Source organism: Benincasa hispida, chromosome 11, assembly GCF_027475165.1.
Source record: "Benincasa hispida cultivar pf3 chromosome 11, pf3_genome.v1.1, whole genome shotgun sequence".
NCBI classification, from domain to species: Eukaryota; Viridiplantae; Streptophyta; class Magnoliopsida; order Cucurbitales; family Cucurbitaceae; genus Benincasa; species Benincasa hispida.
In genome coordinates this window covers 7,518,286-7,590,374 of record NC_143488.1, presented here as the reverse complement: position 1 = coordinate 7,590,374, position 72,089 = coordinate 7,518,286, and the positions used below count along the sequence as shown (strand labels likewise).

The following is a 72,089-nucleotide window of genomic DNA, read 5'->3' as shown; positions in this document are numbered from 1 at the left end:
GCCATCCGGATTTTTCCCACGAAATAACGATCAGACGAGTAATCAAGCCGGTAGCTCACAGACGCCGCAATCTTCCTTTTTAGAAAGGTTGTTGAAGCAATATATTGAGAAGAATGAAACTGTGCTTCAAAACCAGGCGACATCTATCCGCAACCTGGACTACAGATGGGCCAGATTGTCAAGTCGTGACATTGCGGAATGGAAAGACTATGGTAGGGGAGAAGAAGGAGCCCAACCGGACTGCTCCAATTGCGTTGGAACCTGAGATTGTGGTGACTCGAGAAGAAGAAAGAGAAAAAGAAGCGATAAAGCCAGAGATTGCGTCCACCTCAGAGCCAAAAGAACAGGGGACCGTGAGAGTACAATTGCCACCTTTCCCATAGAGACTCAGAAAGAAGAAGAATGACAAGGTACAATACCAACGCTTCATGACTATGTTCAAACAAGTGCATATTAATATTCCGTTCACTAAAGCGATTGAGGAGATGCCGCATATGCGAAGTTTCTAAAGGATATGGTGACTAAGAAGAGAGGCACTAGTAAGTTTGCAACGGTGGCGTTGACGAAGAGCTTGAAATCTATAATCCTACCAAAGATGCGCGATCCTGGGAGCTTTACTATACCTTGCTCCATTGGAGGATTGTACATCGGGCAAGCGTTGTATGATCTTGGAGCTATCATCAACTTGATGCCCCTGTCAATTTTTAAGCAGCTGAATGTGGGGCAACTTGCGCCCACGACAGTGACTCTCCAATTAGCCGATAGATCTCTGGAGCATTCAGAGGGGAAGGTGAAGGACGTGATGGTCACAATCGACAAATTTATATTACCAGCCGACTTCATCATCTACGAATCCGACAAAGATGTGCCCATCATCCTGGGGTGACCATTTTTATCAACCGGTCATGATCAGATTGATGTGCACAAAGGAGAGATCACCCTGAGCATAAATGGACAGAAGCTCAAGTTTGACATTATCCATGCCATGAAGTATCTTGACGAAGAAGATTGAATGAATCTAACAATGAACAGAGTTTGAATGAAGAACAAAAGCTTGAAGACGAAAATGAAGATGAGGATGCGAGCGCATCCATTGTTACATGTAATGCAATCATAGAAAAAACAAACAAAGAAGATGGGATGATCGCAACCCAAGAAGAAGAGCCGACAGTAAATGAAGAATGAAAAATAACACAACCGTCCTTAAAATAACCACCAATAATAGAACTGAAGACCCTGCCTAACCACCTAAAGTATGCATTTCTGGGGTAGAATGAAAAGTTACCGGTAATCATTTCCTCTGAACTTAATGAAAACCAAGAGAATGCACTGCTGAGCATTCTGAGAAAATATGTGCGAGTAATTGGCTGGACGCTCGCAGACATTCGAGAAATTAGCCCCGCATTTTGTATGCATAAAATTCGTCTCGAAGAAAACCACAAAGGATCGATCGAACATCAATGCAGACTTAACCCTGAGATCAAAGAGGTCATTAAGAAGGAGATAATCAAGTGGTTAGATGCGGGCATCATCTATCCAATAGAAGACAGCACGTGGGTTAGCCTCGTGCAGTGCATGCCGAAAAAAGGTGGGACGACAGTAGTCCCCAATGCAAATAACGAGTTGATACCACAAAGGACCGTCACCGGATTGCGTATTTGCATGGACTACCGCAAGCTAAATGTGGCAACAAAGAAAGATAATTTCCCTTTACCTTTCATTGACCAAATGCTGGATTGGCTAGCTGGAAATGACTTATACTGCTTTCTGGATGGGTATGTCGGTTATTATCAGATCATGATTGCTCCCGAAGATCAGGAAAAGACCACATTCACCTACCCATACGGAACTTTAGCTTTTCGTCACATGTCGTTTGGCCTCTGCAATGCGCCGAGCACTTTCCAAAGGTGCATGATGGCCATCTTTTCATAATATCTTGAAGACTCTGTTGAAATATTCATGGACGACTTCTCTGTATATGGGCACACATACGAAGTTTGTCTTGCCAACTTGGTGAAGATATTGAAGAGATGTGAGGAGACGAACCTCGTACTTAACTCGAAGAAATGCCATTTCATGGTAAAGGAGGGTATTGTGCTGGGGCATAAGGTATCTCGAGACGGGTTGGAGGTGGACAAGGCAAAAATTAAAGCAATTGAAAATCTCCCACCTCCAACAAATGTAAAGGTTGTAAGAAGTTTCTTGGGGCATGCCGGATTTTACAGACGTTTTGTCAAGGATTTCTCAAAAATAGCATGACTGCTGAGTGCATTGTTGGAAGCCGATAGGAAATTTGACTTTGATGATAATTGCCACAACGCATTCATGATTTTAAAGAACGCATTGACGACTGCACCCGTATTGATCGCGCCAAATTGGACACTTCCCTTTGAAGTAATGTGCGATGCGAGCGGGTATGTGATGGGAGCAGTGCTAGCATAGAAGAGAAAAACAATACTGTATCCCATTGCATATGCAAGTAAGACTTTAAACCCTGCTCAGACTAACTACACCACCATAGAAAAAGAGCTGTTTGCGGTAATATTTACGTTGGAGAAATTCAGAGCATATCTACTGGGAACAAAAGTACTTATCCATACTGACCACTCGGCGATAAAATATCTGATGACAAAGAAGGATGCGAAGCTGAGGCTGATTAGATGGGTTCTCCTCCTCCAGGAATTCGATATGGAAATAATTGATCGCAAGGGGATGAAAAACCAAGTTACGGATCATTTATCCAGATTGGAAAATCCTGAGGTTGACCGCAATGAGTCAGAAGTGGGTGTAGTGTTCCCAGACGAGCAGCTATTTCATATTGAAGAATTGCCATGGTACGCAGACGTGGTAAATTATCTGGTTTGCGAGCAATTTCCTGAAGATTATAGCAATTTCCTGAAGATTATACCGACCACCAAAAGAAGAGGCTCAAACATGAATGAAAATATTATTATTGGGATGAGCCAAATCTATATAAGAGGGGGTCAGACCAGATTATGCGACTGTGTGTACCGGATACTGCTCATCAACGCATATTATCGCAATGTCATGATTCACCATATGGTGGACACTTTGCAGGGCAGCGCACCGCAGCGAAAGTCTTACAAAATGGGTACTATTGACCAACATTATTTAAGGATGCCAGAGACTACGTGATGAAGTGTGACCGGTGCCAACACACGGGTAACATTTCATGGAGACACGCATTGCCCATGAACATTATTCTCAAACTGGAGTTGTTCGACGTTTGGGGCATTGATTTCATGGCACCATGCCCACCTTCGAACGGTCACATGTATATTCTATTAGCCGTCGACTACGTGTCCAAGTGGGTAAAAGCAATAGCATGCGCTGCAAGTGATGCGACAGTAGTCTCCAAATTCCTGAAGAAAAATATTTTCACACGTTTTGGCACTCCCCGTGCCATAATAAGTGACGAAGGCTCCCTCTTTGTCAATTACTCTATAAAAAATCTACTGCTGAAATATAATATCCTCCACAAAGTGGCCACCGCATACCATCCACAGACGAATGGTTAGGCTGAAGTGTCCAATCGAGAAATTAAGTTGATATTGGAGAAGGTGGTAAAGCCTTCGCGAAAAGATTGGGCAGCAAAGTTGGACAACGCGCTGTGGGCATATTGGACTGCCTATAAAACACCGATAGGCATGTCTCCATATGCGTTGGTATTCGGTAAAGCATGTCATTTTCCATTGGAGTTGGAGCACAAAGCATTGTGGGAGGTGAAGAAGCTTAACTTCAATTTAAAAGCAATAGGGGAAGCAAGAAAACTACAACTGGTTGAGCTTGATGAGTGGAGAATGCAAGCTTATGAAAATGCCAAAATCTACAAACAATGAGCAAAACGTTGGCATGACAGTCGACTATGCGGCAAAAATCTCCACGTTGGACAAAATGTTTTACTTTTCAATACACGGTTACGGCTCTTTCCCGGCAAGTTAAAGTCGCACTAGTCTGCGCCCTTTATAATTAAAGAAATATTCCTGCATGGTGCGGTTGAGCTGATTACTGAGGAAGGGACCTGTACATTTAAGGTTATAGGCAAAGAGTCAAGGCGTATTGTGGAGGTGATTTTCATATAGAAAAGACCTCCGTAGACCTAAGCAATCCGAAATGAAGGAAAATAGAGTGGCCCCTGCGCTGGCGTACGATAGAAAATCATCTGAGGCGCAAGTCTTCTGGAGTATCCTTTTGTTTACTTAGGATTCATGAACTCTCACTACTATCATGTTTATATTATCAGTTATCTAGCTTCATTTTACTTCTTTAAAAAAAAAATTGTTAACTCCATTTTTTTTATTATTAATTGACCCTCTCGATGTTTTTCTTTGCAAACGATCGAGGTAAACGATTGCGGAGGCGCTACACGAAGATGCAACTACTTTATTTTTTTACCGCAATCCAAAGAAAGTAGATCGTCGCAAAGTAGGATACGTCAACAAATAATGCAGGCGACAACGCAAATTTGGGGGTTGTATTTTTCTTTGACTTTATTCCAAATTCTGCACTATCGCATCGCATTTTAATTTTAAAAATTTTATCACTGCATCCTCTTTGGTCACCACAATCATTTAACATTGATCAATTTAGTAAGTCACCGCGTGCTTTCTCTTTGCCAATTATGATTTCAATGATGAAACACATGCTTCTATTTTTTTCATATACACTAAAGTCAAATTAATTTTAGGACAGTCACCTCATGAAATATTTCTAGAAATTAGTGGTTTGCTAGCTTTCTTTCAAACTGACCCTTTACCAAACTTCTTAAGAACTTCGCATGACTTCTTTCACTCTTTTGGCAATAAGGACATTGTCGCATTTTAAATTTAGGGGTGAGATATTTATTTTCGACCCTGCAATTTTTAGCTCTATAAAAAAAATTGAAAAAAAATCATAACATTGCGATCGGAACCTACTCGTAGTTGGATGTTCGCATGACACACGTGGGGGCAAGCCAAACGAAGGTAAGAATCGTGATCAACGCATAAATAAATGACTGCAACTCCGCTGCCAAGTAGGTATGAGTTTAGCCTGAGAAAGAGCGTCTTGCTCACAGTTGGATGTCCGCATGACACACGTGGGGGTAAACCAAAACGAAGGTGAGGCACTTGGATCAGTGCAAGGTCAGAGAGAAAAAAATAATAATGCTTAAAATACACAAGGATAAAAATCAACACCCTAGTGAAAAAGTTTTTTTTTTTTTAAATAAATCATGCGATGTCCTGGAAACTAGTAAATTCTTTTTTAAGGTTAAACTTGCGGTCCCTAAATTTTAGAAATATTTTAAGAAGATACTTGAATAAGAATTAAGGAAATTTTGGGTGTATAGGATTTGAATGAGGCATCCTTGAGAAATCTAGGAAAAGAGATTGCGGTCGACTTTTTAAAGGAAATCTTTAACTTATGCTTGAGGACAAGCATTGTTTAAATTTGGGGGTGTGATAACGGGTAGAAATGCACGTTATTACAGTGCTAAGTTATTAAACAATGCAGGTTTTCGTTGATAAAATATATAAGATGGCGTCCAAAAAGCATTAAGTTCATAACGTTACGGTCGCATGTGTTCATCGCATGAAAACAGTTAACTTTTGTATTTTTGGGCAGAATATGAATTGACACAATGCGTAAAATGCGATCATAAGAAAGCAACGGTCGAGCGCAGCATTACCGAGAGGCTTTGCGGTGATTGATGCTCACAAATATCTGCTCAAGAAGGATTGCCGCATAGAGCCGGCAAAAATTGGTGGGCGCATCTGGGTGAAAAGCATAATAAATCACGATAGGACAGAAATCTGATGACGGTCGATTCTGAATTAAGTTGACAAGCCCTAACGAACTACTGTAGCAAGTACACTCAACTTTTCGGTGACAAATATTCGGTGCATCAGACAGAGAATTAATGTCATCCCATCAGTGCAATCATAAGAGAGAAGAAGCCTTTCACCCTGAAGCTCTATAAATACCAAAGGCAACCTTCAATGAAGGGGTTCGTCTAGTTCGATAGTTAGATAATTTTCTCCATAGTTAAAAGTAGTCTTCTTCTTAGTTTTTCTTTTATTTAAAAGGCAGAAGCGAGAGAAGCGAGATTGTGCCGAGAGATCGTTTCGGTGAACTTGGAAAAGTGGCGGAAGCATCAAGATCAGAGAGAGGGCCAACGTCTGTGAAAGCAGGAATATCTTTTGAACAGAATAGAGTTAACAGTGTAAAAGCCTTGGGAAGCAAGGGATTGCTACCAGGCTCTCTATCCTTATCTTCCATTGTCATTTTGTACTTGAACTTATCTATAGAAATGGAATTTACTTCTTTATATCTGTTCACTCTCTGTTTATTATGCATGAGTAGCTAAATCTGTCAAACGGGTTGAGAAGCACTCAGCTAACATAACTGGGAATCTTCATTCTAGGCAATTATCTTGTATTATGTATACGTCATTCGTCCATTAAAGATACTCGAGAGGGTAATCTAAGGATAGAATCTAGGCTTGAAAAAGTCAGGTTAGAATCTAGACTCGGGAGAGTCAGATTAGAACGTATAATCAAGAGATAGAAGCTTAGGAATAAACACTGTTTGCTATTAACGCATCGCATGTATCCTAGATATAAGTTATGATTGTATGCGGTCACCTTGTCTTTGTGTGCATCTTGCATCATCGCATAGGCAAAAAGTAGAGACTTAGGAATAAGCTCTATGGACATTATCGCATTCATCACATGCGTCCTATAACTAGGAGCACCGCATTTCCATTGGAAAATGATTTGCTGTCACATGAGTGTAGCATGTTCGCATAGTTTGAACGCATTACCGGAAGCGCTAGCTAAAGACCTTCTCAACTCGTTCCTCTGTATATTCAGTGTATCTACCACATAATCAATCTTTTCTCAAACCCACTGCATACATTTTATTACCGAAAACAACAACCCAAAAACAACTCTTGATTTATTTGTTACCACAAAGTCTTCTTAAAAATTATCACCGCATACCATTTTCCTTAGTCCCTGAGTTCGACCTTGGACTTGCCAGGAAACTCAGTAGGATCCTTGGATTCTGCTGAGAAAACTTGTTGCACAATGCATTTCCATCACCACAATTCATTTTAAAATTTCACCACATAAAACAATGCATTAGTAACCCCTCATTTTAGATTCTAGAGTTCCACCCTGATGAGCTAACTGTAGAGAAAAACCGATTGGGGCAAAAACTAAAGTAATCCTATCTATTTCTGGAGTTTGAGTATTGAGTAAAAAATCATGCAAATGTCATTCGTAGGGGGGACACAAGAAAAGGTGCCTCAAGGCCGCGCATGAAAATTTACTACAAATTAATGAGAGAGACTGAGGGATGTGTTAACACACGTTCCGCTCCCACTTGCTATAAACACTCTCTCCATTCACCTTGGTATTGACCTATACAAACACCACATGTAGGGAGACACAAGCAAAGGTACCTCAAGGCCGAGTATAGATCTCACGGTGCGAACTTATAGGGAGAAACGTGAAAAGGAAAAATGAAGTATCATATACCCCATTTCCCTCCCAGTGTTCTACCTAGAGTTATTTAACTTTGAAAAATACAACTAATTATTTTACTAAGTGATTATTTAGATTTGCCAAAAAGTAACACTTACTTTGGATAGTTAAACAACTTTGATTAATGTTCATTAAACACTTTAATAAATTTTAAGCAATGATTGCATACTTGTAGTAAATCCATCTAATTCACCTTTCCAGGTCAGTTCCCAAGTAAGACTGCTCTATTTCCATCAGCTTAAATACCCCAGCCTACACAGAACTGGCCTTAGACAAAATGTCCTTTATAGATACATTTGCTACAAATTTAATCTTTTAATTAAAACCAATTTAATCCTATTAAATTGATTAAAAGATTAAACTTATTTCTAATCTCATTAGAAATGTGATCTTAGATCCATGTGAATCATGTTTTAAAACTATTTTAAAAAATGATTTTAACCTAAGGTTTGATGCAATTCTAAATTATTGATTTTAATTTCTAATTTCATTTAATTATAACTTTTATAAAAAAAAAATGAACTAAATTAAAACAAATCATTGCATGTGAAAGCATATTTAGGTAAATTATAACAATTATAAAATAACCTAAGTTAGTGACATGCTTCATGCAATTCCATTTCATTACTTAACATACATAACACTTATATACTAAAGTAATGAAATAATTAATAACATACATCCATACATCCAACTATATATTATAACATTTATATTATATGATGCATGAGCATGCTATAAAATTAAATCATGCAACTGAATGAACTCTTATTCAAGAGTACCTACGAGCGGAAGTGGATCTTTCCAATTCATTGTGACAGAATTTTCACATATACATTCAAACATACTAATATGCATTCATAACGCTAAATTGCTGGCATGCTTAAAGAAAGAATAAACTAGATACCGAGAGATCATACCAGTTGAAGACTTATTCTTTACAACAAATCTCACTTTCGCTGGAACGGTAAGCTATCATTCAGCAAATCTAAATCGTTTACCTCAAATAGTCTCCACACGAACAAAAGGAAACGGGGACGACACCACCACTCAGAGCCCTCAGTATTCTCGAAGTGAGAATCCAAAGGGTGAGCTTTGTTCAGATTGGATAGAGGGGAGGAGGTAAAGAGATCGTATACAACGATCAAGCAAGTGGGAGAAAGGCTCGTCTATCGTATAGACAAAATGCTTGATCGTTTAGGTAGAGTATACGATCGTGTAGGAAAAGGTAAGCGATCGTGTAGAAAAAGCTAAGTGATCGTCTATACGATCGTTTAGTAAATATCGGACGCTAAACGATCGCTTAGAAAAAAAATAAACTATCGTTTAGTAAATAGTGCGCGTGGGTGTAAGTGTTAAGCGATCGCTCAGCACTATCGTATAGGTAAGCAATCGTTTAGCACTATCGTATAGACACTGATTTTACTAAGCGATGACACACTTCAACTCTATGTTCGCGCATCCAATGCTTAACACACCGTGAGCTATTTAGGCGTCTCAAAGTGATTCTTCATCTTACTCATTCGTTATGAAAACAGAAGAGACATCGACCTATTATCCCTTAACCATCCAATTAATAGACAATAAATATAATCACATTATATTCATAACCTATAGATCATATCATATATCAATCATAGTATTTTTCCTCTACTAGATATAAATCATATTTATATCCAATTTCCTCTAAATTAATGTATCTCATATATAAAGTTAATTATATCATATATAATTAACTAGTTCAATTATATCATATATAATCGAACTTCCTCTTATCAATTTGAACATTTCAAACTGACCCAAAAACGGATTCTCAACTTGTATCCAAGTTACCAAGGGTACCTCATGGACCTATGGCTCGAAGCTCCAATGGTACGTGAATAACTAACTAAACTCTTAAGCCACAATATCCACCATCCGTTAACTGCCAGACATTCCACTAAAGACCAACAGTTGAACTCTTCTTACCATAGATATATTTCTATGTCCATTGGATATAACCAATCATCAATACGATGACCCTTCATAGATGCTCGTAAGTACAACTGGACCAATTTATCGTTTTGCCCCTGTAGTTACATTTTACACCTTAAGTACCACTAATTCCTCTAATGAACAATACAACATAGTCCTACTATGTTTGAACACCTCTTTGGCCATGAGAAGGTGTGTGGCGCCACATCGTTCAAGCTCCGGGATCAGCCCTTAAGAGAGCAATCTGTCTACTTACCCCTGCTTCGAGGAAGGAGTGAACTTCATCTTGTGAAGCTGAGTTCCCAGCTCCCAAATCAGACGAATCCCCAAAGTGGTAGGTTTGAGTTAGCGCTCTGGTCACTCACACCCATACAAATTAAAGAACCACCCTCAATGGCAGGAGTTCCTAACTCACTCAAGATTGAGGTCATGTTATCTATGGTCATCCTAGTGAAATGAAGTCTCTGTCATGAATGGAGTTAGATGACGAGATGCTAACACTTCGTGGTCAGGTCTTATACAAACACTTTGTATAGGACGCCCCCGCTCGCATGTCTCCTACACGAATAATCAAGATCAGACCATCTGTGACAAATCGTAACACTTGTAACTATTCCACAAAGCGGGCCGCGCTCGTAGCGTTACCAGGATAAGGTTTTCCTCCTATATCCATATACTACAGACCATTTTGGTTGTCAATTAAGACATGATCCACTTGTATGTCACTATATAGATGCTTAAGTTACATAAAGAAAACCAGTAATATTAAGTTTATTGGTTTGTGGTAAAATAAAAACATCTAAATGTGTAAAGTCAAGAAGTGAAGTAAATATCATATATATTATACATCACAAGCGTTCGTACAAAATTGTTTACAAACTATAGGACACGAGACTTTAGGGCACAAACCCCAACAGTAACTATATATTATAACATTTATAATATAAATGATGCATGAATAATGCATAACCTTTGGTGAGATTTTACTATATGGCATATATTATGATATATAATTATATAAATTAAACCATACATTATATGCATAATTTAAACAACAACTATTGGAGCGGGATTGGACTCCTAAACAATTAATTAAATTAATATAACACTTATATTAATTTAATTAGTTGAAAACAACTAACAATTAAAAAATTAATAGCCAACCGGTTCAAAACAAATGAACCGGGCCTTGAATTGTACGAATCGGGCCATCCAACACCCGAGCTTCTTGAACCAAGCGAAACGGACGTGAACAAGATGCAACTCGAACCGAACCGCGCATGAACCAAAAAAAATGTTCATCTTGGAGCATTGCAACTTTACGAAAAATCTTCCATTCGTCGTTCATAGCATTGTAACGCTAGGGCGCAACGTTGCAATACTACTATACAATAGTGAAATCCGTCAATCTTTCTCCGATTTGGGCCTCGTTTTCTCCAGAAAATCACTAAAATGATCATGAACGATTCAAAAAATTCAAATCACAAACTCTATTGCAATAAAATGTCCAAAACACCAGACCTTTACAAACCAAATTGTAAAATTAAAGCAGTAAAACAAGAACTCAATCCTGAAATTATCCAATAATTGCAAAATATTCACAAAATCATTCATCATATGAACAAAATTTACAAAATGCATACCCATCATAAAACTATAAAAGCATTATGAAAAAAAATTAAAAATTGGGACCAAAACCACGCTTTGATACCAATTGAAGGTGAAGTTAATTGTGGAAGCAGGATCTTCCCAATTTTTTAATTTTCACAAAATACAAAAAATTACACGAACAATTATAACCATGAACGGTAAAACCAAGGGGCACCACCTCAAGAATTACCTCTGTATTCTACGTAGGGTTTGAGAATCACAGGAGGTGTGGGTTCTGTGATTTTGGAATAGGGAGATAGATTGAGAGGAGAACAGAGAGTGTCTGGGATTTTCTTGAGATCTCAAACACAAAGATTTCCTCTATCACAAGTCTTCTGTGAAGAAGATTATCACCAGTTCAACTGTCCGACTAGAGAGAATTAAGGGGAGAGAAGTTATTTCCCTCCCTTTAATTTAAAAATTAATTAATTTAAATTTAAATAAAATATTATATATATATATATATATATATATATATATATATATATATATGTTATATCATATATAACACATAACTTATAGTTTAATATTGTATCAAATACAATATAACCTATATTTTTAATTCTCTCATTAATGCATGGAATTTAATATAAATTTCATTTATACTAAATTTAATTATATGAATCAAATTCACATAATTAATATTTGAATCATATTCAAATATTTATTTCTTCTCAAATAAACTTCATATAATGTATCAAATACATTATATTAATTAAATAACGTATAATTAAGTTCAATTAATTACATCACATATAATTAATTCCCTCAATTAATTAGAACAATGCAAATTAATCCAAAATTGATTCTCATAAATCTCTAATGAGCTACAGAAGGGACCTTATGGACTGTAAATTGAAGCTCCAATGGTATGTGAATAATTAATTAAACTCCTTTCATTAAATTATTCACATCCATTAATTGTCGATCACTCCACTAAAGACCAACAGCTGCACTCTTCGCACTATAGATATATTTATGTATCCACAGGATTTAACCAGTCAACAGTGTGATGACCCTTCATAAATTGCTCGTAAGTACAATTGGGCCAAAATTAACATTTTCTCTTGTAGTTACATCTAACTTCTTAAGTACCACCGATCCCTCTAAAGAACAATAAGTCATAGTCCAACTATTATCAAACCCCACTTGGGCCAAGAGTGGGTGTGACGCCATATTTTTAAAGCCTCGAAATCAGCCCTTAAGGAAGCAATTTATCTACTTACTCGAACATCAGGGAATGAGTGAATTTTCTTTTGTACTCGTGTTCCCAGCTCCCCAATCAGGCAAATCCCCAAAATGATAGGTTTATTGAGTCGACCATCTGGCCACTCTCACCCATCACGGCTTTTTTTCATCGTTCTTAACCCCTGGGTCTGTTTTTGTGTTTCCACCTCCTGGAAAGTTCGCGCACAAAAATTGGGCCTCGGGGCAGACCCGCTGGGCACGATAGCCATTTGGGGCACAAAATGAGCTCCATTCGCAAAACCGTCTACGCGCACAGCTATTTTTAATCGTTTTTAGCCCCTGGGTTCATTTTCGCATGCTAGAAAGTTCACGCACAAAAATTGAGCCCCGTTGGGCTCGATAGGCATTTAGAGCACCAAATGAGCTGCGTTCGCAAAACCGTCTACGCGCATGGCTTTTTTTCATCATTTTTAACCCTTGGGTCCGTTTTCGCGTTTTCGCCCGCTGGAAAGTTTGCGTACAATAATTGGGCCCCAGGACAACCCAGTCGAGCCCAATAACCATTAGGGGCACCAAATAAGCTACGTTCACAAAACCATTTGCACGCACGACTTTTTTTCATCGTTCTTAACCCCTGGGTCCGTTTTCGCATTTTTGCCCGCAGGAAAGTTCGTGCCAAAAAATTGGGCCCCGGGGCAGCCTCACCGGGACCGATAGCCATTTGGGATACTAAATGAGCTCTGTTCGAAAATTGTCTGCCGCACGGCTTTTTTTCATCGTTCTTAACCTCTGGGTCCGTTTTCGCGTTTTCGCCCGCCGGAAAGTTCGTGCACAAAAATTGGGCCCCGGGGTAGCCCAACCGGGCCCTATAGCCATTAGGGATACCAAATGAGCTCCGTTCACAAAACCATCTACGTGCACGGCTTTTTTTCATCGTTCTTAACCCCTAGGTCCGTTTTCGCATTTTCGCCCGTCCGAAAGTTCACGCACAAAAATTGGGCCTTAGGGCAGCCCCGCTGAGCCCGATAGCCATTTGGGACACCAAATGAGCTTCGTTCGCAAAATCGCCTGCGTGTACGATTTTTCTTCCATCTTCTTACCCCCTGGGTTCGTTTTTGCCCGTCGAAAAGTTCACGCACAAAAATTGCGTCTCGAGACAACCCCGCCGAGCCCGATAGCCATTTGGGAACCAAATGATCCCTGTTCGCAAAACATTCTGCGTGCACGACTTTTTTTTATCATTCTTAACCCCTAAGTTCATTTTCATTTTTTCGCGTTTTCACTTGCTGGAAAGATCGCGCACAAAAACTGGGCCCCGGGGCAGCCCCGTCAGGCCCGATAGCCATTTGGGACACCAAATGAGCTCCGTTCGCAAAACCATCTGTGTGCACGCCTTTTTTTGCATCTTTCTTAACCCCTGGGTCGTTTTTCGTATTTTCGCATGCTGGAAAGTTCGCGCACAAAAATTGGGCCCCATGGCAGCCTCGCGGGGCCCGATAGCCATTTGGGACACCAAATGAGCTGCATTCGCAAAACCATCTGCGCGCACGGTTTTTTTCATCGTTTTTAACCCCTGGGTCCGTTTTCACATTTTCGCCCGCCGGAAAGTTTGTGCACAAAAATTAGGCCACGGGGCAACCTCGCTGGGCACAATAGCCATTTGGGGCAGCAAATGAGCTCCATTCGCAAAACTATCTGCGCGCACGACTTTTTTTCATTATTCTTAACCCCTGGGTCTGTTTTCACGTTTTTGCCCGCCGAAAAGTTCGCGCACAAAAATTTGGCCCTAGGGTAGCCCCGCCAGGACCGATAGCCATTTGGGGGCACCAAATGAGCTGCGTTCACAAAACAATCTAGGCACACGGCTTTTAACCCCCGAGTCCATTTCGCATTATCGCCCTTCGAAAAGTTTGTGCACAAAAATTGGGTCCCGGGGTAGCCTCGCCAGGCCTAATAGCCATTTGGGCACCGAATGTGCTTCATTCGAAAAACCGTCTACTGTGCGCACGACTTTTTTTCATCGTTCTTAACCTGTGTGTCTGTTTTGCATTTTCACCCGCTGGAAAGTTCGCACACAAAAATTGGGCCAGGAGCAGCCCCGTCGAGCCCGATAGTCATTTGGGATACCAAATGAGCTCCGTTCGCAAAATCGTCTACGTGCAAGGCTTTTTTTCATCGTTCTTAACCCCTTGGTTCATTTTCGCGTTTTCGTCCGTTGGAAAGTTCGCACACAAAAATTGAGCTCCAGGCAGCCCCGCCAAGCCCGATAGCCATTAGGGGCACCAAATGAACTCCGTTCACAAATTTTCGCGCACAAAAATTGGGCATCGGGGCAACCTCATCGGGCCCGTAGCCATTTAGGGAACCAAATGAGCTCCGTTCGCAAAACTAACTGCACGCACGGCTTTTTTTCATCGTTGTTAATCCTTGGGTCCATTTTCACATTTTCGCCCGTTGGAATGTCCCAGGGCAGCCCTGCCGGGCCCGTTAGCAATTTAAGGCACCAAATGAGCTATGTTCGCAAAACCGTCTGCGCGCACGGCTGTTTTTCATCGTTCTTAACTCTTGGGTCCATTTTCGAACCTCGGAAAGTCCGTGCACAAAAATTGGGCCCCGGGAAGCCCCACCGGGCCCTAAAGCCATTCGGGGCACCAAATGAGCTCCGTTTGAAAAACTGTTTGCTGCGCGCACGACTTTTTTTCATCGTTCTTAATCCTTGGGTCCATTTTCACGTTTTCATCTGCCAAAAAGTTCGCGCACAAAAATTGAGCCTCGGGGCAGCCTCAACAGGCCCGATAGACATTTGGGGTACCAAATAAGCTGCGTTCGCAAAATCATCTGCGCGCATGACTTTTTTTCATCGTTCTTAACCCTTGGGTCCGTTTTCGCATTTTCGCTCGTAGGAAAGTTTGCGTACAAAAATTGAGCCCTAGGGCAACCTCGCAGGGCCCGATAGCCATTTGGAGCACCAAATGAGCTATGTTCGCAAAATAGTCAGCGAGCACGACTTTTTTCATCGTTCTTAACCCCTAGGTCCATTTTCTCGTTTTTGCCTGCTGGAAAGTTTGCACACAAAAATTGGGCCCCGGGGCCAATAGCCATTTGGGGCACCAAATGAGCTCCATTTGCAAAACTGTCTGCGTGCACGGCTTTTTTTCATCGTTCTTAACCCCTGGGTCCGTTTTCGTGTTTTCGCCCACTGGAAAGTTCGTGTACAAAAATTGGGCACAGGTATAGCACAGCCGGGCCTGATAGAAATTAGAGGCACCAAATGAGCTTCGTTCACAAAATTGTCTACACGCATAGCTTTTTTTCATCGTTCTTAATCCCTAGGTTCATTTTCGCGTTTTCGCCCTCCGAAAAGTTCACGCTAACAAATTGGGCCCCAGGGAAGCCCTGTCAAGCCTGATAGCTATTTGGGGCACCAAATGAGCTCCGTTCGCAAAATCATCTGCGCGCACGGCTCTTTTTCATCGTTCTTAACCCTTGGGTCCATTTTCGCATTTTCGCCCTACGGAAAGTTCGCGCACAAAAATTGGGCCACGGGGCAGCCCCGTCAGACTCGATAGCCATTTGGGGCACCAAATGAGCTCCGTTCGCAAAACAGTCTGTGCGCACGGCTTTTTTTCATTGTTCTTAAACCTTGGGTCCATTTTTCGCGTTTTCACCCGTCGGAAAGTTCGCACACAAAAATTGGGCCAAGGGCAGCCCCACCGGGCCCGATAGCTATTTGGTGCACCAAATGAACTCCGTTCGCAAAACCATCTGTGCGCACGACTTTTTTTTATCATTTTAACCCCTCGGTCCATTTTCGCGTTTTCTCTCGCCGGAAAGTTCACACACAAAAATTGGGCCAGGGGCAACCCCGCCAAGCCCGATAGTCATTTGAGGTATCGAATGAGCTTTGTTCGCAAAACAGTCTGTGCGCACGGCTTTTTTTCATTGTTCTTAAACCTTGGGTCCATTTTCGCATTTTCACCCGTCGGAAAGTTTGCACACAAAAATTGGGCCAAGGGCAGCCCCGCCGGGCCCGATAGCTATTTGGTGCACAAAATAAGCTCCGTTCGCAAAACCATCTGTGCGCATGGCTTTTTTTTTATCATTTTAACCCCTCGGTCCATTTTCGCGTTTTCTCCCGCCGGAAAGTTCACACACAAAAATTGGGCCAGGGGCAGCCCCGCCAAGCCCGATAGTCATTTGGGGTATCGAATGAGCTCTGTTCGCAAAATCGTCTGCGTGCAAGGCTTTTTTTCATTGTTCTTAACCCCTTGGTTCGTTTTCACATTTTCGTCCGATGGAAAGTTCGCGCACAAACATTGAGCCGCAGGCAGCCCCACCGGGTCCGATAGCCATTTGGGTCACCAAATGAGCTTGGTTCGCAAAACTGTCTGCGCACACTGCTTTTTCTCATCGTTCTTAACCCCTGGGTCAGTTTTCGCGTTTTCGCCCGCCGGAAAGTTCGCCCAGAAAAACAGGCCCTGGACAGCCCCACCGGGGCCGATAGCCATTTGAGGCACCAAATGAGCTCCATTCGCAAAACCGTCTATGCGTATGAATTTTTTCATCGTTCTTAACAATTGGGTCAGTTTTCGTGTTTTCGCCCGGCGGAAAGTTCGCACACAAAAACTTGGCTCCCGTCGGGCCCGATAGCCATTTGGGGCACCTAATGAGCTCAAACCGTCTATGCGCACATGTTTTTATCATTGTTCTTAACCCTATGGTCCGTTTTTGCGTTTGCACCCACCGGAAAGTTCGCGCACAAAAATTGGGCTTTTGGGTAGCCCCGCCGGGCCCAAAAGCCATTTGGGGCACCAAATGAGCTTTGTACGCAAAACCGTCTGCTGCGGGCATGACTTTTTTTCATCGTTCTTAACCCTTGGGTCCATTTTCGAGATTTCGCCCATCGGAAAGTTTGCGCACAAAAATTGGGCCTCGGGACAGCCCCGCCGGGCCCGATAGCCATTTGGGGCACCAAATGTGCTTCGTTTGCAAAATCGTCTGTTGCGCACACGGTTTTTTTTCATCGTTCTTAACCCTTGGCTTCTTTTTCGCCTTTTCGCCTGCCAGAAAGTTCGCGCACAAAAATTGGGCCTCAGGGCAACCCCGCCGGGCTCGATAGCCATTTGGGGCACCAAATGAGCTCCGTTCGCAAATCCGTCTGCTATGCGCACGATTTTTTTAATCGTTCTTAGCCCTTGGGTCCCTTTTTGCGTTTTCGCTCGCCAAAAAGTTCGCGCTTAAAAATTGGGCCCTGGGGCAGCCCCGCCGGGCTCGATAGCCATTTGGGGCACCAAATGAGCTCCGTTTGCAAAACAGTCTGCGCGCACGGCTTTTTTTCATCGTTCCTAACCCCTGGGTCCGTTTTTGCGTTTTTGCCCGTAGGAAAGTTCGCGCACAAAAATTGCGGCTCGGGGCAGCCCTGAGGGCCCGATAGCCATTTGGGGCACCACATGAGCTCCATTTGCAAAACCGTCTACGGGCACAACTTTTTTTCATCGTTCTTAACCCCTTGGTCCGTTTTCGCGTTTTTTCCCGTTGGAAAGTTCGCTCACAAAAATTGGGTCCCAGGGCAGCCTCGCTGGGCCCGATAGCTATTTGGGTCAATAAATGAGCTCTGTTCGCAAATTCGTCTACGTGCACTACTTTTTTCCATTATTCTTAATCCCTGGGTCTGTTTCCGTGTTTTCGCCCGCCGAAAAGTTCGCACACAAAAACTGGGCTCTGGGACAGCCCCGCCGGGGCCGATAGTTATTTGGGGCACCAAATGAGCTCTATTCACAAAACCATCTGCGCGCACGACTTTTCTTCATTGTTCTTAACAATTGGGTCAGTTTCCGTGTTTTCGCTTGCCGGAAAGTTTGCACACAAAAACTAGGCCCCGGGGCAGCCTCGCTAAGCCCGATAGCCATTTGGGACACCTAATGAGCTCCGTTTGCAAAACCGTCTGCGCACACGTCTTTTTTCCATTGTTCTTTACCCTATTGTTCGTTTTTGCGTTTGCGCCCGCCGGAAAGTTCACGCACAAAAATTGGGCCTCGGGGCAGCCTCGTCGGGCTCGATAGCCATTTGGGGCACCAAATGAGCTCCATTCGCAAAATCGCATGCGCACATGACTTCATTTCATCGTTCTTAACCCCTAGGTCCGTTTTCACGTTTTTGCCCGTCAGAAAGTTCGCGCATAAAAACTGGGCCCCGGAACAGCCCCGCCAGGCTCGATAGTCATTTGGGGCACCAAATGAGCTCCGATCGCAAAACCATCTGCACACACAACTTCTTTTCATCGTGTTTAACCCTTAGGTCCGTTTTTGCGTTTTTTCGTTTTCGCCCGCCAGAAAGTTCAGGCACAAAAATTGGGTCCCGGGGTAGCCCCACCAGGCCCGATAGCCATTTGGGACAACAAATGAGTTTCGTTCACAAAACCGTCTACGCACGCCTTTTTTTCATCGTTCTTAATTCCTGGGTCCGTTTTTGCATTTTCGTCTACCGAAAAGTTTGTGCACAGAAACTGGGCTCGATAGCCATTTGGGGCACCAAATGAGCTGTGTTCGCAAAACCGTTTGCGCTTGGCTTTTTTTCACTGTTCTTAACCCCTGGGTTCGTTTTCGGGTTTTCGCCAAGTTCGCGCACAAAAATTGGGCCCCGAGACAGCCCCGTCAGGCTCGATAGCTATTTGGGGCACCAAATAAGCTTCGTTCGCAAAACAGTCTATGTGCACGACTTTTTTTCATCGTTCTTAAACCCTAGGTCCGTTTTCGCGTTTTCGCCCACCAGAAAGTTCATGCACAAAAATTGTGCCCCGAGGTAGCCCCGCTGGGCCCGATAGCCATTTGAGGCACCAAATGAGCTCCATTCGCAAAATCGTCTGCGCGCACGACTTTTTTTCATCGTTCTTAACCCTTGGGTCCGTTTTCGCGTTTTCGCGTTTTCGCCCATACGAAAGTTCGCGCACAAAAATTGTGGCCCGGGGAAGACCCACCAGGCCCGATAGCCATTTGGGGCACCACATGAGCTCCGTTCGCAAAATCGTCTGCGCACACGACTTTTTTTCATCGTTCTTAACCCCTGGGTCCGTTTTCACGTTTTCAACCCGTCAGAAAGTTCACGCAAAAAAATTGGGCCCTAGGGTAGCCACGCTGAGGCCGATAGCCATTTGGGGCACCAAATGAGCTTCGTTCGCAAAACTGTCTGCGAGCACGACTTTTTTTCATCGTTTTTAACCTCTAGGTCTGTTTTCACATTTTCGCCCACCGGAAAGTTCGCGCACAAAAATTGGGCCTCGGAGCAACCCCGCCAGGCCTGATAGCCATTTGGTGCATTAAATGAGCTTCGTTCGCAAAACCGTCTACGCGTACGCCTTTTTTTCATCGTTCTTAACCCTGGGTCCATTTTCGCGTTTTCGCCCGCTGGAAACTTCGCGCACAAAAATTAAGCCCCAAGCAGCCCTACCAGGCCCGATAGCCATTTGAGGCACCAATTGAGCTTCGTTCACAAACCATCTGCATGCACGGCTTTTTTCATCGTTCTTAACTTCTGGGTTTTTTTTTGCGTTTTTGCCTGCCGGAAAGTCCGCGCACAAAAATTGGGCCCCGGGCAGTCCCACTGGGCCCGATAGCCATTTGGGCACCAAATGAGCTTTGTTCGTATAACTGTCTGTGCGCACGATTTTTTTCATCGGTCTTAACCCCTGGGTCCGTTTTTGCATTTTCGCCTGCAGGAAAGTTTGCGCACAAAAATTGGGCCACAGAGCAGCCCCGCCGGTCCCAATAGCCATTTGGGGCACTAAATGAGCTCCATTCGCAAAATCGTCTGCGCGCAAGGCTTTTTTTCATCGTTCTTAATCCCTTGGTTCGTTTTCGCGTTTTCGCCTGTTGGAAAGTTCACGCATAAAAATTGGGCCCCGGGACAGCCTCACCGGGCATGATAGCCATTTGGGTCACCAAATGAGCTCCGTTCGTAAAACCGTCTGTGCGTACTACTTTTTTTTTTATCGTTCTTAACCCCTGGGTCTGTTTTCGTGTTTTCGCCTGCTGAAAAATTCGCGCACAAAAATTGGGCCCCGGGGCAGCCTCGTCGGGCCCATAGCCATTTGAGGCACCAAATGAGCTCCGTTCGCAAAACCGTTTGCACGCACGACTTTTTTTTCATCGTTCTTAACCCCTGTGTCTGTTTTTGCCCGCCGGAAAGTTTGCGCACAAAATTGGGCCCCGGGGCAGCCCCTCAGGCCCGATAGTCATTTGGGGCACCAAATGAGTTGCGTTCGCAAAATCGTTTGCGCACACGGCTTTTTTTCATCGTTCTTAACCTTTGGGTCCATTTTCGCGTTTTCGGCCACCAGAAAGTTCACACACAAAATTGGGCCCTGGGGCAGCCCCGCCGAGCTCGATAGCCATTTGTAGCACCAAATGAGCTCCGTTCGTAAAAGGACCGTCTTCACAGGCAGGAGTTCACAACTCACTCAGGATTCAAGTCATGTCACTTATGGTCATTCTTGTGAAATGTAAGTTTCTATTATGAATAGTGTTATATAACGAGACTCGTTATTTCGTGGTCTGGTATTATACAAACTCCTTTGTATAGAACACCCCTGCTCACATGTCTCTACATAAATGATCAGGATCAAATCATTTGTAGCACTTTACAACAATTATAACATCTATGAAGCGGATCGTATTCGTAGTGTCACCAGGATAATGTATCCAGCCTTATCCATCTACTACAGACCATTTAGGTTATCACTTAAACATGGTCCACCTGTATGTCTTTACATACATTTAAGCTAAAGATTTTAACCTTAGATGCTAGTTTATTAGTCTTGTGGTTAATTCTACTAAATGATAAATAAAATATCTCATATTTTATTAAATAATAAATTTTTTGTAGATTACAATTACAAACTACAAGACCCACGAGATTTAGGGCATCAACCCCAATAGTAGAAAGAAGTTAACGCTTAGAGAAAATAGAAGACTCCATGCATTAGAGCTATGAGACACCTTGCGGCCAACTCTATTGAACTATGCGGCCAAAGGTCCAAGAAGGGGACGTTATGGCTAAGTACAATAATGTGGTATGTGAGAAGTATGCAACCAACCTCGTCTGCCAATGTTGAGACTGAGTTAACAAACAAGGTGACAGAGGATATGACGATGGATAGAAGTATGCACTAATCAAGAGAAGGCTTAAGTGGTCGCAAGACCATGCGATGAAGTTAAGCTGAGGAGTTCAGCTTAATTAACTTTTAAGCAAGCCAGGTGGTAGTCTTAGAGATGTCAATTGGAATATAAGTATGCTAGGTGACGTTTAATTAGGCTGGAATGTTCATGCAAGTTTAAGTATAAATTAACATGATGAAGAAGGAAAATGGTTTGCCAAAATTTTCTTACACCTAAGGGAATGAGTGCTACTGCCATCTGAAGACTTTGAAAATGTGAAGAGTTCTCGGCAAACTTGAAGAAAAATTGGAGGATTCCAATCAACTCAAAAGAAGCAATGCTCAATTTCTAAGGTACGTGAAAGTTAAGATGTTTATGAGCAAATTTGTTGAAGAGAGTTTAGCTAGATGAATGTTGGGATTAAAGTTATGAAATCTGAAAGATCGAATTTGGAATGGTGTTGTGGATGAATAAGCAGGCAACTGCATATGAAGAACAAGTAAACAACTGACCAATTGATGATATGCATTGACGCATATTGGGATAGACAAAGAGTTCACAACTAAAGTGCTTTGAGTACGTCGCCTAGTTGACGTTCATCGCATAGGCTAAGAAAGTGTTTCAGTACTTACCGGAATACCTTGATGAAGGATTTCCAATTCTCAACCAAGTTATAAGGTAAGATGGCTAAGGATAGATGATGCGGTAAAGATGGTTTATGATGCGTCGAACTTAGCTGTGATGCGATGAATTACTAGTATGCTATGAAGTTAAGTTTATGCATTAAGCTCAAAAGGGAGCTATTATGCTGACCAATAGACCTTTCTTTGTTTAAGGCCAAACGTAAATATGAGAGTCTTACAGACTCCTTGGATAAATAGCTTAAGACATAGAGGGACTAGTTTTCAAGTAATTTTCTAGGTGTTTTACGTATAAGTGGTTTACTTGCCCTGTCTTCTTCCCTTTCTCAATTCCATCATATTTCTGTTCACCATTTTCGCAGCTCCAAATGATAAGATGGCAAAGCAGTCGAGTTCTCTTTTCCTCGAGGAATGGTTGAAGAGCATCGGCGGCACTGCTCTTAACTCCAAACTCACTTCCTCTTCTGCTCGAGAAATTATCCAAGCATGGGCTGAGCTTAGAAGCTCTTTGGAACATCAATCCTTTGATGATCGCCACATTCAATCGCTCAAAATTCTCGTTAACTCTCAGTCCTCACTCTATGTTGCAGACCCTCAAGCTAAGTTGGTGATTTCTATACTTTCTTCTCCCAATTTCTCTATTCCTGATGAATCCTATCCCCTTTTTCTGAGGATCCTTTATATCTGGGTCAGAAAATCTCTCCGACCCTCTTTAGTTCTTGTCGATTCATCTGTTGAGGTTCTCTCTCATATTTTTTCTTCCAAAATTGAATTGCGGAAGAACCCTTTGTTTTTCTCTGAAGGGGTTTTAGTTTTGGGTGCAATTTCGTATCTGCTTTCAGCTTCAGAAAAATCAAAATTATGCTGTTTGGAGTTGCTTTGCAGGGTTTTGGAAGAAGAATACCTACTGGTTGGATCAGTGGGAGAGATAATTCCAGAATTTCTTGCTGGGATTGGTTATGCTTTATCTTCATCAGTGAATGCTCATGTTGTTAGATTGTTAGATTCTTTGTTAGGAATTTGGGGTAATATAGGTGGCCCTATTGATACTCTTTCTAGTGGGTTAATGATTCTGCATATGATTGAATGGGTGACCTCTGGTATGATTAGTCTTCATTCTTTTGAGAAATTAGATGTGTTTAGCCAAGCTATTTTAGTGTCTTCAAAGGAAAGTTATGCTTCATTTGCTGTTGTAATGGCTGCAGCTGGAATATTGAGGGCTTTTAATACTCAAAAAGGCTTGTTGAGTAGTTCAGAAAGAGAAACAATATCTAGAATAAGGATTTCAGCCCAAGATTGTTTAGAATCTATAGCAAGGAATTTTATTTCTACTATGGAAGGATCTTCAATTACAGGCAATGACCATAGAAGGAGCGTGCTTCTATTGTGTATTTCGTTGGCAATAGCACGTTGTGGTCCTGTGTCATCTTGCCCGCCTGTGCTCATTTGTGTTGTTTATGCTTTGTTGACTGAAATATTTCCTTTGCAGCGTTTATATGCCAAAATTAATGAATTCTCTTTTGCCGAGTTGGGTGCGTTGGGGCTTACTCTAGTGAACGAGCATCTGGGTAGTATTCCTTTTAAGGAAGCCGGGGCCATCACTGGTGTTTTTTGCAGTCAGTATGCTACACTTGAGGAAGAGGACAAAAGTTTTGTTGAGAATCTTGTATGGGATTACTGTCAAGACGTCTACTCAAGGCATAGACTAGCCGGTTTGGTGCTTCGTGGCAGAGAGGATGAATTATTAGAGAATATAGAGAAAATTGCAGAGTCTGCTTTCCTCATGGTTGTAGTTTTCGCATTAGCCGTCACAAAAGAAAAGTTAGATTCCAAATATACGCTGGAAAGTCAGTTTGACATATCAGTAAGAATACTTGTTTCATTCTCTTGTATGGAATACTTTCGGCGTATTCGCTTGCCAGAATATATGGATACTATCCGAGGGGTTGTTGCAAGCATTCAGGGGAATGAGTCTGCTTGTGTATCTTTCATTGAATCAATGCCTACGTACCAAGATCAAACAAATGGGCCTGGTACTGGTTTCAAGTTATTTTACTTTGTAATCAAAATTAGGTTATGTTACTTGATGTTTCTAATATTGGTTTTTATGCTGATATTGTATATGCTTTTCAAGGATTTGAAAATTGAAATTCATTGTTTTCCAGATAACTCTATTGGGCGGATAACAAAATATTCATGGACCAAGGACGAAGTGCAAACTGCACGTATGTTGTTTTATGTACGAGTCATTCCAACTTGCATTGAGCGTGTTCCTACCCAAGTGTATGGGAAGGTGGTAGCCCCAACAATGTTTTTGTATCCTGTTCTAAGACATGCATATTCTTCTTTGTTTCTTTTTTCTTCTTCTTCTTCTTCATTTTTTCCCTCGTGAACTGTTTACTTCCTTATTACCAAGTCAATAAGATATATGGGGCATCCAAATGCAAAAGTAGCCCGAGCTTCGCACTCCGTGTTTATAGCTTTCATGTCTGGGAAGGATGACCTTGGCGATGAAAAGAGAGTGACGTTGAAGGAGGAGCTTGTTTTCTACTACATTGAGAGATCTTTATCAGTATTGCTCTCAACTAAAAACTTCTTTCTTTATTTATTAAACCAAACTTCAACTCGATAACTTGAGTCGGATGTTGAATTTTCAACTTTTATGATTTTAGGGGTATCCTGGCATTACACCATTTGAAGGCATGGCTTCAGGAGTTGCAGCTTTGGTACGATATCTTCCTGCAGGGAGTCCAGCAATCTTTTATTGTATTGACAGTCTTACTGTAAAAGCTACCAGCCTTTGCAGTGAAAACTTCATGGATGACGCGGATTTGTGGAAGACTTGGCAAGGAGACTTGGAGCCTTCCAAGAAAATTTTAGATATGCTTTTACGGCTCGTTTCTCTTGTTGATATACAGGTATTATACTATGTACAACCTAATATGTTTGTCCTTCCATATTTAGTGCAGTAGGCATTTTATATTCTCTCTTTTAAACAATATATATTAACTTGTGTTATAAATGGAATGTTGATTTCATGAAATTGATTCTGTAGCCAAGATATTATTCAATTAAATGTTGAGTGGCTTAAAGTTATTTGTTACTGTAGCCAAATTCATGTATTTGATGTACTCGAATTAGTAGTTAATGATGAACTAACCTACCATAGTGATTAGATTAATTCTAAATTGTGGGATCTGGGACTGTTCAAAGCTACCAGGATTCCACTGCATTATATTTGCATATCTAGGAAGGATATTGACTGAAGAAAGAAATAGACCATACATCAGCTGCTAAATTTCTGTCTGAATTTGTTTAGTTTGGATTTTGGCTCTCGCATATTTTAGGTCCTACCAAGCTTGATGAAGAATTTAGCACAACTAATCATCGAGTTACCCACAGAAGGCCAAAATATGGTTCTTGATCAGTTATACTCCCTGGTTTCAGAAGCCGATGATGTCACCCGTAAACCCATGTTAGTTTCATGGCTACAGTCGTTGTCTTATCTTTGTTCCCAATCTAAGAGCACAGATGCACGTTCCATTGAGAAGCAAAGTACACGGCTTACAAATTTTGCATGGATTGTTGATCCATTGAACCGTATTCGATCCTATGCACGACTTTGAGGTATGAATGTTTAATTGTCTGTTTAATTTTTCTCACTTCCCTAATAATGTTGAGTTTATTGTATGCATTTGGTGCAACATATTTACTTTATGATTTTATCCTGTTTGTGCTTTTTGTTTGGAAGATGTGTGTATTTGTATAAAGAAGCAAAAATTTATGGTTGGCTTGTATGTATTTTGTTCATTTATGTGGGTTATGTTTGTTTTTGCCTTTAGTTATGTGAGTTGTGTTTCTCTTTTTACCTCAATGTTTGTTATGAATTCCTCAAAGTTTATTGCCCTCTTTCCAATCAAATTGGCCAAAAAAGGTTTGCCACGAAAAGTTTCCAGGAGGCCTCTTATAAGGAAAACTCATGCCTTAAGAACATTGCATGAATAACTCAGTTATTGGGTGATGGCACCAATTAATCGAAAACAAAGATGTCATGAAGTAGAACCGAAAGAGCATGTGAGAGAGAGATGGTCCAAAAGTTTCATTCTCTTATCAGCTGCTTAACCCTTTGGTCTCTTTTATTTCATTTTTAAAGGCTTCTTGACAATTGAAAAACAACAATAAACCTCTTAAGAATTTTGAACTCCTGCATTGCAACCAAGAACATTTATTCCCTTTATAGATGTTTAAACTGAAACTATGTTATGCATGGAACAAGAAGTTGAACCCTGGTGCATGTGGCAAGATCACCTGCAGGAAGTGTGAACATTGAACAGTTATGATAGATATTGAAAGTAAAAGGAAAAAGAAATACCACAAGGTTTAGGTGGAAAACCCTAATTCAGGGAGAAAAAATCACGATAGAGAAGTTTTTATTATTTTAATGTCATGCGTACAAGAGACCCCAAACTCAGATTAAATAGAATAAGGGAAACCCTAATTTTAGTAGGCATAAAAGAAAAGACAAATATGTCCTTAGAGCTAATGCACCATATCTCAACACTCCACCTCAAGCTTCAAATGTTTGTCTCGGTAATCATCTGGTAAGAACATCTGCAACCTATTAGACTGAAGGAACATAGGGAATACAGATAACCCCGTGGTCTAACTTCTCTTTAATAACATGTCTGTCAATTTCAACATGCTTGGTTCTATCATGTTGTACTGGATTGTTGGCAATACTGATGGCAACCTTATTATCACAATACAGCTTCATGGGACCCAGACTGTCCTAGTGAAGATCAACCAAAACTTTCTGTAACCATATTTCTTCACACACTCCCAAGCTCATAGTTCTTTACTCTGCCTCAATACTGCTTCTGGCAACTACACCCTATTTTTTACTCCGCCAAGTCACCAAATTTCCCTATACAAAGGTACAATATCCCAAGGTTGACTTTCTATTTGTCACTGAACCTGCCTAATCTGAGTCAGTATATGCTTCGATGCTCCATGTGTCATATTTTATAAAAACCAAGCCCTTCCCGGGAGTAGACTTCAGATATCTCAGAATTCGAGTCACTGCTTCCATGTGTTCCTCATACGGATTCTGCATGAACTGGCTTACCACACTCACAGCAAGGAGATGTCGGGCCTAGTATAAGACAGGTAAATCAGTTTTCCTACAAGACGTTGATACCTCTCCTTATTTACAAGCATTCCTTCCGTAATGTCTTTCAGTTTGCCATTAACCTCAATAGGAGTGTCAATGGGTTTGCATCCAGTCATTCCTATTTCCTTTAACAGGTCCAGAGTGTACTTCCGTTGAGACACTGATATTCTTGCTTTCGATCTTGCTTTCTATCCCGAGAAAATACCTCAGACTACCAAGATCTTTGATCTTAAATTCACTTGTCATCCTCTGTTTTAGTTTAACAATTTCTGTCGTATCATCCCCTGATAAAATGATATCGTCGACATACACTACCAAAATAGCAATCTTCCCTGAAAGTGATCTTTTGGTGAACGATGTATGATCAGAATGCCCTTCAACAAACCTTTGGGATTTAACAAACACTGTAAACCTATCAAACCACGCTCTCGGAGACTGTTTCAACCCATATAAGGATTTTCTGAGTTTGCAAACATGGTTTCCAAATTTAGCTTCGAAACATGGAGGGGGACTCATGTAAACCTCTTCTTCTAACTCACCATTCAGGAAGGCATTTTTAACATCCAGCTGATGTAGAGGCCAATCCTTATTCGCTGCAACAAACAGAAGAACTCGGATCATGTTGAGCTTAGCCACTGGGGAAAAAGTTTCTGAATAATCAATCTCATACGTTTGAGTAAACCCTTTAGCAACTAACCTGACCTTATATCTCTCGGGCGTTCCATCAAACTTATACTTCACCATGAACACTCATTTGCAACCAGCTGTCTTGTGACCTCTAGGGAGAGTCACTAAATCCCAAGTCTGGTTCGCATCGTGAGCTCTCATTTCTTCCATTACTGTTGCTCTCCACTCAGGAACCTCCAGGTTGCATGCACACTGGTAGATATTGCCAGGGCATCCAGTTGAGTAGTAAAAGCCTTAAAAACAGGAGACAAGTTACTATATGTCAGAAAACTATGCATAGGGTACTTTGTACATGACCTGGTTCCTTTCCTCAGAGTGATTGGCATATCAAGAGTGATATCATAATTGCCAATTTTTGTCGGTCTCTCTCCAGTATCAAACTTCTGAGACAATTTTTCACCTTCCTGAGAGTCTTCCAGCACTTCATTACCTCCTGTAATTTCAACCTTCTCCGAGTCTGTCTCACCACCTTCTATGCACCTAGACTTCTCTTCAAGAATCTTCTCTAAAGCAACAGGATCTTGACCTGAGCTGGTTCCGATGCTTGGACACTTTCCGATGGAACAACAGGAATTTCCTGGGTTTCCTTTCTGAGATTCTTCCTACAGTATGTTATCCAGGGCATTTGTCTAGTGGGGAGGACAGACACTGGAATATCAGGGATAGGTTCGGGACTAGGTAGGACAGGTTCGGGACTAGGTAGGTTGGATTCAGGAACGGGTTCAGGACTGGGTTCAGGAACAGTAGAACTAGGTTCAAGATTGAAGCTAATAGGTATGGAGTATGTGGAACTATTAGTCTCTTCACTTGTGGTCTCCCCCTGATGACGACTAACGGGAAAGAATGGTTCATCTTTAAGGAATGTGACATCCATAGTGACAAAGTACTTTCTGAAAGTTGGGTGAAAACATTTATATCCTCGCTGATGAAGGGGATACCCGACAAACACACACTTTTGAGCACGTTGGACAAGCTTAGTTTGGTGAGGGCCATGAGTGTGAACAAAAGCTGTAAACCCAAACACAGGAGAGGAACTTCAAGAATAAAACGTGTAGACTGACAGGACTCTTTAAAGCACTCAAGGGGTGTTTGGAATTTTAGAACACGTGAAGGCATCCTATTAATGAGATGGGCTGCAGTGAGGACCGCTTCTCCCCATAGATATGATGGGAGAGACGTAGGGATCATCAAGGAACAAGCAACTTCAATAAGATGGTGATTTTTCCGTTCAGCCACCCAGTTTTGTTGCGGAGTATAAGCACAAGAGTTTTGATGGATGATTTCTTTTGACGTTAGGAATTCCCGGAGGGTGTGATTGACAAATTCACGCCCATTGTCGCTTCGAAGGATGACAATCTTCGTATTAAACTGAGTTAAGATGGTGGTATAGAATTGTTGGAAGGTAGACAGGACCTCGAATTTATCAGCAAGGAGGTATACCTATGTAAGTCGGGTATGATCATCGATGAAAGTGACAAACCATCGTTTACCAAACAGGGTAGAGACGTTTGAAGGACCCCAAACGTCACTGTGGATCAAGTGGAAAGGCTGGGTAGGTTTATAAGGTTGAGAGACAAAAGAAACACGAGGTTGTTTAGCACGTATACAGACATCACAAGACAAAGAAGAAATATTCACATTATGGAATAAATGAGGAAACAAATATCTCATATATTGAAAACTTGGATGTCCAAGATGAAAATGCCACAATAAATAATCTTTTTCAGACATAGTAAATGAAGATAAAAGACTAGTCCTAAACAAATTCCTGGAGGAAGCATCTTTAGAAAAGAAATAGAGGCTTCTGTCATATCGAGCAGTGCCAATCGTCTTCCCCAATCTCAAGCCCTGAAACAAAGTAGCATCTGATGAGAAGACAACTCTACAATTCAAATCTTTTGTTAATTTACTTATTGATAACAAATTGTAAGAAATTTTTGGCACATGTAGGACATTTTGTAGAACTAATCCCTGAAATGGTGACAGTCTGTCTTTTCCAGCAACAGGAGCGAAGGACCCATCCGCAATACGAATCCTCTCATTTCCAGCACTCGAATAATACCAGAAGAATCGATCTGATAAGCCAGTCAAGTGATCAGTCGCTTCTGAATCTAGAATTCATAACTCATTCCCTTCAATGAGGAAACTAAAAGATTGAGGGTTACCTGATTGAGCAACTGTTTCGATCCCTATGGTACCTGAATCACCTAGGTTGGTTACCGGAGGTTGTGTCTGAGGTTGTACCTGAGGTTGTGTGGCCCCTTCAACTGATTCACTCACCATAGCACGCCCAGATTTTGACTTGTCATTTGGGGGGCGACGTTTACCATTAGGAAGTCGACCATGCAGTTTCCAACACTGATCCTTCATGTGCCACTGTTTTTTGCAATGCTCACATACTGGGGGTATTTTGCTATTCTGTCTGTCACTATCAAATCCAGAGGATTTCACCCCAAAAGCAGTTGATTCTACAGTGGTAACCCCAAACCCATTCATTGCACTCGATCTATCCTCTTCCAATTGAACCTCTGAACAGACCTCCATGGGGGACGGTATCGCTACCCTAATATTCAACTTCGACCCGTATCAAATTTGGGGTGCAACCCTGCAAGAAAATCATACACACGATCAACCTTTTCTATCTTCGAGTACTGGATTCCGTCATGCGGGCAATTTCAGATGATCTCCCAACATAGATCCATTTCTTGCCATAACAAAGACATTATGTTGAAATAGGATGTTACATCCATGCTCACTTGCTTGCACTCATGAACCTGATTACGTAAAGTATACAAGCAAGATGCGTTCTGTCTTCTAGAATATAACCTACGGACCGCATCCCAGATATCCCTTGCAGTGGCTAAATATAGTAGGAATTCCCAATTTGAGGTTCCATGCTACTTATCAGCATTTACCGAAGGAAAGAATCTTCTGCCTTCCAGACCCGCTCTTGGGGATCCCCAGGGCTCGGTCACGGTATTTCTCCAGTTAAGTACCCAAATCTATGGTGCCCTTCATGGACCATTTTAATCGTTTGGGACCAAGAGAAGTAGTTTTGGCCATTCAACTTCTCACCTGTGATCATTCCTGTAGAGTTTCCTGAAGTACCAGTTAACAAATTAGCAGTAGGTAGAATAGGGAGCACTATTACCGGGTTTTCTTAATAGATTGGAAGATTGAAAGACTCATGGCCATTCAGTTTTGAACCAAGAACTGTCATCTGTTATTGGAGACTTGCCAATTGCTGTTGAAGTTCCCTATGGGTCTCTGATCTTGATTGTTTCTGCTCATAGGAACCGAGAATAGAATTTTCACCCATAGAGTCACCCACTCGATACCGAGGCTGAACCGGATACACGTTTGGGATGGACCCCTGTTGTTGGAAGGAACCAAAAAACTGGTCAGAAGATTCAACCGGGTACTGCCCAAACACCTCGGTGTTGCTTCTTGAAGCTACACGGCCAGGTATTGCACCGGCTGAAGGATTGGTGGCTGACTGGTGCGAGACTGGCTCGGGAGGACGCGCGACTGACAATCTGGGAGGAATAGCAAACGACTGGCGTGGGATTTGCGTGGACGCGAGTAGCTGGTGCGCGATCGTTTGACCCGACTCGGAAGTTGGAGTGAACCCACCCGACATTTGCTGCAACTATGCGAACAATGGCACGCCGACTAGGGTTGGGCTGCTCGCCATCTAGATTGTCCGTGGCTGCTCGAAGGTTGGGTCGCGGCTGCTCGACGGCGCGGCTCCGACGACTGTAGGGTTGAGGTCGATCGGCGGCTGTAGGGTTGTTGGGTTCAAGATTGTCTGGAGATACCGATCCATAGCCGCTTGAATCATGGCCATATTAGTTGGGTCAGCTATTGCTCCATCATCAACCACGTCTGATGACTGAATTTCTTCTATCGGGGCTAGGATTTCATCACCTTGCTCTGATACCATATTGAAAGTAAAAGGGAAAAGAAATAACACAAGGTTTACATGGAAAACCCTAATTTAGGGAGAAAAAACCACGATAGAGAAGTTTTTATTATTTTAATGTCATGCATACAAGAGATCCCAAACTCAGATTAAATAGAATGAGGGAAGCCCTAATTTTAGTAGGCATAAAGGAAAAGATAAATATGCTCTTAGAGCTAATGCACCATATTTCAACAATAGACATAAAAGAAGGCTTTCAAGACAGATGGTGTAGAATAAATACTAATATACTAGGCACTATAAACCTCTACATTCATATCAGATAACTTTTTTTCTTCAATAAGAAATAGAGACTTGTATTAAAAAAAAAAAAGGACAAAGGAAAACAAACCTAAGGGCCCTCCGCCGCAGCAGCAAAAGCACTAATGAATAAGCCTTTCAGTTGTTAAAAAAAAGTGTGTGATGTAGTTTGTGCACCACCAAGAAGCTGTATGGTGAACAACAGTCCAAAAAGAATTAAAAGAATCAGACTTATTCGTTCCAAATGCACCACAAAAGGGACTGAGAAGTACATCTCCAATGGACATTCCCTTCAGGACCAAAAGCTTTACTATCTCTAGCCTATCAATCAACCAATCATGGATCTTGCTTGGGAGGCAACACTCCAAGCCAAAAGTTCTGAACAAGAGATCCCAACCCTTCTCGACAAAGCCACAATGTAGAAACAAATGGTCAAGGGACTCCTCTTTTTAAGGCAAAGATAGCAGACTGGAGGACTAAGAGAAAAATGTTGAAGCTTTCTTTGAAGCTTTTCATGAGTGTTAAGGCTTTTGTAAGCAGTAGACCATAGGAAAAACTTCACATTTTTTGGAATTTTGAGATTCCAGATGAAACGCATCAGGGTTAATTGCAAGAGAAAAGTTGAATGGTCAGAATCATTTCTCCTGGTTTTAGTCCATTAAAATGACTCTTGAAGGACGTCACAAGTTTAGGTATCTAACTGGTGAGATACCTAGACCTAGGCCAAGGGATCCTTAGGAGTGCATTTGGAAAGGAGAGGACTCCCTGCTTTGATCACTACTGATTAATAGTATGGAACCTCAGATAGGGAAACCATTGTTGTATGCTTTGACTGCTCGAGATATCTGGGATGCAATTTGAAAATTATATTCTAAGAGGCAGATTGCATTTCGTCTTTACACCCTACATAAACAGGGTCCGAGTGCAAACGGGGGGCGATGGATGTCACTTCATACTTTAACAAATTTTTCTTAATCTGGCAGGAGATGGACCTGTGTCGTGAAATTATCTGGGAATGTCCTTGTAGAGGTGTTTAGTATTCCAAGATTGAGGAAGTTGATCGTGTCTGATTTCCTAGCTAGTTTGAACTCCAAGTTCGATGCAGTACAAGGCTGTATATTGGGACAGAGGCCTATACCTTCTCTTATGGAAGTGTGTTCTGAGGTTCGTCTAGAGGAAGACAAACAGTGCTATGAACATCATGATCATATCTGATATTGATTCTACTGCTTTCAGTACAAAATTATCTAGTTCTAATAGTGACAAGAAAAATGGGAAATAGACCCTAATGTGTGAACATTGCAAGAAACCTTGGCATAGGAAAGATTAGTGTTGGTAGTTACATGGTAGACCACCGAATGACAGAAGATGTCCTCCAAATGACAGGCCAATCTTGGTCGGGCTCTTATGAGTGAATTTGTGAGTGCCCTCCAGTCACAACCTCAGGTGAATTGTCAAAGTGACCATAATGTCTCTTCCCTTAAGGCTGTTGCTCAATCAAGTACCTCTCAATCCTAAGTCTCCTCAATATAAATGGTAAGAAACCATGGATACTTGATTCAGGGGCTATAGATCATTTGATTGGTTCTTCTGATAATTTTCTATCATATCTTCCCAGTGCTGGTAAGGAAAAGATTCGGATTGCAGATGGGTCCTTTGCTCCTATTGCGGCAAGTGTCATATTTCTCCTTTTGATGGTTTAACTTTACATAATATCCTGCATATACCCAAAATATCTTACAATTTACTATCTATTAGTAAGATAACTAGAGATCTGAATTGTCAAGTTGCTTTCTCACCAGATAATGTTTTCTTTCAGGACTTGAGCTCGGGGAAGACGATTGGCACTGCCCAGCACAATAGGGATTCTATGTCCTTAACTCTTTCTCTAGGAACTGTTATAGGACTAGTTTGTTGTCTTCTTATTTTTCAACTTTAGAAAAAGATTGTATGTTGTGGCATTTTCGCCTTGGTCATCCAAATTTCAAATATATGAAATATTTATTTTCTCATTTATTCAATAAAGTTGATGTCTCTTCTCTATCTTGTAATGTGTGCATTCGTGCAAAAAAAGCATAAGGTCACCTTTCCGTCTCAACCTTACAAAACTTCTCAGCCCTTCACCCTTATTTATAGTGATGTTTGGGGTCCCTCGAGTATTACCACCTCTTCGAGGAAATGGTGGTTTGTGACTTTTATTGATGATCATACCCGTCTTACATGGGTTTTTCTCTTCACTGATAAATCTGAGGTTTGTCGGTATTTCAACAATTTTATACTACTCTTGAGACTCAGTTCAACACAAAAATTGATGTTCTTTGTAGTAATAATGGTCGTGAGTTCCTTAATAATACTTTTTGTGATTTTTTGTCTTCTAAAGGTATTGTCCACCAAAGCTCGTGTGCCTATACACCTCAACAGAATGAGGTGGCTGAAAGGAAAAATCGTCACCTTCTTGAGGTTGCACAGTCTCTTATGTTGTCTACTTCACTTCTATCTTACTCATGGAGGGATGCAGTTCTGACTGTAGCTCATCTTATTAATCGAATGTCTTCCCGTGTCCTCCAACTCCAAACCCCTCTTGAATGCCTCAAGGAGTCATACCCTACCACGCGGCTTATTCCCGATATTCCTCTTTGAGTTTTTGGGTGCACTACCTTTGTCCATAGTCATGACCTTAATCAAACTAAGTTTACTTCTCATGCTTAGAAATGTGTCTTCATTGGGTATCCCCTTCACCAGCGAGGTTATAAATATTTTCACCTTTCTTCCTAGAAATACTTCATCTCAATGGATGTAACGTTCCTTGAGGATAAACCTTTTTTTCCCGTTAGTTATCTTCAGAGGGAGAGTACTAGTGAAGAGACTAACTGGTCCACATCTTCAGTCCCTACTGACCTTTCTGAACTCCTTCCTAAATCCATCCTGAGTGCCCATGACACTGTTCTACCCACTAAACAAGTCCCTTGGATAACCTACTACAAGAAGAATTTTAGAAAGGAAATGGTGTCCCCTACTACTTCACCGACGCCAGTCCATGAATCTGAACCAACACAAGCTCAAGGTACTACTGGCCCTGATAATACTAATTTGTGTGTTAAGGATGATATTGTTAATTTGCCTGAGGATGACAGGAATGATATGTTAGTTCTAGAGAATAACAGGGTTGCAAGCAGTGATGAGACTTCGACAGAAACACAAGAGGGTGAGATTCTTCATCAGACTGGAAAATGTAATCAAAATCTCATTACAGATAAGGAATCAAACAAACTGGAGGATTGTGTTATCTCTCTTGACATGCCCATTGCATTAGAAAGGGTATCGGATCCTGCACCAAGTACCCCATTTATAGTTGCATGTCTTACAGTAATCCGTCTTCTAGGTTCAGGGCGTTCATTGCCAGCCTTGATATAGTAATAATACCGAAAAACATACATATGGTTATGGAAATTCCTGAGTGGAAGACTGCCGTCATGGAAGAAATGAGAGCTCTTGAAAAGAATAATATGTGGGACCTTGTTGCTCTTCCTAAAAGGCATAAAATAGTTGGGTGCAAGTGGTGTTCACTTTGAAGTATAAATCAGATGGAACTCTAGACAGGTACAAGGCCATATTTGTAGCAAAAGGGTTTACTCAAACTTATGGGATAGATCATTTTGAGACTTTCTCCCTTGTAGCGAAGTTAAACATGGTTCGGGTCCTTTCTGTTGCAATTAATAAAGACTGGCCTCCCCATCAACTTGATGTGAAAAATGCATTTCTGAATGGTGAATTAGAAGAAGAGGTGTATATGAGCCCCTCCCCCCAAGTGTTAAAGCTCGGTTTGATCATCAGGTTTGTAAACTCAGGTAGTCTTTGTATGGTTTGAAATAGTCCTCAAGAGCGTGGTTTGACAAGTTTACTACCTTTGTTAAGTCCCAAGGTTTCACTCAGAGACACTCTGATCACACATTTAAAAAATGTCAGTATCTGAGAAAATTGTTGTTCTAATTGTGTATGTTGATGATATTGTCCTGTAGGAGATGATGTTGTTGAGATCACTAGGCTGAAAAAGAAAGTGGCTGATGAGTTTGAGGTCAAAGATCTAGGGAATCTGAAGTATTTCCTTGGAATGGATGTGGCAAGATCAAAGGAAGGGATCTTTGTCTCACAATGGAAACACAATTTTGACCTGTTAAAAGAAATACGTACGATTGGATGTAGACCTGTTGAAACTCCTATTGAATTCAATGCAAAACTAAGAGATTTTGTTGACAAAGTTCCTATTGATAAAGAGAGGTATCAACATCTAGTAGAAAAGCTGATTTACTTATCTCACACTAGACCAAATATTTCTTGTGTCGTCAATGTTGTTAGTCAATTTATGCATGCACTCTACGAAGAACATATGGAAGCTATGAATTGGATTATGAGATATTTGAAAAGTTCACCAGGTAAAGGTTTGATGTTTAGAAAAACTAACAGGAAATGCACTGAGACTTATACTGACTCTGATTAGGCAGGATCAGTTATTAGCAGAAAGTCTACCTCTGGATATGATACTTTTGTGTGGGGTAACCTAGTTACTTGGAGAAGTAAGAAGCAAAGTGTTGTTGCTAGAAGCAGTGCTGAAGCTAAATACAAAGCTATGAGTTTGAGAATCTGTGACGCAATCTAGTTGAAGAAAGTTCTGTTTATTTACACCAAGATAGTGTTCTACCCATGAAGCTCTATTGTGATAATAAAGCGACTATAAGCAGAGCCAATAATTCTGTACAACATGATAGAACGAAACATGTGGAGATTGATAGACAGACACTTTATAAAAGAGAAACTGGACAATGGCAGTGTCTGTATTCCGCATTCCATTTAGTCAACAAGTTGTTGATGTTCTCACCAAAGGGTTACTCAAGCAAAGTTTTGATTCATGTGTTAGCAAGTTGGATTTGATTGATATCTACGCCCCAACTTGAAGGAGAGTGTTGGAAATAGGGAGTATTGTTGATAGTTTATAGTCCAAGAGTATTTTAGTATTTTACTTTACCAGGTTTATTTCCTTTTTTTATTTTAGGACTTGTTAGAGCCTATAAATATGACTTCTATTATAACTTTTATTTTGTGTTAAAAAATAATAAAAGAGACTTCCCCATCTACTTAGTGTTCTCTATCTTCCGTTCTCTATTTTCTAACAACAATAATGAGTACAGTGAGGAAGACGAGTCGAGTATAGAAGATGAGGAAGAAAAATCAGTTGCCGATAAGTCGAATCAAGAAGATAACACGTGCAAGGAAAAACTTGAGTGGGACGAGGAAAAGAACAATGTGAGTAACTCGGAGATTGCATAACTTGAATTGGATGAGGAGGAATGATCGCTTGAAATCGGTGATGAAGACGTCGAAATCGAAGCCGTTGGAAAGGTTGAAGAAGAAATTAAAGACGTAAGAGAAGAAATTGCGAAGGAGGGTTCATCGAAGCCCACTATTATCGAGCTAAGACCCAAAATGGCTGTTTATACAACATCAGAGGAGGTTGAACAGAAGTCGACAATCGTGGTATCGTCTGAGAGCATTATCGAGGCAGAAGAAGATAAGTTTCTAGAGAAGAGGATATCGAAGAAATCAATGGTGTTGATCGTTGGTATACTATGTTGAAATTTTCAACGTTGTCGAAAGGGGACGACTTTGATGCAGGAGCTTCGTCGGAGAAGGACGATTCGTCGAAAGATACTGTTGCTGGAAAAGACAAGTTGCATGGTATTGCCGGAGAGGGTCGAAATATGTCGTCGCCGGAGACTACAATAGCTGCTGCCACGTTGTTGAAGAAAAGAGAAGGGTTGGCGGCTAATCACTTTCACGGTGAAGAAGGAAGCAACATAAAATTGGGGGAAATTTTGGAAATTCACACAACCCTAGTTACAAGTATCATGGGCCCCACAAAACCTGATTTTCACTTCTTGGTATCTTCAATATTGGGCCCATTAGTGAGTCGAGCATTGAACATATGTTATCCAAAGGGTAATTTCCATTTCATTTTTACAACATTTTCATGGAGTATTCTTTTCATTCCAAGATGGATTTGGGAAACTTTGTCCCGAGATTTTTCAGTTTGAGTCTACCACACTCAAAGAGTTGAGAGAAGGAAGCTTCAATTTATCACCACGAATTTGAGAACAATTTTTTTTTTTTTTTTTTTTTTTTTAAATTTTGGGAGGGATAGAATATGATGTAATAGGATATAGGGGAAATTTAGTAAATTCAGGATTAGTTATCCTATCCCACACTTAATTCTCTATAAATAGAGAACCCCTCTCTGTATGGATAAATGGGATTTGGAGCTTAGGAGGAGCTTGTCAGACAAATGGATAACTAGATTTTCCTTAGTGATATGCAAACTTTAGCAATTTGAAAATTAGGAATCCATTTGTTGAACTTTTAAAATCAAATTCTAAAACCCCAAATCAAATGGGCATCAATCCAAGGAAGGATTAGATTTTGGATTACCTTTTGACCAGAGACGAAGAGATAAGGAGAACTAGTTCCTCATTCATAGTTTGAACACTTCACAAGCAAGATGATTAGACTTACCTAAATGTTCTTGGCATGCATCCCTGACTCAAGAATTGCAAATTAGTCATGGGATTTTGTCATCTACCGGAAGATTTTCATTTAGAAAAAACCCTAAAAACTCAAAACATCAAAGAACTATTGCATTGTGTTCCCTTCCCTCCCTTAAAACCTATCTACTTATCCAAAGGGACTTAAAAGTCCAATGTACCCCTAACTCAAAAGACTAAAACCCCATGTAAAAGCTCAATCAAATGAAAATACCAAAAACTCGTTATGTTTGTAAGTAAAGTAATACTAATGAAATTTAACAAAGCTCAATCAAATGAAACCAATTATAGAGCTTCTAATTAGTTGTTTGAATCCCCTCAATTGAGTTCATCTCTATTTGTATACGAGAATTCAATGCTACCCGTAGCTTCTTCGCTCTTGAATGTGTATTTGGTCCTGGAGGTAACATGAGGACGTCTTAGTTCATATCACTTGAACTAAAAATTGATGTTGTTAGACTTTGATTTGAACAATAACAGGGACATTTTGATTAAGTGTCTTCTCTTGCAAATCTCCTCCGCCTCCTCTGCATCTAACCATCTTACAATTGCAAGTTCTTAGAAATTTAATATGGTTATAAGTTTTAACTCTGTATTCTGTTTTGAAGCAATGGCATGAGCTGGTGAAGAAAAACATTTTGTGCTTGTCTTCTAACATAGTTAATGAAACTCTAATTGAGATATCACTTTTGCTGCTTAAATATATATTCTTGGTAGAACTGAAACTAGAGCTAAACCCCCGACTTCACTCATTGCATCTAACTCCGATCTTATTATGTGTTTTACATAGGTGTTGTCACCTGAACTTACTTGCGGCGAGCACAACATATTTTAATCAAGCTTACTGTCCCAAGTTTATCTGAGAATTGCACCCATTTTGGTCAGTCTGCAAAGCGAAAATGAAAGAAGCTTTGAAACATCCCTAGTCTTAGTCTTTGTCTTTCAGTAGAGTTTTCCCCATTCTTTTAGTTACCTTAAAAGAGAACTGTTTACAAAACAAGCTGCACGAAAGAGGCCAAGCCATAACATATGAGACGACTCAACTTTAACATAGTTACTTTTATGATATAGTTGACCCCTACAGGTATTTATACAAGTTATCAGTGTAAGAACGATGCATTATTCCTTTTCGTATCGGGACGTTACAACTGATTTTTTATTCCATTATATTCACAAATCTCCATCAACTAGAATGGAAAGGCTGTGATCAATAAATGTTATGATGTATTTGTTTATGTTAATCTACTTAGGAAATATCCGTTAGCAATATATTGAACTTTTTCTGGGTCACTTTACCAATGTAGTGTATCTTGTATGTATACATTGACAAATGTATTGTATGTATTAGCCATTTCCTTGCATGTTTCATGATTTGATCTTATGATGTTCTTTCTTTTTTTGCTTTTTTACTTTATTTTATTTTTTCCTGAAGAAATTTTAGGGGCTATCCAAAGTGCAGTACTCCTCTACACTGATATTAATTTTATAAGATGGGTTCCCTCCTTCCTGTTTATGTGATATTTTCTCCCATTTTGTAGTTATATGATTTGTTAATAAAGCGAGAGAGGGAGTGAGGGGGGAAAATTCTCTAAAAGCTAAATGGGGATGGGGACGGAGAATCCTTGTCCCCGTTCCCGCCACGTTAGGCTTTTTTCTTATATTTACTATAATAATTTAATGTTATATTATTTATTTTTATTATATAAATATTATATTAAACTTTTAAAATTTATTGTTTAATGGTTCAAATAAGAAATATGTTTGAATTAGTGTAAGAAAAAAAGGATATGTATGAATTATAATAAATTTAGATTATGTATATGAATAATTTAATAGATAATTGTTTATTTTAACTTGAAAATTTTGAATAATCTCTTTAAATTTTAATTGTGTATGTGGAACTAATCCTATAAAAGTTAACCATTTAACTAGAACTTTTCAATAATAGTATTTTAGGAAAAATTTTCACAGGAAACCTAATCTTTGTGAATTTTTCATGGGAATCTCCACTTCGAAGTCAGATCTCTATGTAGAATTTGATGGGATGGAGAATAAAATGGGGGAATAGGGAAGTCGTCTCTGGTCATGTCTTGTCTTATGGATATCTCTACTCGATATAGAATTAATGTCTTGTCTTATGGATATCTCTACTCGATATAGAATTAATAGCAAAGTGAACCAATTTAGACATGGAGTAAAAGGAAAGATTTTGGTGTAGTTATAAAAGTGATTTTTAGTAGCCCTTGAATAGATCAAAAGTCCTGATGTTTGAATCTTGACCACTACTTATTGATCTTAATTAATGAATTTAGGGCCATTTGCAAGTCTACGGGGTATTAAAACTATAATTCAACACTTTAGTACAGTAAAGTTGGAAAGAAATTTGATTTGAAAAATCTAAATCACATTAAATTACGAAGAATATCTAATCACTTTTAATTTATAATTAATTAATTTTAATTGCCAAGGTTGAACTATAAATTTAGTACTTGGGGGTGTTTGGTAGATCTCTAAACCTAAAAAAATGTTTAATAGGTTCTTGAATTGAAAATAGGTTTTTGTCATATTTCAAACTTAATTCAATGAAGGATTTAATATAAATTTGATAGGCGGGGTCCTTGTGACTAATAAGTTTATGAATTTAAAAAAATGTTAAACACAAAAAGAACCTATTAGACCTTTTAAAAAAATATTGGACGTTACAAGTTTATTAGATATTTTTAAATTTCGAAGACTTATTAAACATAAACTACATGTCTAGAAACTTATTAAACATTTATTTAAACCATATGAATGGTGACGGAAGATATGTGTTACATCCTAATGGGGATGTAATTGAGATATCATTTTTTCTGTCGCAAATAGAGCGAATAAAGAGATTTGCAATATACCATTCTAATTACGTAATATTGACGTCAAATCTTTCTGATTATGAATAACATAGATAGAAATATCAACATATTGATTCACAATTTATACCTAATTTAAGTTTTTCTAAGTTCAACAACATTTGAGGTTGGGAGAATTTGAACATCTAACTTCTTGATCGAGAGTATATGCTTAAATCAATAGAGTCATACTCAAGTTGACATTTTATTCCTTCTAAGCATCATCAAGTTCGATTTAAATGCCTGGTTCAACGAGGTCATTGTGGGATTCAGAGTAATAGTTCAAATTTGAATAGTGAAACTATGTTATTGACACAAAATTTTTAGAAGTTATCGAGGTCTGTGGAACTTGCAGAGTTGGCGCACTATTGGATGTGGAGCTTCTTCCTTTGTAGGTTAAGACCAGATCAATCCAAATGAGATGGCCCATGATACTTTTCAAAATGAGGGCTTAAAATATTTTATAACAAAGTCAAAATCATAAAGTATCAAAATTATTGTATTATAAGATTGTTTCTTACAAAAATAATAATAATAACAAAAACAAAATATATGAACCAAAAATATGTCACCAAGCAACTATGTAATTAGTGATATTTTATTTAAAAAGCATCATCCTCCGAACTTTCTTTGAAGCAAAATCGTCAATCAAGTCTTTATAATCAACTCGTTCCAAAATATCATTCTCAATCACTACTAATTGGTTCTCAATCACTATTAATGCAAATCCATTAAACCTTTGTGTGACATTGTAGAGTGCATATAGGTCTTCAACAACTCTAATTTGAAAAAAGCTTTTTTTTGCAGATGCAACTGTCACAAGAATAGTAAGCTAAATCCTATTTGTGATAATAACATTAGGAAAAATATTATCTTTCAAAATTCTCAAAATATTCAATGACCCCATTTTTCCCGTGGCAAGAACTCTCTTAATAACTTCAACTCCACGAACAATTCATTTCCATCAATAATTTTCCATTATTCTTAAGAGACTCAGAATAAGTACAATGAGACAGCAAACTTGCATCATCTAGTGACCGCAACTTGTGAGAAGTAAACAAAACATCATGTATATCAGGCATATTTGCATCATCGATATCATTTTTAAAACCATTATTCTCAACTAACTAGTGTGATTATCACTAATAGGATTAGACTATGTTTGAGAGTGGTTTGGCATGGACAAAATCATTTTTTCATTTGTCAAAATCAATTTTACGTAAAAGGATGATGTTTGTCAATCTAGTAAAATCGATTGAGAAAAACTTAAATCACTAAAAATTGATTTTTGAAATATCAATGAGCTGGTGATTATGTAGGAGACATGATTAATCGAGAATCACTAACAAAATTTACTCTTATTATATGTAGTTTCTGAAATATCGAAATACTCCTACATTTAAGAAAATTATCAGAAATAATACGTTAAAGTTTTCACTTTTCAAAACTGACATTATTTTTAGAACTGTTAGAATAGTTTTTCTAGACCCATCTCGCCCGAGATCAGCCACTGAGATTTTGTTGTGAGATTTTGTTAAAAAAACAATTTTTTCTAACTTATTTATTGTTTTGGGTCTTCTCGGTACATCTGGCCATTGAGTTTGCTAATCTTTCCAAATGTTATGTAATCTTTCCAAATCTTTCCAAAATAAAAAAAAATCACGTTACCAAATATTACACAAGTTGGAGAAATTTGAAAAAATAATTGGTAAATAATTTAGATAATCGGTAAATCAATTTAGAAATTCGTGTAAATGTAAAATTTGCAAGATTTTATATAAGATTTGGGAAAGATTGCAAGAGGAAATTTGATGATTTGGGAGAGATTGCATATAATTTGCAAAAATTATGTGGATCCCAGTGTTAATCAGGGGAAAAATAACACCAAGATTCTATATATTTGGACTTTCTCAATGAAATCTCGAACATAATTAACACCGAAATTCAATATATTTAAGCTTTCTCGATGGAAACTCGGGTAGGACTAACATTTTAGACATATGTTGAATATTACCCTTTTTTTTGGTGCAAAATTTGATCTTTCCCAAAGTTTAAAAATGACAATGCAATCATCTTGAATCAATTTAGAGAATCTATTTTGATAATTAGAAAATCTTGAAAATTTCAGTAATTGTGAAAATAAAAAATATGCTAAAGATTTGAAAATTTACTTAATAATTTGATATAATATGCAGTAAAGATAATTGAATTTGAAGAAAATTTAAAAGAATACAAGATTTGGTATAATTTTTGGGAAGATTACATAAAAAAAATTAGCCAATCTCGGTGTCTAATATAGGGAGATGTATCGGCCCAAAACATTCAATAAGTTAGAAAAAGTAAAAATTTTTAACTAAATCTTAGTGGTTGATCTCGATGAATTGAGAAAAACTATTTGAATGAGTTTTCAAAAAAAGTGTTAGTTTCGTAATGTGAAAACTTAAAAAGGTTACTTTGGACAAGTTCCCTATATTTAATCATGGAACTCAATCCTAAAATCATTTCTTGTCCTCTCTGATCTCTCTCAATGAGCTCCTCCTCTTTCAGTAGCTTCGATCTGCTCTCTCCACATGATTAGAGTTGGCAACGAGGCCGAGGTGGGGCAGGGGGACTCCCCATTCCCGTCCCCGCGGGAGGTATTTCTCCCCATCCCTATCAAAAAAACGAGTTCTCGCGGAGACCTATCCTCGTTTTATATATGTATATATATATTAAAAGAATAAAAAAGTTAATCGGGGACGGGGCGAGGATACCCTCCCCATCATTGCCCTGTCCCCGATCGTGGACTCGGTTATAATCCCTGGTATGACCCCATCCCTGATCAAACTGAGGATTCCCCACTCCAGGGATTTTTGCCAACCCTACTCGTGATTGCTCCTTTAGTCTTGTAGGTATTCATTTATATAATGTTGTTGGATTAGTCTTGAGTTTTTGTTTTTGTTTTTGTTTTGTTTTGTCTTGTCTTGTCTTGTCTATTTCGTGATTAATTGAAAGGATTTAGTTACTTGTGGAAGAATCAAAGTGGGGTTTGTTTGGGATCTTAAGTTACTGAGCCCCATTTGTGATTGTTGCCTATAACCTGTTTGATGAAATGCCTATGGTTTGTTGTGTGGTTTGTCAATAATTGTAAAGATCAAAGATATCATCTTCCTAAATTTTGTCGTGGGAGTTAACCAAGAGGTAAGAAGAAAATATTTAACCATAGGCATTCATATTTAAGTGTAAAATTGAGATGACATTTGGTGTTTAGAAAAGTAGATGGCAAATGATACATCATATGCATTATTTCCCTTTTGAAAACAAGTTAAGATTATTATTGCATCAATGACACTTCATAATTTTATGAGAACTCATTCTACAATTAACTTTGAGTTCAAGTCGTATGATGATGATGATGAAGATTTTCTCCCTTCAAGTGGTGACAAAAAATGAGTGAAGTGTTACTGAAGACGGAACGAGATGGAAGAGGAGCGAGGGAAAATTGCAAAACTTATATCATGTTAATGTCTTTGTTATATATATAGTTTGTGTTCAATATATAATATACACTTTAAATATTTGTAATTATAAAAACATTTCTGAATTGAATGAGATATATGTTTTATATTTTCTTTGGTTTTTATTATGCATTTCTATTATAACTATTGAGTTAAATAAATTTCCAAATATAAATTACTTTTGTAGTAAATTTGATAATTTTAAAATCATTTTTAGAACCAAATATAATAATTCAAAATCAAAGTATTTAAAATCATCTTTGAAAGTATGGAACTAAACCTAAATTTGATGGTAAAAAAAAATCAATTTTACAAAATCAATTGTATCTAAATCTCTTTTTTAAAAAATCAATACTCCAATTATCACTCTCAAACATGTCCTTAGTATTCTGAATGAGCATATCATTGCAAGGGCTCTCGTAGTTAACCGACACATTTTCATGCATGTGAGCACAAATATCGATATTATCATTCAAATTATCACAATTTCACTTAAAATATTTTCATCATCAACAACAACATTATTACTTTCAATAGGAGCGTATGATTCCTTCACAAAAAAACTCTTTAAGATTGAATTGACTCTTTTGATATTTTTTCTTATAATTTTTTTTACTTATGGAATTATGTTTTCTAATTCAGGACCTAATTATCAACTTCTTAAAAAAAAACCAAGTGAGAGAATATAAAACAAAAGAACAACCTGAAAAATAATTGTCCGAATCAATCAATTAAAATTCAAAAACCTTACCCATCCAATTTCCCCATCAAAAAATTGACTTTCAATTAAAAATCATCACACAAATAAAAATATGATAAATTTCAATATAAAAAAAAATAAAAAGCAAGCCTGTACAAATTTAATTTAAAAAAAAAAACATTTACCTTCAAAACCATGACTTGGAGAAGAAACAATCCTCAAATTTCCACAATCTCTAGAATCTAAATTCAGACTTCAATACAATAAATAGAGTAGACAATAGTAATGGTAGGAAACTCCGGCTTTTAGATTATTTTATCACATATTATTAGTTCGATATAGTATAATTGAAGAAAGATTGAAACTAAAGGATAAATAAGCTTTTCTTGTCCATTAAACCTCATAATTTGGTTCCATTTTGTTAAATGATTTCATTTGCTCCCAAAAGCTACCATCCAACTCCACATTCATATAAGGACCAAGAACACCAGTCTTGGGTCTTAGAAGTTTGTGTCAAACATTTATTATATTTACTCTTTTAGGGCCGTTTGGATTGAGGTTTTCTCAATGTCCAATAATTAAGGATGTCTACATGGAAATAAAATTGTTGGGAATCAAGAATGACTATGTTTGGTTGTGTATGAGAATGTTATCAGAATTTTGTGAAAAAAAATTGTGTTTGTGTTTAATTTATGAAATTAAGCATGAAAATCTTATTATAATGGTAATAGATTAATAATTTATTGAATATAAATTGTGTTTGTGTTTAATCTATGAAATTAAGTATGAAAATCTTATTATAATGATAATAAATTAATATTTTAAAGAATAAATAATATTCAATATATCAATAAAAAAAATAATTAATTATGAATCAAATAATTTTAATTATAAATATTTGAAGATTATAATTATAATTATAAATATTCAATATTTTAATTATAAATATAAATATTTTAATAATTTTATAATTAAAATTAACCAATTAATGCATTTTATGAACATCATACTCATTATAATCCAACACTTAATCTTTTTATTATTAATTAAATTTAACATTAATAATTTTATTTTTAATTAAATTATATAAAAAATTGTTTAAATGGACAATATATTATATAAAAGGTGAACTCAATTATTTTTTTTTCTTTTTCTAAAAATGAAATTTGCAACTAGATTCACAATTATTTTATGTTTTGTGTGTATGATCCATGTGATGTTATAAAATCGTAATAAATGCACATTTTTTCAATGAATAATAAACGCACATAACCGATTGCATTTTAAATTCAATAATTTAATTCATCTACGCAGATTAAAAATCCAAATGTAATTCCTTCAATTGGAAGCTTTTCCATACAAATATTAAATGTTTGGACACTACCTTCGCATGGGATGCCATCTTTATTTTTATTGTTTTTAAACTGATGTCTAGATTTGAATCTCCAATCTTTTAAATTAAAAGTATATGTCTTAATCGATTAAGTTAGATGATGTTAGTTTATTTTAATGAATATGTAAATTTAATATTTTATCTTTCTATGATGTGGAGACCTCCTCAAAGTTCTTAACCTTTTTCAATGTTCTATACAACCATTTCTAATTGGTCTTCTTATGACTTAAGCAATTAAATACATAAATACGTCTAGTGTTTGAAATGACTTTGGGTTTTTGGCCCATAGCAAAAGAAAAAAAGTATTTTTGAGAGAAAAAAAAAGGTAGAAGTTGTCCCACGGTGGAAGATTTAGGCTTGACAAGTAGACATATCTATAAATACTTGCAAAGAAACTTCAGAAGTGTGGTAGTGATAAAAGTGTAGCTTGTTCACCAATTTTATGAGCTATCATTAATTTAAATGGGTGAGCGAGTGGGCACAATTAAGAAATCATTTTTTTATTACCTATCATTTTTTATTAAATCTGAATTAATTCAATCTATAAACGTTTCTTCTTCTTAAGAAAAAAGTTATTTGACCACGAGATCTAACCTCAATAAAAGCAAACAAGGTTGTTAAGTTTCTCGTATGGCAATTTTATTTTTTTTAGAGAATAAAGGAATTTGAACCATGTACCACTTGTGGCGAAGTTACATTGGGATATGAGATTAATTTTTTTTTTTTGAATCAAAATAATAATTTTTCGTAGATTTCAAGTTATGGAAATGATGATTTTGTTTTAATTTTACAAAATTTGTCCTCTCAACTTTAATTACCACGTAAATCAATGAAGTACACCTATTTAACTTTAAAATATTCTTTAAAAAAATATATCATAAGAAAATATCCATCCAAATAGTAGTTTTAATCTTTAAAATTTAATAAATGATTTATTAAGGATCAGAAAAGAAAAATAAAGAAATAAATGATTTGTTAAGCAAAGCTACAAAGCGTGAGACCGAAGTCTCCAAAATTGATACGATACCAAAACTAAATAAATATCCAATAATATACCGACAGTCTAAATTTCTAATTTGCACATTTATAATATATATAAATATATAAGTAAAAGAAAAAAAGAAAGAAAGAAAGAAAAAACCTTTTATCCTAATCCAACGGCTGATATCCATTTTTGTCCCAAATCTAAAGATACACCGTCCGATCACATAGCCCTCCAAAAACCTTCACGTTCTCCTTCGTTATCAATCGTCTTTCTTCCTCAACCTCTCTTCGTCCTTCAGATCCGATCTCCCACTCGTCTCTTTCTCTCTCTAAAACCTGCAACTCTCTAGAGAGAGAAAGTCTCAGCTTGGTCTCTCTCTTCTGCATTTTGGCCATGGTGGAGGCTCAGACATGGACCACTCGCCGTATGAGCAACCCTCGCCTGGACTCCTCCACCGCCGCCGCGGACCAGGCCGTCGACATTCCAATGACGCCACCGAGCGATGTTCGTAACAGCGCCGCCGGTTTCCCGATCGGATCCTACCTATCGCCGAATATATTGACGATGGTAATTATACTCTCGTGGTACTTATCCAACATTGGCGTTCTTCTTCTCAACAAATACCTTCTAAGCTTCTATGGCTACCGGTACCCGATCTTCCTCACAATGCTTCACATGCTTGCTTGTGCGGCTTATAGTTATGTTGCGATTAATTTTCTTGAGATTGTTCCGTTGCAGCACATTCTTTCTCGTAAACAGTTTTTTAAAATCTTTGCTCTTAGCGCCATTTTCTGTTTCTCCGTTGTGTGTGGGAATACATCTCTTCGGTACCTTCCGGTTTCGTTTAACCAAGCCATTGGTGCTACCACGCCGTTTTTCACTGCGATTTTTGCTTTTTTGATTACTTGTAAGAAGGAGTCTGCTGAGGTTTATCTTGCGCTTTTGCCTGTGGTTTTTGGGATTGTTTTGGCCAGTAATAGTGAGCCATTGTTTCATTTCTTTGGGTTTTTGGTTTGTGTTGGCTCTACCGCTGGGCGAGCATTGAAATCTGTGGTTCAGGGGATTTTGTTAACCTCGGAGGCTGAGAAACTTCACTCAATGAATTTGTTGTTGTACATGGCTCCAATGGCTGCTATGATTTTGCTTCCTTTTAGTCTTTATATTGAAGGGAATGTAGCTGCCATTACTGTCGAGAAAGCTCGAGGGAATTCATTTATTGTGTTCTTGTTGCTTGGCAATGCTACGGTGGCTTATTTGGTGAATTTGACCAATTTCTTGGTGACCAAGCACACCAGTGCCCTCACATTGCAGGTTCTTGGGAATGCAAAGGCTGCTGTGGCGGCTGTTGTTTCTGTTTTGATCTTCAGGAACCCTGTTACAGTGATGGGTATGGCAGGATTTGCTGTGACTATCATGGGTGTGGTGCTTTACAGTGAGGCCAAGAAGAGGTCCAAAGTGACAACCCACTGAAGATAAAAATATGAACTGGATTAACTTTATATGCATGGATTGATCTCAGCTCTATGGAAATAAGGGTGCGTCCATTTTTATTTGATTTATTGCTTTTTGGCCAAATCTTTCAAAGTAGAGAATGGAATGTATAGGATTCAGGGAGAATAGGGAAGTTTATTGATCTCTTCTTTTCTTCTTTGAATTCTTCTCAATTGGAGTGGCCACTGGGAGTGAATTCCCTCTCCTTTTTGCCCTCTTGTAGCTTGTATACTTCTGCTGCATGTTGGGAAACACGAAAATGATTCAAACATATAATGTTCAATTTGATCAATTTGATTCTATGGGGAGGGAAATAATTTCTTCTCCCTACCTCCATTTTGTTGAAAATTTCTCTCTTTTAGAGTACGTTACTTTCAGTTGAACAATTTTTTACTGATGTATGTAAATTGTAATGGAAGATGAAATAGGAGGATAAATTAAAGCCCAGCTCTTGGAGTAGTTACAAAGGATTATACAGAGTTGAACTTCCATAGTTCTGAAGATCTCATGCGAGCCAGATGGCCTACCAATATAATATACTGTTCTTGGGTTCTCCCGTGAGACTAGTTGAGATGCGCGTAAGATGGGCCCGGACACTTACACATATCAAATATATATAAAATCTACTGTTCTATGTCAATATGTCGGCTTATTCTTTTGCCTCATACTTGAATGACTTTGTTGTTTTGTTGCCACTCTTTCAGATGCCCATCTGTGTTCTGGTTGTCTACTTTATCACATGCTGTGATTTTTCACCTTTTGATTTCTTTCCTTGTTTCAGGGGGTGCAAATCCTTAAAAGTGTATTCTTTTTCAACGAAATTTTGGTGTTTTATAGCTAATAGAACTCCTAAGCTATTATTTCCTCCAATGAAAAGCATTTGTTCTTTAGCCATTTCAACTGGCATAGTGATTAGTGGTGATCACGAGCACATTTTACTATTGTACATTTACTGTGTTGACCCCTGTGGCTGTTGATCAATTTTGGTTCCTAACACATAGGGTATGGAATCTCTGTAAGTATCACTTCTGACCTTTGAGTTTTTGTTCCTTTATTGTATCAAAATGGTTTGTTTCATTTGCAATCTTATTATTTATATTTCAGTTCTTTCATCTATACCTTTCATTAGGTAAACCGGTATTCTTTAGACCGTGTAGATTATCAACCTAAATATAGTTCAACTGAGTTAAGCATACTTTTGACCTAGAAATTAGTGATTAGAATCTTTGAACTCCACATGTTAGTTGATTTGGCATAATCTTTGGACTGAATGCTGTAGAGAAACTTTTGTGAATAATTGTAATAATGTATTGGACTGAATTCTTGTGCTTGGTTGCTTGAGTTATGAGATCTCTTTCAGGAATCAAGAAGTTCATTATCAAAGGCTTGAACTGAACTCTGTAGATCATTTTCAAAAAGATTGGAAGGTTAAATTTCCTTCTCATATATTGTGTTGTATTGTTTAGGTGAAAATGATTCAAGACCTAACCCACATTCAACTATTACAAACGAAATACACTGTGAACTAACCTTGTTGCTTTGAGGTTAGATTAGTTATTCGCTTCTCCGATAAAGAATCATCTTTTTTTTCCCTCCTATTTAATTTCAGCCATTACAGGGTGGGAATGGAATGATAATTAATGCTTTATCTGATGAGCTACGTTTAGATCGATTATTTTGTTTTTATTGTTCAACTTTTGATTTTTTTTTTTTACTGAGAAAGACAGAATTGTTTTATTGGTTAAAAATACTTTTGGTTTATAAATTTTCATGCAAATAACAATTCTCTAAAATTTAGTTGGTAACAATTTGGTTTGTATTTTTAAATTTGGGTTAAAATGTTATTAATTTAAGTTTAAATACTAAATTATCACTTTTTAAATAGTTTAGGGATCAAAAATATTTTTTAACCTAAAAAAATCATATATGTTTTTGCTCACTTGTTGAAGAATGCTTATTGGAGTCTCGACTTTCAAAATTTTAATTCATGTTCATATATATTAACATCATTGAATTGTTAACAAGTAGATTGAATTGCAATGACAAATATGAAATTCAATCATCTTATTTTTATTTATTGAACCAATCTAGAATTAAAATAAATAAAATTTATGGATCAAAATTATAATTTTGAATTTTTATTGAGTAGACGAGATTGCAATGACAAATATGAAATTCTACAGAAACAAATAGAATTGACTATAATAAAATAGACGATCAACAGACATTTACCAAATTTGAAACGGAATAAGAATATGGAATTAAAAGAATAAATTTATGGATCAAAACAATATATATATATATTTTAAAAAAAGGTTAAATTTGATTTGGATGGGCAGTGGATTGTCTACGTCAATAAAGAAAACTTGGCATGTGGATGTGGGTTTATTTCTTTCTTTTTAAAACAATAATGAGCAAATTGAGACTTTGATAAAGAGTGAGCAATGCTTTATATCCACGTATATTTGTGTGTATCAGAACAGTACGTCTGTTTATAAAAGATATCAAAATATCAAAATTACTTTAAATTCAATTTTTTAATATTGGAGTCAATTTTTTTAGGTCTTTCTTCGCCTACAGTCTAAATAAATATGTTTAATTAGATACTTGTCTAAACTTTCCTATTTTTTTACCTAAATAATCTAATAGACTATTATTTTACACAAAAGTCTGGCCTAATTTACCTATTCAGCCCTCTTACTATTCAATTTTATATAATAATAATAAAAGAAGCATGTAAGGAAAGTTTTTACGATTATGAACTTATAGAAATGACTTTCTTTTCAAAACTTATACAAGAAAAATTTCTCTGAAAATTCAAAAATTGTTGCCCTCATAAATGAAAGCAAGAATCGCAAGAAGTTTTAAGAGAAAATAAGGTATATTTGATATACAACACCATATATTTGAATTTTTTTAGAAATAAACCAGGATATATCTGATAAATGCATAAACAAAACAATTTATACAATATATATTGAATAATATATACAATGTATGTTTACATTTTTTAGTATATTTGTAAACACAAAAAATAAATCATAGTATATGCGATGTATATTTACATTTTTCAATATATTACCAGTATATTCAACATATACTTGAAATTTCTTTAGGTGATCCATTTTTAGTTATAAATATGGAAGAAAATAAACGAAATCTTCAAAATGAAAGGAACATTAATTTGAAATATCTTGTTAAATGAAGATCAATCAAAATTTATAATAAATAACAAAAGTAAAGTTAGAATTCGAAAAGGATGTTAATAAGAAAATAGCTAAACATTTCAAAAATTTATTGAGGAAAAAAATGTAATTAGTGATATTTTAAAAAATAAAATCTTTATCTAAGGGTTGTTATCAAGTATAGGAAAATGAACAATAATACTTACAAATGTAGAAAAATTTCACTATCTATCTACGATACGATAAACTACTATTTATATCTATTTGTGTCATGATAGATACATATATTAGTCTATGCAGATAGACCGTGATATTTTACTATTATTTGTAAATATTTTCAGTAGATTTGTCATTTAAAATAATTTTCCTTTAATTACTCGTGAATCTAGAAATTATATATACCTTTTATTTCAAAATATTATTAAATTAAAAGATGGGAGAGAGTCTATCAAAAGGTTTAAAATGTCTCAAAATATTGCTGAAATCTAGTGATGAAATATTATTAAATGTTAGGATAATTGTGAAATATTGGTTATGTAGTAGGCTAATTTCCTAATTTTTTTTAATATTGTATTTCCATAACTTATGTTTTGTACTCAAAATAAACCAAATACATGTTTAATTTGAGTGAGATTTTGTAATGTTTATCATCATTTTTGCCATTTTCAAAATCATTTCAAAATATGTTTTCAATAAATTAAATTTTATAGTATGAAAATCAAATATTAAATTGATTTTAAAAATTTATACAAACATCATTTATGGTGATTTTAACCATTTTAAAATTACACTATTACAAACGTATTACGAATTTATGCGTGAATTTTTATACTATCCTTGGATTGAAAAAGAATCAAAATTGAGAAGTGAAATCCAAAGCCAAAAAGAGATAAAAAGGTAGCATTAATAAAATAAAAGGTAATACCGATTTAAAGATAGCTCAATTGTTTGTAATAACCAAAAAAAACTCTCATTTTTTTTTAATAATAACATTCTTCCAATAGAATTTAAGAATTGTTCTCTCCTAGTAGTAAACACAAATAATTAGGATGAGAGAAAGGTTTTGAGTACAATAAATATGAAGATGAAGATTGAACCTTTAATCTTATGGGTGGTATTATATGTTGTTGGCACGTAGATCTCTTCTAGTCGCTGGCCTATGGATATGACTCCTTTAGTTGGGAAACGCATCTAAATTGACCTACAAGAGAACCTACACTTGTGTGGTGTCAAGTCAAACATACTCTGAATTACAGTGCTTAAGATCCTAATAGCTTCCATATGTTGAATGTCAACTCTATCAATTGATATCAAAGCATGATTTAAGCATCCAATTTACATTAATTTTAGCTTGGTCGGTATTTTTCATGAGTTGCATAAAATGGGTGCTGAAATAGATATATTATGAATTTGGTTGTAGATTTCTCTACAATTATGAAGTAATTGTTGTAATTGGCCGTTTGTTTATGAACCTTAATGTGTGATTAAGAGTCTGTAAATTTGTTAGAGTCGATATAGTTGCAACTAGATTGTCATTGAAGAAGATTCAAAGCATCCTCAGCAGCAGAAACATGTAGGTGAAGCTTCTACCTCACAACATTGCAACGATGTTCTTCAGCCAACCCATAATAGGAGGAAAAAACCTGTGACATTGCAATGTTGTTCATCCCAGCCCAGAAAGCGCGCGCACGAGTGGACTGGCGATTCAACTGAATCAGTTTGATCGGTTCGAGTCTTAGAGATCCGGTTCAACCTGTTTCAGACCGATTCAGCCCAAATTTCTTCTTTGGAGGTCTAGTTCAAGTGATTTGGAGTCGGTTTGAGCGATTCAAGATTTGTATTAAGTTATTTTGTTTTTTGCTTGCTTAGGATGCAAAAACCAGTCCATTTCAGTATGTGTTTAATTATTTATGCATCATGAATGTATGTTTAATTAAATTAAATCTTGAATGTGCATAAAGTATGCCATGTAGATTTAAAATCCCACAGGAAACATGTATCATGCATTGAAAGTATGTTATAATATGTTATAATATATAGTATGCATGATTTAGGGTTTCATATATTTAATATAAGTTGTATATTAAATTATGGAATGCTTGATGTTATAGTATGTCTATAGTTTTATAAAGTATTATAAAATGAATTAGACATTTAAAATCTATAACAAAGATAAGATGCATGCTCACTTAGGGTTAACAAATAACAACTTTTTTTATAGTTAAAATAGGTCATTATCTTGTAAAACTTTAGTTACAAACTCAACCATACTATAATCCTGTCTAAGGCTGGAGGTATTCAAGTTAACGGTTTACGGAACACCTACTACCTAGGGATTATAGCCGAATCATTGAGCATTGTTAACCCGATTTTATGAGCATGCGTGAGTGGTGTGAGGTAATAAAATGGTTTTATCACTTAGACATCGTAGGTTAAATTCAAATATAATCGTTATACTTGGATAATCACCTAGACTAAGGATGTTTTTAACCAGAATATACCTAAGTAAAAAATATACCCAAACAAATAGAATACTTCAGTGAGAGATTAATAATATATATAATATATTATTTTTAACTCTCACGTCCTTAAGAGTTCATACCATGAGATCCATGCTCGGCTTCGTGTCGCTTTTACCGCGACTCCTCCATTCAGAAAATGTTTGCATGAGTCAATAACAAGGTGAATAAGGGAAGTAGTTCATAGTAAGTAGGTGAAGAAAATATGTCAACATATCCTACGGTCTCTTCCATTAGTTTGAATCATGAGATTCTTATATTGTGTATGCTGTTGTTTTTAGGCGGCATTAGCTAGTTGTTTTTCAGCGACTATTCCCTCGGAGGGTTGTAACATAGGATTCAGAATAACACAAACTTAAAAAACGAATAGGATTTCTTAGTTCCATCTTCAACATTATCTTCCAATTCGGAGACTTGTTGATACCGTTCTATGAAATCTGAAAATGAAGTATCACACTTACAAGAGTTACTAAGTGTTAGTAAGTTTTTGAACAAAACCAGTAAATAAATAACTAAATGAATAAAGAGTTATTCTGGAATTAGTATTTTAGTCAAGAATGTCTTGTTTCAGTGAAGAAGTATTCGACTGCCCTGCATTAGCATCTATTATGACTCACTAAAGTATCATTACAAATAAATAATGAGATCTGGGTACATTTTTACTTTTGCTAAAATAAATTTGGATTTTGATGCAATTTTCTGATATAATTTGTTTTATGTTTTAACATGTCGAATTTGATTATCCAACTTTTAGCTTCTAATAAATTCAATGGCGAGGGTTATTTGAACTAGAAACCAAATATCAATACAATACTAGTCGTGGATGATTTGAGGTTCGTTTAAATGGAGGAATGTCCTCTAGTTCCTAGCTCAACTATAAACCGAAATGTTTGGGATGCATATGACAGATGGGTTAGGGAAAATAAAAAGGTCCAAGCTTACATCTTAGCTAGCATATCTGATGTGTTAACTAAGAAGCATGAGAGCATGGTCATCGCTCAGGAGATCATGGAATCATTACAGTCGATGTTTGGATAGTCGTCCTCATCTGTTTGACATGATGCTATTAAATACGTTTACAATTCCTGAAGGAAGAAAGGGACCTCTATTAGAGAACATGTCCTGGACATGATGGTCCACTTCAATATCGCAGAAGCAAATGGGGCTCTCATAGATGAAAAAATTCAAGTCAGTTTCATCATGGAATTTCTTCCAAATAGTTTCATGATATTTCGAACATATGTTGTGATGAATAAAATAGAATATAATCTGACTACTCTTTTGAATGAGCTTCAGACTTATCGATCCCTGATGAAAAATAACAATCGGGAAGGAGAGGCAAATATTATATCCCAAAGAAAATTTCAGAAGGGATCAACATCTGGGACGAAACCTTCTTATAAGAAGTCTGGACCTTCTAAGGATAAAAGTATCCAAATGAAAAAGAAGGATAAAGGAAAAAGGAAAACTCCTGCAAAGAAATTCAAGGAAAATGTTGCAAAAAGAGAATGTTTCCATTGCAATAAAGATGAGCATTGGAAAAAAAACTGCCCTATATCTTGTTGAAAAGAAGGCTGAAAAGGAAAACAAGATAAATTTGATTTACTAGTAATTGAAACATGTTTAGTGGAAAGTTCTCATTTGACCTAGATACTAGATTCAGGCGCTACTCATATTTGCACTTTCATTCAGGAAACAAGTTCCTGGAGGCAGCTGACAGAGAACGAGATGACTTTTGAGGTGGGAACATGTGAAGTCATTTTGGCTCGTGCAGTGGGAGATCTAAAGTTATTTTTTTGGATAAGCTTACATTTTGTTAGAAAATGTATATTGTGTACCTAATATAAAAAGGAACTTAATTTCAATCTCTTGTTTATTAGAACATATGTATAAAGTTACTTTTGATATCAATGAAGTGTTCATTAGTTCAAGAGGTGTTCAAATATATTATGCTAAACTTGAAAATAACTTGTATGTGTTAAAATTAACTGTGGCAAAAACTATTTTAAATATAGAGATGTTTAAACAACTGAAACTCAAAATAAGAAAGGAAAATTTTCTCCTAGCGCCTATCTTTGACACTTAATACTTGGACCCATATATCTCAATAGGATTGAGAGATTAGTAAAGAATGAACTTCTAAACCAGTTAGAAGACAATTCTTTACTTCCATGTGAATCATGTCTTGAGGGTAAAATGATTAAAAGATCTTTTACAGGAAAATATCTAAGAAGAACTTGTACATTTAGACCTCTATGGTTCAATAAATATTAAAACTTGAGGAGGATCTGAATATTTCATCAGTTTTATTGATGACTATTCAAGATATGGCTATGTTTATCTGATGCATCATAAGTCCAAAACTATTGAAAAGTTCAAAGAATACAAGGCAGAGGTTGAGAACTTATTAGGTAAAAAGATTAAAACACTTCGATTAAATCGAGGTGGTGAGTATATGGATTTAAAATTCCAGGATTATTTGATAAAACATGAAATTCAATCCCGACTTACTACACCTGGTACACCATAACAAAATGGTGTAGCTGAAAGAAGAAATAAAACCCTGTTAGACATGGTTCGTTCAATGATGAGTTACGCCCAGTTACTTCAGTCTTTTTGGAGATATGTAGTACAGACTGTGATATATATTTTGAACATGGTTCCCTCGAAAATTGTTTCAAAACACCTTACGAGTTATATAGAGGGCGTAAAGATAGTTTACGTCACTTCAAGATTTGTGGATGCCCAACACATGTGTTGGTGCAAAACCCAAAGAAATTGGAACGACATTTTAAAGTATGCCTATTTGTAGGATATCCCAAATCAACAAAAGGTGGTCTCTTTTATGATCCTCAAGATGATAAAGTGCTTGTATCAATAAATGCTATATTCATAGATGAAGACCACATAAGAAATCATCAACCTCACTATAAACTAGTATTGAATGAAATGTCTAAAGAAACTACAGATAGATCAACAAATGTTGTTGATCAGGTTGGTCTTTCAACAAGAGTTATTGATGAAACTGGTCCGTCACATCCTTCCCAAGAATTGAGAATGTCTTGACGTAGTAGAAGGGTTGTTCAACGGCCTGATCAGCACATGGGTTTAATAGAAACTCAGGTTGCCATACCTGATGATGGCTTAGAGGATCCATTTACCTTTGAATAGGTAATGGAGGATGTATATCGAGACCAATGAATAAAAGTCATGGAGCTTGAAATGGAGTCTATGTACTTCAATTCAGTATGGGAATTTGTAGATCAACTAGATGGGGTAAAACCTATTGCTTAGTGGATCTACAAAAGAAACGAGACCAAGCTAGTAAGGTACATGCCTACAAAGCTAGACTTGTGGCAAAAGGATTTACCCAAAGAGAGGGGGTAGACTATGAAGAAACCTTCTCTCCTGTTGCCATGATCAAGTCTATTAGAATACTTTTATCCATTGTCGCCTTTTATGATTATGAAATATGACAAATAGATGTCAAGACAACCTTTCTGAATGGCTATTTTGATGAAAGTATCTATATGTCTCAACCAGAAGGGTTCATTGAACAGGGTCAAGAGCAAAAAGTTTGCAAGCTTAAAAGATCCATTTATGGGTTAAAAAAAGCTTATTGATCCTGGAATATAAGAAAAACTGTAGCTTTTTTGGTACTATATATTGATGATATCCTACTCATTGGGAATGAGGTAGGATTCCTTGCCCACATCAAGAAATGGCTAGTGTCATAATTTCAAATGAAAGATTTAGGAGATGCACAGTATGTTCTTGGAATCCAAATAGTTCGGAATCGTAAGAACAGAACGCTAGCACTATTTCAAGCATCTTATATAGACAAGATGTTGTCTAGATATAAAACGCAAAATTTCAAAAGAGGTTTATTACCTTTTAACATGGAATTCATCTGTCTAAGGAACAATTCCCTAAGACACCTCAAGAAGTTGAGATATGAAAATAATTCCTTATACATCAGCAATCGGGAGTTTGATGTATGACATATTTTGTACACGTCCAGACATATGCTATGCGGTTGGAATAGTCAGTAGGTTTTAGTCTAATCCTGGATATAGTTATTGGACTGTCGTTAAGAACATCCTCAAGTATATTGGGAGAACAAGGGACTATATTCTCATGTATGGCTCTAAGGATTAAATTCTTACTGGCTACATTGATTTTTATTTTCAGACCAATGTGGATTCTAGGAAATCTACTTCGGGATTAGTACTCACTTTGAGTGGAGAAGATATAGTATGAAGGAGTATTAAGCAAAGTTGTATCGCTGACTCCACTATGGAAGCAAAATATGTAATTGCATGTAAAGCAGCCAAAGAAACAGTATGACTTAGAAAGTTCTTGACCGATTTGGAAGTGGTTCCAAATATGCATCTGTCCTCTATTGTGATAATAGTAAAGCAGTTGCCAACTTCAAAGAACCAAAAATCCATAAACGCAGAAAGCACATCGAGCGTAAGTATCATCTCATCCGAGAGATAGTACACCGAGGAGATGTGATCGTCACGCAGATAGCCTCAGAAGACAATTTAGCTGATCCATTTACAAAGGCCCTCACGGCTAAAGTATTCGAGGTTCACCTAGTCGGACTAGGATTACGAGCTTCATAAATCTAGGGCAAGTAGGAAAATTCATGGGTATATAGATGCCCTAGTTTATTGTATTTATTATCTCATATTCAACATTGTATATTTGTATATATTTAGACTCACAGGAGTTTTCGTCCAAATGGGAGTTTGTTAGGAAATGTCCTAAAAACTCGCAGTTTGTAAATTTAAACATATTTTATTCCCAATATAGATGTTATAAAGCATTTTAAATAAAAAATTAATAAAAAAATTAAATTAATTAAAAACCAATCTAAAACATGAATCCTTATTCATATAATTAATATTTAAATCTCATTTGAATATTTTCAAGTCTCTAAAACCGTTTAATTTGTTAATTAAAAGTTTGATTATATCAAATATAATAATCCAAACCCTAAATTGAACTTAAACCTTTCAAATTCTCTCAACACGCTATTCTAAGGTGGGAGTGAATTCTGTCTTGCAGGACTATGTCCCCAACTATCTATCCGGTCTTACCCTTAAAATGGGAGGCTTATTGAGCGGCAATGTTGAGTCACTCTCACCCATCTAGATTAAAGGATAATTCTGAACAAACAGAAGTTCATAGTTAGCTCAAGATTGAGATCGAGTTACCTTAGGTCATCAATTTGAAATAGTCAGTTTTGACAGTTGGTAGTTATAAAGAAAAGTGACTATTTCGTGGTCCAGTCTTATGCAAACATCTTTTTTATAGGATCCCCCACTCGCATGTCTCCACATGAATGACTTTGTGATCACAGCGTTTGTGTCAATATACGAAGCGGACTGCGTCCATAGTGTTCTCATGATAAGGTACCCAACCCTATCTATATACTTACAGACCTTTTTGGCTATATACTAAAACTTGATCCTCTTTTATGTCTAGTTTAAGCATTCATGTTATAGCCATGGGTTCATTAGTTTATTGGATTTAGAAATCTATAAATGCAATTTACATATTCAATAACAAATTTATTGAAAAAAAAATCTCAATAACATCTTTATTGTGAATAGAATATATTTAAAGTTTACAAACTACAAGTTTTTAGGACATTTCACGACACTCTGATGCTTAAATTAGTAGACAGAGTGTTTAATTTAGCTAAACACTCAGAATACTGTTTACTCCTTGAGGTGGTGGTGTAAGGCTTATTTATAGAGCTCATTGTCTGACATATTCTTAGGACACATGAATATCGACAGTGTCAACGCAGGTGTGACCCTTAAGATTGTAAGGTGCCAGTCGATGAATTCAACTTGATTATTTTACTTTTGGTGAAATGAAAAGAGTTAGACTAGCCAACTTAAAGTTCAAAAGTTTAACTTTCTCTCTTGGACGCACGACTCCCAGATAGACTCTTGAAATGTTTTTGGATTAGGGTTTTGCCTTAAACAACATTCAATCCATGTTAGTTACTGTTGTGCTATATTTCCTTTGGTCTCGAACTTGTAACTTAATAAGAGACGAAATATATTATTTGTGGAGAGTAATTATTAATTAAATATCCTACCCCTTATATTAATTATTTGAAACTTCCAACATATTAACAACCATGGCCTTTTTCCTCCCCAATAGACATCGAATGCTTTAGTCAATATGAATGCTACTTTAATACTTTTTTTCGTGGTGGTTTCCATATTCAACCCGTGAATTTTAATTATTTGTGTCATAATCCATATTTTCTTTTCATCCTCCTTTTGGAAAAATTTTCAGTTGAATTTTACATTTGTATTTATATCATGCTTCTATTAATATAATTAATAGAGATTATATATAGCACAAATAATATATATATAGGAGATAAAGGATCAATTTTTAACTTCATAAAAATTAATAATTGAACTATGCTCATTTTGATGATTTATTATTTTTATATGATAAATATTAATTAGATTGGTCATTCGATTAGCGGAAAATATGATTGAAATGATTGGAATAATTTTTTTAAAAAAAATCTAATGAGTGGTAAAATTAATAATCATATTTGCTTGCACTAAAAATATTAGACATTTCATTTTTTTTTTAAAAAAAAAAAGTCACATATTTACGTATCATTAATGTACCATTTGTTAAGTGCTTTTTCTGCGGCATATTGAGAGCCATTCAATTAGCGAAAAAATATGATTGAAATTATTGAAATAATTTTTTAAGAAAAAAAATCTAGTGAGTGGTAAAATTAGTAATCATATTTGCAAATTTATTGCACTAAAAATATTAGACATTTCATTTTTTTTTTTTTTTTTTAAAGTCACACTTATTTACACATGTTACAAATTTCTTTTCTACCGTTATGTATCACTAATATACCATTTTTTTTTTTAAGAATAAATGCCTATATTATTTTTATGTTTAGATTGATTCATAACACTAATATATGTTAACCATGTTAGGTTGGGATATATCAATAGATTTTCCAACTAATTAAACTTTATATTTGAGCTAGACTTAAAATTATGTCATATTTGTTAATCATTTTGCTTTGTGCTAGGGTTGCTATTATTTTGCATATGTAATTACCATGTTGGAACTAGAAAGAAAACATATAAATAACTCTGAAGTTTATGACAAAGTATTTCAATATTCATCTTTACTATTTTAGAGATTTATTCCAATCCTCATCATTCAAAATAAACTCTTAAATGTTCTAGAAAAAACAAATTCTTTAGTACGTACTAATTTTACAAATATTATATCATATATTTCAACCCATTAATTATGTCAATGAGCAATCACTTGTATGGCAACATATTCTCATGATTTTATAGTACAATACACACGATAAGAAGAGAAGTAATACATGTCAATTACCACTTAATTGAGTTTATTTTGGTCCAAACTCATATTTTTCAACATAATAATAAGTTGCATTTCCCTTCGTTTTTCCTCAAATACTAAGGAAGCAAAATTGAGCGAGAGATCTACCAAACCTACCAAAATTAATAGTGTGTTTAGAATAAGCTTGTGAAAATATTTTGTTTTTCAAAAAATAATTTTTCCTTTAAAAACTTTAAAGAAAATTAATAATTTAAAATATATCAAAGTTTAGCAACGATGGCATCAACAAGACGACTATGAAGGGGAAAAAATAGGGGAAAGAAAGACAAATTTATTATATTACGCTAATTATTGTTCCGAATCAATTTAGCTACCATATTATATTTTTGTTAGTCAACTAACGGTCAAATTTGAATTCAGAAACTATTGAGAACTATTTTCCAAATACCAGTTACTAAAGTGTTTCCTTATGGACCAAAAAGACACCCATTCCAAACCTAATAATCAAAAGTGTATATTTTACCCTTTTTTTAATCCTAAATGGATGGAAACTTTTTATATCTTTATTTATTTAGAAGTCATCTTTTACATCATAAATGAGTACCTTTTAAGATTTTTTTCAAATATAGGAAAATGAGTCCATTTATTTACAAATATAGCAAAATATCATTATCTATTAGTGATAAACAATGATAAACATCTATTAGTTTCATAATACTAATAGATGTCTATTACTAATAAATAGTGACATTTTGCTATATTTATCTACTGCTGTTGGTATCGATTTCTAGATATTTTTTTATAATTTTAACCTTCTTTTAATCGAAAAACTAAAATTGAATATTGAACCGACCTAGTGTAGAGCCATAAAATTATGGCCACAAATGTTTACCTAGGAAACAATAAATGCCATCCCACGAGATATCCCTCTCCCAATCCCTTCACCAAAGCATTGGTCTCAATTCCATTTAACATATCAATCCTCCACCTACCAAAAAACAAAGCCCTACTTTTACCAAACTCTCGTGAACAATAAGATCGAGAACCTCATGAAATTATCAAAACTCAAACAATATAATGTATAATCTTCCCATTGCTAACACTTTCAAATTTCGAACAAATATAGAGAAAAATGGACAAAAAACAAACCTCTCTTTCCATTTCTCATGCAAACCCTAATTTCGTTGACATTCACGAAGTAGTTCCGGAAGAGGAGGAGAAAGAAGAAGAAGAACACGCTCGGCCAACAATGATGACATCTGCATTGGCCGATGCGGTTGGGAAGCGGCCTAAGAAACATAACAATAATAATCGACTACGACCGCCGCCGCCACAAGCGGGGGGTTTCGGTCGACAAATGTCGTTAGAGACGGGTCTGAGTAGGGATTCAAAAGGGAAGGGTATTGAAAGAATGGCTCTTCCAAGGAGTGGAAGAAGTTTCGGAGGGTTTGATTCAACAATTATTGAAGGCAAGAAAGCAGATTTTAGTATCTTTAGAACAAAATCAACTCTTAGTAAGCAAAATTCTCTATTGCCATTGAAGAAAGATCATAGAGATCATCATCATCAAATGGATCAATCTCAAAAAACTTATGGAAGCTCCGAAGGAATGGATGAATCTGTGAATAAAAGTGTTCCTGTTGGAAGATACTTTGCTGCTCTTAGAGGACCTGAACTTGATCAAGTCAAGGTATAACAATATGTTTATGTATTGATCAACATAACTATTTAGATTAGTTTTTTAGTTTCGGTTTAAATTTAGACAATGTTTCCTCCCAATTTATCAATTTTGGTTTACACCTTTGTTTAAAAAAAATAATAAAAAATTCCTAGTCAAATTATAATAATGAAAAATAATTTTTTGAAAACTATTTTTTTTTTTTTTCAAAACTTGATTTGTCTTTTAAAACTTTATTAGAAAGTGGATAACAAAATATAGAAAGCTATGAATAGATAAGTAGTGATTGCGAACTTAATTTAAAAAAAAATATATATAATTGTTCTTAAAAGTTAAACTTATAAAATTGTTATTTTCTATCTCAAAATGTATTCAAAATTTAAGCTACGTTTTGAAAAATTAAATAGTTTTTTTTAATTTATTTTATTTTAAGAATTAGATTACAAATTCAAATGCATCTAAAATTAATTTAAAAACTAAAAATAATCGTGAAGAAACCAATACAAAGTTTAAAAACTAAATCTAAATAACAAAATTGTTATTAAACAGAGTCTTTACTATTTCAATCAACTAAACAACTAAATCTTCAATCTAATGTTTGAATCTTTTTTCAAGTTTAATCCTTATCTCCCCGTCACTGTTAAAAATTAAAATTGGTTGATGATAAATTCAAATCACATAATATTAATTAGTGAAGGTGAAAATTTAGTTAGAGTTCTAAAATAAAAACTCAGTTTCTACCAAATATTAATTAGGTAATAAGTACTATGTCGAGTAAGTTTTATCTTCAACCAATTGCAACAAATACCAACAATGATGGACAAATTGAAATTTTTTATAACATAAAGAACTAATTTGAGAACTTTAAAACAATATGAACTAATTAAAAAAAAATAAAAAAATAAAAGCTCAAGCATGAGGAATTAAAACATACTAATTAGACCAAAAAATCAAACCCATAACTCCATATGAAAGAACTTATTTCCAACAAGTATAAATACCTCAATTTAACCGACATCCACGTCATCAATTTAACCCATAACCCATAACCCCATATAAATAACTTATATATTTCATTCTTGATCAATTGAGAACAACCTACATCCACGTCATCAAAATAGCTCTCTAAACAAATTTTATAATTCAAACCAATAAAGGGACCAATTTTAGTCAACCCACAAGGTAGGGTTCCCTCTATTTGGTTTGGGATTCAAATTGAACCGAATAGCAAATTTTTTAAATTATACTTTCTGAAATCAAACTGAACCACATGTTTGATTCAGTTTCAATGTTTTTCTTTTTTTTAATTTTTTTTTTATGCTTTTTCATAATTTCTAAATTATATTCGGTTTGGTTTTACCATTTTCTTAGTTTTTTTTCTTTTTACTTTTTCATATTTTAAAATTATATATATATATATATTTTTTCTAATATATTTATTAAAAAAGCGGTTCGGTTTGGTTTCAAATTTGAAACCGAACCAAATCGCAATAATTCGGTTTGAAAATATATCAAATCGAAGCGAACCATATTAATTCGGTTTTGGTTCGGCTTCGATTCGGTTTCAGTTCGGTTTTAGCGGTTTCAATAAATACTTCTACCACAAAAAAGTTTAGTTTAATGATGATTAAATTAGAAGTGTTCAATCTCCTTTCATATTATACTAAAAAAATGAAAAGTTTGTCATAATCTATTAACTTAAGCTTTTGATTTTAATATCATAATAGCAAGAATTTTGTTTAAACATCTGTAACCTCGTTTTTCTTGTAGGACTACGAAGACATTCTACTCCCAAAAGACGAAAAATGGCCTTTCCTTCTTCGGTTCCCGATCGGATGCTATGGTATTTGCCTCGGCCTCAGCAGCCAGGCCGTGCTATGGCGGGCTTTGGCGACGAGCCCCGCCACCAAGTTCCTTCACATTTCCCCATTCATCAACCTCGCCATTTGGCTCCTAGCCACGGCTGCCCTTTGTTCTGTTACAGTGGCTTACATTCTCAAGTGCATCTTCTATTTTGAAGCTGTTAGGAGAGAGTACTTCCATCCTGTTCGTGTCAACTTCTTCTTTGCCCCTTGGGTCGTCTGCATGTTCCTTGCCATCAGCGTCCCGCCGCGGTTCATGTCGGGGCCGCTTCACCCAGCTGTTTGGTGTGCCTTCATGGGCCCATACTTCTTGCTCGAGCTCAAGATTTACGGGCAATGGTTGTCCGGAGGGAAGCGACGCCTCTGTAAGGTGAGTATAGTAAACTACCATTATACTCAAAAACTTTAATCTATAGGTTATGTTTGTTAGCTTTAGAATATTCATTTGCTTTCTAGCTCCAACCAACTCATGTGACTTCATCTAAAAATAGGGGGGGAAAAAAGTTCTAATGTACATCATATGCCCACATTAGCACGTTAATTTGCACAACCAAACATATATGAATTATTTGATAAAAGAGGACAATGTGTTTTTTTTAGACATTAAAATAGATAAACATTTTGAAAGTTGAAAGTATCACGATGAGATAAACTTAAATTTTCAATAAAGAAAATGAGATTTAAATCTTGACATTTAATAATGTTCTCTCCAATCGTATGCTTATAAAAATAGCAATATTAATTGGAAAGGAAAAGAATCAAGTTCGAATGTAGTTTAAATTATGAAAAATACTTAGTGGTAGTTGAGTTGTACTTATTTTTGTGTAGTCATTTGTCTGCTATGTAATAAAAGAGAGATGCATGAAAAGTGCATCTAATCATTGCTCTTAAACTATTACCAAAATGGAAGTTTTAACTTTATAGATCGAAGATAGATTTAATCATTTATTCATATTTTAGGTGGTGAATCCGTCGTCGCACTTGTCAGTGGTCGGGAACTTCGTCGGAGCAATACTAGCAGCAAAATGTGGGTGGATGGAGGCAGCAAAGTTCTTATGGTCAGTTGGGTTTGCACATTATTTGGTAGTGTTTGTGACACTTTATCAAAGACTGCCGACGAGTGAGGCACTGCCGAAGGAGCTGCACCCTGTTTACTCAATGTTCATCGCTGCTCCTTCTGCAGCCAGCATTGCTTGGCAGACCATTTATGATGACTTTGATGGCTTGTCAAGAACTTGCTTCTTCATTGCTTTGTTTCTCTACATTTCTCTTGTTGTTAGGATCAACTTCTTCACTGGATTCAGGTCAGAACATGTTTCTTTCCTTTCCTTTTCAAAGATTCCTCAACTTTTTTAACCTATGATAGTTATTGTTAGTTGACGTGACATGTTGATTGGATTGGCTTTGATAATTTAGCTCCATGCGTAAAAAAAAAAAAAGGGGGATATTTGATGAAACTACTTTAATTTTTTTAGTTTACATACTTGGTCTCTTCGACTTTGTTTAAAAAATAGATCTTTCACCTTTTACAAGTCCATGAACTCTGAAAAATATCATCTAAACCCTCATACTTACAATTTTATCTCTAATATGCTATTGAACTATTTGACATTTTTTAAAAATTGGTTACAATAACATTTTAGTCTATGTACTTTAGAGTTTGTTCAATTTTACTCCTCGTACTTACAAATATCCAAGTTTATCTTTGAAATTCTAATAAATCTTACATATAGTCCCTAAATGTTGGTTCAATAATAATAATTTTACTATAATATGTAGATATGTTCCAAAATTTTATACTAAAAATGCTAATATATATGAACCAACAATTTTACTCCTCGTACTTACAAATATCCAAGTTTATCTTTGAAATTCTAATAAATCTTACATATAGTCCCTAAATGTTGGTTCAATAATAATAATTTTACTATAATATGTAGATATGTTCCAAAATTTTATACTAAAAATGCTAATATATAATAAAAAGTTCATAGAAATCAACAATAATAATAGGATCTAAATTTAAGAGTAATTGAAAGTATATAGACTAAATTTGAACGGACTATAGAGTACAACCACCAAAATCATTTTTTAATCTTTTAAATTTAAATATTTATTAATCACAAAATTGAATGTTAAGAGACCAATTAGTTATTTAAAGTTTAGCGACTTATTAGACACAAACATGAAAATTCGAAGATCCTACAGGATAATTTAACCAACTTTTTATTTAAATATTAATTAAAAAAATAAAAGAAAAGAAGAAAATGAGGTGGGCATCCATAGAATCTACTTTTTGTATTTTCCCCATTTCTGAAACCACCATTCCTTTCCATCAAACCCAAGAAACTGCCTTGGATCACACCAGAATCACTGATTGAAAATTTGAACAGAGATGAATTTGCATATTTCAAGAGAACCAATAATAATAATAATTATACCTGAAAACATGTGAATTTCTTGCAGATTTTCAGTCGCTTGGTGGTCTTACACATTTCCAATGACAACTGCTTCAGTGGCAACCATAAAGTATGCAGAGCATGTCCCTACAGTTGTAAGTAAAGGTCTGGCACTTACCCTTTCTTTCATGTCCTCTACCATGGTGTCTCTTCTCTTTGTCTCCACTCTTCTTCATGCTTTTGTTTGGAAGACTCTGTTCCCCAATGACCTGGCCATTGCTATCACAAAGAAGAGACTTATCAAGGATAGAAGACCATTCAAAAAGGCCTATGATCTCAAACGCTGGACAAAGCAAGCTCTTACCAAACACAACAACAATAAGGATGATTTTGATGCACAGGATGAGGCATTTTGAAGCTTCCAATGCAAAATATGCCTCAACCAACAAGTTCACTAATATTTATATATATATATGGTCTCAGGTACCATTATTATTTTGACATTGAGACTTGATTCACAGCAGTGTTTCCATAATATTGAAGCTATGAGTTTAGTACATATATAATGAAGCCTCAGTTCAAGACTTCCTTCTACCTCAGATTTTTCCATTTGATGGTTTGAAGAGTCTAGCAAGTTTTAAACATGAGGATGTAACTGTGAAGATGAAGCTGTGTATCTATATTTTTTCGAGTAGCGAATAATACATTTACGTCAGGGATAAAAAGAAGCTGGAAAGGGGGGAATGAGGGCTATACATTATCCGGCAAACTTGCATGCTTTTATTTGGATTTGGATACAAGTTGGGGGAACACAAGGACTTGGTTAGATAAATCTAGAGGCAACTTTTCTGTACTATATGGACTTCAATTGATTTCTATGATGAAAAAATAGCTCGAGAAACTTTTCTGTACTGTTGTTATCAACATCATGTAATGGTTTCTGTTTAAAGGCTGAAACCAAAATCAGATGCCCCAGCAGAAGGAAACCACTCTTTCAAATTCTGAATGCTTAGGCGAATTCACAGATTCCTGCATGGTTAAGAGATTAATCTTTTGTTAAATTCAAGTGGTAAGACGATTGCAAAATTATCACAATTATTCACATGGAATACCTCACGCTCAACTGGTTGTTGTAGGAATCAGATACGCATCCATTATTTCCCATATAAATCTGCTTTTCCACAAATGGAGGTGTTTCTTTCACCAATTGACTTATCTACAATGGAATACTAATATATAAGACAAAAGTTCAAATAGAAAAACCTTGCTTCTACCAGTGAAGGCAGATTCTTATCAGCCCATAAAAAAAACCTTTAATGAGGGTATAAAATTTGAAGTGTAGGGCATTAAAATGAAATTGTACAAGAAGAAAAAATCATATAAAAAAAAGAGGTATAGCATTTACCTTATGTTCTGGTTGAAACAACACCAAATTATTTTCCTTTGAGCTCTTATCCCAAAAAGATCGAGAATAAAAGATTTTAGATGGTTAGAAAATTTAAATTTCTAAAAAAAGATGAATATGAGTAATTCCAAGTGAATACTGGAAACTTTGAAGTTATGAAAATGAATTAATACCTTCAAAGATATGGACGGACGGGGAGGAACTTTTGTAGGTCCATTATTTGAATGGAGTTGAGATGTTAGCGAAAGCTAATAAGAATATTGAAACAGTCACATTAATCTTGGAACTAATGATACAGAAATATAAAATAACACAAAATTAACCTATATGTACCTTGTTGAAAAGTTCTGTTGGTGGTTGCAGAATTCTCTTCTCGCTGTGGAATTTAAATTCCTGAATGCAGTAAATATGATGTCATCTTAGAGACTTAGGAATAGGAAAGGTAAAATGTGTATTAAGGAAATATGGGGAGAAATAAAAGCTTACCATTGGTATTGTGGTTTCTTGCTTGCTATTTCTAAAAACACCTATTTCACCTTTACTTGAAAATATCTGCACCAGTCACGCCATAAATAAGCCTAATTGCTCAACATTATCACGCAAAGCACAAATAAAGGAATTATTTACCTTTCTATTAAGAGGACATGCCTTGAAATTTTGCATTACATGATACTCATCATGCTTTTGATCATCAATGGCATTTGATCTAGACAGACAAATGCAACTTATCAGTACTGTGACAAAAGAACGTCAGTATTTGTATTTATTGAGAGCAGTACAAGATTCTTTTTCATTTTAATACCTTCTAGACTCCATATTTCTAGTGACCGTAATGTCAGAATAATCATGATGAAAGGCTGAGGATGAAACAGCAGAAGTATTTTGCATGGCCCTCTCCAACGTTCTCAAGTGAAATTCCTAAGAGGCAAGGCAACAAACACAAAAGACAACATGAGGACTAGTATAAAAGCCTATCGCATCTCACTCTACATTTTATTGCTGCTTTTTTATATTTCTTCAAGGACACTTGTTATAATGCATCCTCATTGAACATGACAGGAAAATGTCTCACTTGAAACTCAGGCAATTTGGGAGTGCTTTTCTTTAGGAGCGGAAGTGATGGAGCCTCTAAAATCTGCAATATGGAAAGGACATGCATCGTCAATCAGCAAACAGGAAACGGCAATTCATGAATCACTAATTATTATCGGAGACAAGTACCAACTTTTCTGTTTAACGGGCGGGCTCTAAACCTTCGAGTGGTTGTTATCTCGTAATCTTCTTCCACCCTACTTTTCAGTCTGACATCAAAGCAATTTAAGTAACTGTAAACCCCCTATGAATAATCTGGGACCTACATTTATCTAAATAAAGTAAATTAAAGTAGTATCAATTTCCAACCTCGTCCTATGTGCCCTATGGGCTGTTTCAAGGTCAGGCTGCCTAGGAATTGTAATCTTCAGCTTGGCATTCAAAGTAGTTTTATCAGCAATCCCATCCTGCCAAAACATGAATATACTTATATAGTTGCAGATAATACACGAAGATTTCTTGTTCACCATAATAATTAGAAACCAGACTCAGTTGAATCCACATCAAATCAGACTTAAGAATAGTGCAGGCAAAGAAAAAACAAAAGGCTGAATAACACATACAGTAGTATGGTAAACTCAAAGAAATTACAGTTTAAGATACAAAAATTTGGAGATACACACTTGCATTTACCTCTAAGAACATGTTAACATTATTTGGTCATTTGGAAGCTATCATGAAGGACTTCATTTTTTCTTAAATGAACTTTATCTAAGGGGTTAGAGCTGATTAAAAAAAATAATAGTAGTAATAACTATTAAAAAAAAAAAAGCACACCTTTTTGGGAA

The 72,089-nt window shown here is 36.6% G+C and overlaps 4 protein-coding genes across 11 annotated transcripts in view; 3 read left to right on the top strand and 1 right to left on the bottom strand.

The window, feature by feature from the left end:
• Positions 1–22,423: 22,423 nt before the first annotated feature.
• On the top strand, positions 22,424–40,192 carry LOC120090375 (obscurin-like protein). 6 transcript variants are annotated; one of them, XR_016524643.1, is made up of 7 exons: positions 22,424–24,185; positions 24,318–24,468; positions 24,577–24,724; positions 24,825–24,878; positions 24,950–25,070; positions 25,500–25,779; positions 39,615–40,192. XR_016524643.1 is itself a non-coding variant. In XM_039047993.2 (6 exons), the coding sequence occupies exons 1-5, from the start codon at positions 22,529–22,531 to the stop codon at positions 25,776–25,778; spliced, it is 2,481 nt and encodes an 826-aa protein (XP_038903921.1). In that variant the 5' UTR covers positions 22,424–22,528; the 3' UTR covers position 25,779; positions 39,615–40,192. The 6 variants fall into 6 exon arrangements, 2 of the variants coding, with proteins under 2 accessions (XP_038903921.1, XP_090163441.1); XR_016524644.1 differs by lacking the exon at positions 39,615–40,192 and adding an exon at positions 34,051–34,274; XR_016524641.1 differs by having other exon boundaries at positions 24,825–25,070; positions 25,472–25,779.
• Positions 40,193–48,557: 8,365 nt separating this feature from the next.
• On the top strand, positions 48,558–50,678 carry LOC120092210 (Nucleotide-sugar transporter family protein). Of its 3 annotated transcripts, none has more exons than XM_090306531.1 (2): positions 48,558–49,822; positions 50,560–50,678. In XM_090306531.1, the coding sequence occupies exon 1, from the start codon at positions 48,681–48,683 to the stop codon at positions 49,755–49,757; it is 1,077 nt and encodes a 358-aa protein (XP_090162657.1). In that variant the 5' UTR covers positions 48,558–48,680; the 3' UTR covers positions 49,758–49,822; positions 50,560–50,678. The 3 variants fall into 3 exon arrangements, with proteins under 3 accessions (XP_090162657.1, XP_038906376.1, XP_038906377.1); XM_039050448.2 differs by having other exon boundaries at positions 50,198–50,678; XM_039050449.2 differs by lacking the exon at positions 50,560–50,678 and adding an exon at positions 50,207–50,418.
• A 13,228-nt stretch (positions 50,679–63,906) lies between these two features.
• OZS1 (C4-dicarboxylate transporter/malic acid transport protein) lies at positions 63,907–69,715 on the top strand. The gene is made up of 4 exons (XM_039050092.2): positions 63,907–64,555; positions 66,314–66,775; positions 67,366–67,709; positions 68,872–69,715. The coding sequence occupies exons 1-4, from the start codon at positions 63,998–64,000 to the stop codon at positions 69,218–69,220; spliced, it is 1,713 nt and encodes a 570-aa protein (XP_038906020.1). The 5' UTR covers positions 63,907–63,997; the 3' UTR covers positions 69,221–69,715.
• Positions 69,357–72,089, bottom strand: part of LOC120091924 (Cell cycle regulated microtubule associated protein) — a 5,201-nt gene continuing 2,468 nt past the window's right edge. The window contains exons 6-17 of the mRNA XM_039050093.2: positions 72,079–72,089; positions 71,611–71,708; positions 71,435–71,510; positions 71,282–71,344; positions 71,012–71,127; positions 70,837–70,915; positions 70,696–70,761; positions 70,543–70,602; positions 70,383–70,457; positions 70,210–70,254; positions 69,917–70,020; positions 69,357–69,833 (exon numbers count right to left, since the gene is read on the bottom strand). The exon at positions 72,079–72,089 is cut by the window's right edge and continues 40 nt beyond it. Of these exons, the coding sequence (XP_038906021.2) occupies positions 69,824–69,833; positions 69,917–70,020; positions 70,210–70,254; positions 70,383–70,457; positions 70,543–70,602; positions 70,696–70,761; positions 70,837–70,915; positions 71,012–71,127; positions 71,282–71,344; positions 71,435–71,510; positions 71,611–71,708; positions 72,079–72,089 (803 nt within the window). The 3' untranslated portion in view covers positions 69,357–69,823. The remainder of the gene's footprint in view (positions 69,834–69,916; positions 70,021–70,209; positions 70,255–70,382; positions 70,458–70,542; positions 70,603–70,695; positions 70,762–70,836; positions 70,916–71,011; positions 71,128–71,281; positions 71,345–71,434; positions 71,511–71,610; positions 71,709–72,078) is intronic.

Excerpts from the sequence above, each read along its gene's own strand:
- LOC120090375 (XM_039047993.2), top strand. The coding sequence starts at position 22,529 with ATGGCAAAGCAGTCGAGTTCTCTTTTCCTCGAGGAATGGTTGAAGAGC. Across the intron at positions 24,469-24,576 it reads GTAGCCCCAACAATGTTTTT|ATATATGGGGCATCCAAATG; the intron begins GTATCCTGTTCT and ends CAAGTCAATAAG. Across the intron at positions 25,071-25,499 it reads TTTCTCTTGTTGATATACAG|GTCCTACCAAGCTTGATGAA; the intron begins GTATTATACTAT and ends CGCATATTTTAG.
- OZS1 (XM_039050092.2), top strand. The coding sequence starts at position 63,998 with ATGGACAAAAAACAAACCTCTCTTTCCATTTCTCATGCAAACCCTAAT. Across the intron at positions 64,556-66,313 it reads CTGAACTTGATCAAGTCAAG|GACTACGAAGACATTCTACT; the intron begins GTATAACAATAT and ends TTTTTCTTGTAG. Across the intron at positions 67,710-68,871 it reads AACTTCTTCACTGGATTCAG|ATTTTCAGTCGCTTGGTGGT; the intron begins GTCAGAACATGT and ends AATTTCTTGCAG.
- LOC120092210 (XM_090306531.1), top strand. The coding sequence starts at position 48,681 with ATGGTGGAGGCTCAGACATGGACCACTCGCCGTATGAGCAACCCTCGC.